A 72,089-nucleotide genomic window follows, 5' to 3' on the forward strand; every position below is an offset into this window, starting at 1 on the left:
TCCTCCGAACCATCTCCAATTACTTTGCATCAGTCATGTCATCATCGCTGAAACAGATCTACTTTGTGCTCTATGACAAAGAGAGTATTGACATCTACTTAAATGAGCTTGCCAAGCTGGACTAGAGCCCTCAGCTGACCTGTTGCCTGCTCAACTTGCTCCTTATACTTCATTGAACTCCTTTGTTGTTGTTGTTGACAATGATTTTGTTATTTTGTTTTTTGTTTTTGTTTTCTTTTCTTGTTATCTTGATGCGGAAACAGGTCTTGAGAGCAGGTGTTGACTATAAACCTATCTTCCCTCACTCCAAGCTACAGTTGTGGTGTGGGAACATACAAGAATATACACATATATACACACACGTATATACTCACACATACACAGAGATCTACTATGTGTATACATAAGTGTGGTGTGTGTGTAATTAAAGATCAAGGAGATCAGAAATCCAAAGAGCTCTGTTTAGGAGTTAAAGATAACTATAGATTAAATAGTTATATTTGTATGTGGTGAGTATGTGTGTGTGTATGTTTATATATATTATATATACATATACACACACATACATACACATGCACACATATGTGTGTATTTATATGAATGTATATAGTAGATGAATAGATGTACATACATAAATACACACACAGTCAACAATACTTGCATATCCAGATTCACCCACATATGTAAATGTTTAAGATGCTGACCATAATATATTATTTATCTTTCTTGTTGTTGTTACTTTTGTTGTTATCATTATCATCATCATCACCACCACCGACATCATCCTCAACAGCAGCAGAATTACCATTCAATAAGCACAAGTCAACATTGCCAGCTAGTCTTTGATTCTTAGTCAAAATGTTGATTCACTTTTACTAGTGCTGTTTATAATTTTGAAAAAAAAGTCATGAATATCACATAATCTCCATTTGTAGTTCTGAATCTAACAATGAAATTATCATCGTCATCATTATCATCTTCATCAAAGCATTATCATTATTATTATTATTATTTTTATTAATTAAGGCAATGAGCTGGCAGAACTGTTAACACACTTGATGATATGCTTAGCAGTATTTTGCCCATCGCTACATTCTGAGTTCAAATTCCACCAAGGTCAACTATGCCTTTCATTCTTTTGGGGTCAATAAATTAAATACCAGTCAAGTACTGGGGTTGATGTTATCAACTTATCTCCTCCCCCAAAAAGGCTGCTCTTGTGAAAAAATTTGAAACCATTATTACTATTATTATTAAGGCAGCAAGCTGGCAAAATCATTAGCATGCCAGGTGAAATACTTAGCGATATTTCATCTGTCACAACGTTCTGAGTTCAAATTCCACCGGGGTCGACTTTGCCTTTCATCCTTTCGAGGTCAATTAATGACATACCAATTGTGTACTGGAATCGATCTAATCAACTGACCCCCTCCCCCAAAATTTCAGACCTTGTGCCTATAGTAGAAAGGATTATTATTATTAAGGCAATGAGCTGACAGCATCATTAGAGCATCAAACAAAATGCTCAGATGCATTTCTTCAACAGTATTCAGTTCAAATACTGCCAAGGTCAACTTTGATTTTCATCCTTCTGGGGTCACTATGATAAAGTATTGATCAAGTACTGGGGTTCTTATAATGGACTAATCTCCTTCCCTTAAAATTGCCGACCTTGTGCTAAAATTTGAAACCATTATTATTAAAGAAATTATTATTATTATTATTAGGCATCAAGCTGGCAGAATCGTTAGGACACCGGGCAAAATGCTTAGCAGCATTTCATCTGACCCTATGTTCTGAGTTCAAATTACACTGAGGTCACCTTTACTTTTCATTCTTTTGGGGTCAATGAAATAAGTACTAGTTACACACTGGGGTCAATGTAATATCAATCAGTCCCCTCACCCAAAATTTCAAGCCTTGTGCTTATAGTAGAAAGGATTATTATTGTCGTTGTTGTTTTTGTTGATGTTAAGGTGATGAACTGGCAGAACTGTTAGCACACCTGGCAAAATGCTGAGTAACATTTCATCTAGCTTTATTTTCTGAGTTCAAATTAAGGTGTCAAGCTGGCAGAATTGTTAGCATGCCATGGAAAATGCTTCACACAGCATTTCATCTGTCTTTAGGTTCTGAGTTCAAATTCCACCAAGGTTGACTTTGTCTTTCACCCTTCCTAGGTCAAGTAACAGTTGTGCACTAGGGTCAATATAATCGACTTACCCTCTCCCATGAAATTGCTGGCTTTGTGCCAAAATTTGAAACCATTATTACTATTATTATTATTATTATTATTATTATTATTATTATTATTATTATTCTGAGTTCAAATGTCTCTGAGGTCAACTTTGTCTTTCATCCTTTTGAACGTCGATGAAATAAGTACCAATCAAGTACTGAGGTCAATGTAATTGACTAAACCCCTCTTAAAAGATTTCAGGCCTTGTGCCTATAGTAAAAAGGATTATTTCAATTATTCGGCCAGCTGGCAGAATTGTTAGCATGCCAGGCAAAATGCTTAGTGGCATTTTGTCCATCCTTATGTTCTAAAATCAAATTCCGCCAAGGTCGACTTTGCCTTTCATCCTTTCAGGGTCCATGAAATAAGTCCCAGTTACATGCTTGGGTTGATGGAATCAACTTGCCCCCTCCCCCAAAATTGCAGGCCTTGAATGCCTATAGTAGAAAGGATTATCATTATTATTAGAAGTAGGAAATTGAATATTTGTGGTATTTAATTATGTCCTTTCATATCCTGCATTCAAATCCTACCAAAACTGACTCTATTTTATTTTTATTTTTCCTCATCCCTCTGGAGTGAATAAAATATGTATCAGTATTATATTAAGGATGATTATTTTCTTCAAAACTTAAGTCTTTGGAGGTCAGAGTTAAAAATCACCATCATTTTCATCATTATGTATATTACGACAAGTGTTTCTGAAGACTTTATGCTCTTCACAAGCCATTTTAGCTTCAACACCATGTGGAACCCAGTTCACTTTCTTTTATACTGCTGATACCCTTAAGAAAAGCATGTTTGCCACCCAGTCTCATCCCCCCCCCCCCCATCCCAACAAGTTACTGGCTTTGTGCCTATCATAGAAAGCATTATTGGCAGTGGATTGGCAAAATTGAGAGACCGTCAACAAAATGTCTTAGAATATTTCTTGCAGCTCTTAGTATTTCAAGTTGAAGTCACACAAAAGTCCATTTCACCCATCTAGGGGCAATAAAATGAAGTACTGGTTAAGTTTCGGAGATTAATAGTATCAATTAACACCTCATTCCTACAAAATTTGCTGGCTTTGTGCCTAAATTAGAAACTACTACTACTACTGCTACTATTATTATTATTATTATTATTATTATTATAAGTATTGAGCTGGCAGAATCATTAGCAAGCTGGACAAAATGCTCAAAATGCTTAGCAATATTTTTTCTAGCTTTACATTCTGAGTTCAACTTCCACCAATGTCAACTTTGCCTTTCATCCTTTTGAGGGTTGATAAAATGAATACCAGTTGAGTACTGGGGTTGATGTAACTGACTAGCCACCTCCCTCAAAAACTTCAGGCCTTGTGCCAATAGTACAAAGAATTATCATTATAGTAATGATAATTCTTTGTACTATTGGCACAAGGCCTGAAGTTTTTGAGAACATTGAACAAAATGCTTAATGGTATTCCTTCCAGTTCTTTACATTCTCAGTTCAAATTCCATCAAGGTTGATTTTTACCTTTCATGCATCTGTAGTTGAATAAATACCAATCACATACTACAGTTGATACAGTTGACTTATAAAATCCCCTTCTTCAAGCTAATGGCTTCGTGCCTGTGTTTGAAATAGTTATTATTAGGGCAGCAAGCTGGCAAATTCAGTATCATGTCAAACAAAATGCTTAGTGGCATTGCTTCTAGTTCTTAACATTCTGAATACAAATCAGACTTTGCTTTTCATCCTTTCAAGGTTGATAAAATAAGAACCACTTGAGCACAGGAAATGATTTAATTAACCGCTCCTCCTAAAATTGCTGGCCTTGTACCAAAATTTGAAAAGAACTGTTATTATTAGTAGTAGTAGTACTAAGGTGATGAGCTGGTAGAATTATTAGCCTGCCAGGCAAAATGCTTAGAAGCATTTCATCTACTTTTCTGTTCTGAGTTCAAATTCAGCTGAGATCAACTTTGCTTTTCATCCTTTCAGGGTCAATAAAACAAGTACCAGTTGAGCACTGGGATTGATGTAATCAACTTACCCCTCCTTCCCAATTTCAGGCCTTTATACCTATAGTAGAACAATTATTAATAGTTTTATTTAAGAGTGGCAGATTAAAGTTTTGAAAAAATGCTGTGTGGCATTTGTTCCAGCCTTTAACATTCTGAGTTCAAATCCTGCCATGGTCAACTTTACCATTCATCTTTTGAAGGTCAAAAATATGGTACCAGTCAACTACAGAGATCAAATGAATTGACTAACTCCCTCCCTCACTCTGCCCAAAACTGGTGGCCTAGTGCCTAAATTATAAACCATGATTATTATTATTAAGGCAGTGAGCTGAACAGCATTTCTTCCAGCTTTACATTCTGAGTTCAAATTCCACTGAAATATTTTTGCCTTTCATCCTTTTGGGGTTGATAAAGTAAAAATGCCAGTCAAATACTGAGATTGATGTAATTGACTTAGTCCTCTCCCCCAAAATTTTGGGCCTTGTACCTCTAGTAGAAAGAATTATTATTATTATTATTATTATTATTATTATTATTCAATATATATATATTAGCAAAATTATGCAAAAGTTTTCATTTTTACAGAAATAATCTGTAAATAATGACATGGAAAAAAAAAAGAAGAAACATAAATATGTTAAAAAATGAAAATTAAAGAAAGAAAAGAGACAAAAACAAGAAAAGATATGGTTAAAATGTATAAAACAAAAGCATGTACACCGAATACAGTAAAGATGTGTCTAAACAATGACTTTTGTTATTGTTGTCTGTTTGCTGAATTTATTCATGTGAGGCTGTTTCTTCACTTCTTTCTCTCTCACTTAGAATCAGTTGTGAGCTAATGAATGAGAGGTGCTGCTCTAGGTATTCTGATACCAAAACTTTGGTTTTTATCCAACCAGGCTTTTTGACAGAATCTGTGAAAGTGAGTATTAACAGCCCAAACAACAACTCTTGATGTTTACATATACACACACACACACATCAGACATCAAAGTCGTCACAGAAGATGATGTGTTTGCTCAAGATCACAATGCACTACCTGGTCTAGCAGTTGAAGCCATGATCATGAGTACAACACCCGAAATATTATGCCATATGCCCTCACTATATATACTTTTAAAAAACTTACTAATATTTCTTTAAAAAATCTACCAAAACAAATTTTGTTGCACTTTTTTTAAATTTGTCACTTTTAGTTTACAATGTATCTACATACTCTGCTACACACTACTATACTCCTTGAAATTAAAGAGAGTGAATTTGGTCAAGAAATTGCCAGTAGATTGAGGTCATTGCCAATAGTCAATCACTTGTATCAAATCACATTGAATATAATGAAAAAAGTTTGCAGAATAGATATACAGTGTATAGGTTGACTTCAGCAAAGTTTAACCACTTAGTCATTTCAGTTAAATCATCATTTATTATTACTTTTCTTTGAATAATTATTTTTACTATTTTTATTTATTTTTAATTAAGCAAATTCTACTGTTAACTTCAAAATTAGATAAACTTCTTTTTTTTTTGTAATGATTGTGATTATAAATGTATATTTTGAAATAAGGAACAGAAGAGTGAAGTGAGTTCATATGAAGACTTGCACTATTCACTTTGAGTGGGCTGCTTCCTTTTCAAACTGATATGATCTACATATATACATATAAAAAATAGCAATATGTACACTTATTTTTTATGCAATTAAATTATACAAGCTTATTTTATTTTATTAACTTTTAGTTTACTCTATGTAATATATGTTATATAAATTGAACTAAAAATGGACAGCCCACTCATTTTTGGTAAATTTAAGTCATTTTAGACTGTTTGACTTTACCTTTCTGCCCAATTAATTTATGTTGTATATATATTACTGATACTTTATTACTACTTTCTAATTTTAATTATTATTTTAATTATAATGATCTAATTTTTTTTATAACAATAATATTGCACAGCAACTTTCAAAATTGAAATAATAAACTGAAATAATTACAAAGATTTAAAGGAATTAATTATAACATAAATGAAATAAAAAATAGTAAATATTTTTATCTCTTAATAATTTGCAATTAAAAATCTTTTTACTGCTTGATAATTTCTATACATCATCATCATCGTTTAATGTTCGTTTTCCATGCTGGCATGGGTTAGATGGTTTGACTGGGGTCTGGGAAGCCAGGAGGCTACACCAGGCCCCAATCTGATCTGACAGTTTCTACAACTGGATGCCCTTTCTAATGCCAACCTCTCCGAGAGTGTAGTGGGTACTTTTTACATGCCACTGGCACAGAAGCCAGTCAAAGCAGCACTGGCATCGGCCACGTTTGGATGGTGCTTTTTACATGCTACTGGCATGGGGCTCACAACTACAATTTCCATTCGATTTGATTTTGATATTGCTGATATTAATATACTTGACTCTATAGGTCTCCTCAAGCATAGCATGTCGCCCCACGATCCAAGGTACTTTTGAGTGGGCTGGTTATGCAACACTGGTGTAGGTTACAGCTGTGGACTCACTTTATTTACCAGATCTTCTCAGTCACAGCATACCTCCAGAGGTCTCAGTCTTTTGTCATTACCTCTGTGAACCAACGTTCAATGGTCTTTTGTCATTGCCTCTGTGAGGCCCAACGGTCAATGGTTCACTACCTCATCCCATGTCTACCTCTACCCCGGATTCCTTCTACTGTTTGGGAATGGCACTTTTCACACAGCTCTCCTCGTCCATCCGCAGTACATGACCATACCAATGCAAACATCTCTTTTGCATGCCACATCCAATGCTTCTTATGTCTAACATTTCTCTCAGCGCTTACATTCTGGCATGTGTGCACACTGACATTACACATCCAGCAGATCATGCTAGCTTCATTTCTTTCAAGCCTACGCATGTCCTCTGCAGTCACAGCCCATGTTTCACTGCTGTGAAGCATGGCAGTTCACACACATGCGTCATACAATCTACCTTTCACTCTGAGCGGGAGGCCCTTTGTCACCAGTAGGGGTAGAAGCTTTCTGAACTTTGCCCAAGCCATTCTTATTCTAGTGGTCACACTCTCTGAGCATCCACCCCCACTGCAGACTTGGTCACCTAGGTAGCGGAAGCTATCAACTACTTCTAGTTTCTCCCCCTGGCATGTGATGGAATCTGTTTTCTGAGCATCTGTGATGTTTATTGCTCCTGTGCATCTGCTGCACATGAAAACTATCTTCCCAGTTAATCTTCCTTTGATGTTGCTGCACCTCTCATGTGTCCATAGTTTACACTGTGTACATCTTATGGAATTTCTACCTACCCCTTTTCTACAGATCAAGCAGGGCCACCTACCTGAAGGAGTGTTGCAATTCTTAATCTTTGTTTGATCAAATGTTTTTGCCATTTTGTTGTAACAGTAGTCACTTACCATCTTTTTTCTACCTTAAAATATTCATTAGTTTTGTATGTATTTAAGAATAAAATTATAAATGATTTTAAATTTTTAAAAAAGTGCAACAAAATGTGTTTTAGTAATTTTTTTTAAGAAATACTTTTAAGAAATATTAGTAACTTTTTTTAAAGAAATACCAACTTGTTTCTTTCTTTTTAAAGTTTAATATTGGTTGATATTTTTTCAATAGAGCATTTTGTTGAATTCTTTATTTATTTTTCAAGAAAAAATTTCTTCCTTTCTAAGCATTAAATTTTCATCAAGACAAAGCAAGTACCAGTACCATCATTAGCCCATCATCATGTGGTTTACATCCACATGCCACGGTGATTTAATGGATTTAATGGGGGAAAGGCCGCCAAATATTTAGTTTATTAGATAAAGAAATGCAATTTCATATCTTTTAATTCATTTAATTTTTTTAATTTGATTAAATACATTCAAAAAATAAGGCAACAATATTATTCATTTTAGAAGGAAAATTGAGATTATATGCAATAAATTGAGGGTCACTAATAATATTCCATTTCTCATTATTTTTAACTATGCAAGTGTAATGACCACTACTGACTTGATTCAATGTATGCATTATGCCAGCTTTTGATTTAAAGTTAGTGCCAAAAATATTTTGCTTTTTGGTATTAAAATATGTGATTTCTGCATTAATTCTGAAAATAACATTATTGTTGTGTTGGCAGTCGGTGTTGTGGGATGTGATGAGCTATGTGGTGTTATTGGAGAGGATGACAGATGAGGCAGGCGGAAGTAGGGCTTGCAGGGGCTGGTGGAAGACTGCAGGGTGCATGCGTCACAGGAAGCAGAAGAGGTCAAGCAGGGCACGTGTGATCATTGACGAAGGGACAGTTCGAGCATAGACGAGGAAGCGACAGGATGTGTCAAATTCGTAAGCTTCTCCTGTTGTCCTCTTCATCCATCACACTACAAGTTATTTCGGCTCATAAAAAAAAAAAAAACGAACGATGAGCGAACGAAATGATCAAACCGTTTTGCGGCGACACAGATGTAGTCGCTTGGTTGAAGAAGGTGAAGTTGGTGGCGAAGCTCCACGGTATAAGCGACCTAGCGCGTTTCATACCGCTGTACTTGGATGGTCTGGCATTGGCGCTGTATCTAGAGATGGAGGAGACGGACCAACTCAGCGCGGAGAAAGTAGAAATCCGGTTGATGGAGGCTTTTGCGGAGGGGATGTTCGAGGCATACACTCGCCTGGAGAAAACGTTGGTGTTCGTGACTGGCTTTACTGACAACATGTCGGTTGAGTTACAGCAGCTTCCGAACGTTCATTCAATGGCGATGGCAGACATCGTATCTTGGGCACACGTACTAGTTTCGTGCAGCAGAACGACATCGTTAGCAGTGACTGCAACAACGAAAAGTGGCCGAGCTAGGAGCAGCGGAGAGGGGTCGAAGAAAGAACGTGTGCGACCGTTCAAAGGACAGTGTCTCCGGTGCCAGGGTCCGCACACGGTGCGTGACTGCGAGTCACCCAAGCCTGGGGTCATTTGCTACCGGTGTCGAGAAACGGGGCATATAGCCAGCGAATGTCTGAGGGGAAACAGACTGAGGGAGACTACTGCAACGGTAGTTGTGTCTTTGGATCAATAGAGGCGCGTTTATTGTCACTACCTGTGGTCGACATTCTGGTGGAGGGGAAGATGTCGCGAGCCCTTGTGGACACAGGCTGTACGACAACCCTGATGACTCCAGAAGTGGTAGAGACGTGGAGAAAGCAGTGTAAGAGCAGTCAACGGAAGAGAAGTACACTGTGAAGGCATTACAGATGCGCGGATTGTAGTGCAGGGAATAAGGCTGACACTGCGAGCAATTGTGGTTGGCCACTTGGTGGACGAGATTGACGTGGTGATAGGGATGGATGCAATCACCCGTTTGGGAGGTGTCACCATTAACGAGGCCGGTGTAATGTTCGGGTTTGCGGGGAAACCGTGTATGGCAAGACTGCATTGGTGACAACCATGAAGAAAAGCATGCTGCACACACCATTGAAGACCAGGATTTTCATGCTGTCTTCGATGGCAAGAGGTGGACAGTGGAGTGGCACTGGAAGGGAGAGCCCCCGACGTTAAAGAATAAAGTGGGCTGCTATCAGCATACTCTAAAAGGAGATGCCAGAAGTGAGTTTGAGGGGGAGCGGTGGATTAAGGAGGACATATTGATCCCTTGGGAAGAAGAAGTAGAGAGTGGATTCCTGCCACTGATGGCAGTGGTACAGCCCACAAAGCATAAGGTCAGGTCAGTGCTTGACTTCCGAGAGCTGAATGATCACGTATCATGTCATACAAGCAGTGAGGGCACAGATGTCTGCGGAGACAACTTGCGAGAGTGTAGGTAGATGACAGGGGCCTCCACGATCGTTGATTTGAAGTTGGCATACCTACAGGTGCATGTGGCTGAGAAACTGTGGAAGTATCAGCTTTTCAGGTATAAGGGCCGGACGTACTGTCTGACCAGGTTGGGGTTCGGGCTGAATTCAGCGCCAAAGATTATGGCAACAATTCTCAAGGTCATCCTGGGAAAGGTGGACAGAGTAAAAAAGGCCACCAATTCGTACATTGATGATATTCTTGTGGATGAAACCATAATGCCAGCAATGGAGGTCATAGGCCACCGGAAGAGTTTTGGACTGATCGCCAAGCCACCAGAGGCAATGGAGGGAGGTGCTGCACTGGGCCTCAAGCTATGGAGAGACAAGGCTGGCGCGTTGGTGTTCCGGCTAGGGAATGAGATCCCTGAACTGGGCGCCAACATGAGCAGATGGGAACTGTTCTCTGTGTGTGGGAAGCTGGTGGGACACTATCCGATTGCAGGATGGCTCCGGACAGCATGTAGCTTCATCAAGAGACAAGCCGAAGGAGTGAAGTGGAATGATAGAGTGGGGGAGAAGACGACCGACATGATACAGGAAGTCTTGGTCAGAGTAGGAGTAGAGGACCCAGTGAGGGGCAGTTGGTATGTTCCCAAATCAAAGAGCGGGATTGTATGGTGTGACGCCAGTAGCATCGCAATAGGGGTTGTCTTGGAAGTGGGAGGCATCATAGTGGAAGATGCAGCCTGACTCAGGAAGATGGATGACTGTAATCATATCAATGTGGCGGAGTTGGATGCCATGTTGAAGGGGGTGAATCTAGCCTTGAAGTGGGGGTTGCACACCATAGAAATCAGGACTGATTCGGCCACTGTACTTGGTTGGGTGACAGCAGTCATCACCAATGAGCGGAGGGTGTGGACCAAAGGGGCTGCAGAGATGCTGGTAAAGCATCGATTAGGGATACTGCGTGAACTAGCCACTGAGTTCAATCTGAAGCTGAGTGTGATCTTTGTGCCTTCCGAGAACAGGCGGACGTCCTGACCAGGGTAAAGCGAGCCTGGTTGCAGGTGCCAGAGGATGCGAAGCAGGCTGTGGCTGCAGTATGCCGTCTGAGTGACTCGGAGTTGCAGAGATTGCATACCATGCATCACATGGGTGTGGACAGGACATTGTTCCTAGCCAGGAAAGTTGACTCCAATGTAACAAGACAAAGCGTGCAGAGAGTGGTTAGCAGTTGTGACAGGTGCCAGTCCATCGACCCTGCTCTGGGCGTACATGAGGCGGGAAGTATTCCAGTGGACCACAACTGGAAATGACTGGTGGTGGACATAACACACTACTGGCAGGAGACATACCTCTCAATGGTTGACTACAGACTGGGGCGGTTGGCCATATGGAGGGAGATGAAGACGGGGACCACAGAGGAAATTGTGAAAGTATTGAATGAGACATTCCTGGAACGAGGCCTCGTGGATGAACTGCTTCTGGATAATGGCACTGCATGTCGCTCGGAGGTGCTGAAAGAAATGCTTGATGGGTGGAAGGTCAACCGCTTCTTCAGGGCGGCATACCGGCCAAGTGGAAATGGGGTGGTGGAAAGGCATCATTGTACCATCAATACCATGGCAGAGAGGGGTCACATTTCACCAATCGAGGCTGTATTTTGATACAATATGTCGCCCAGATCAGGACAGGCTGAGGAGTCGGTGCCACACAGGGCAATATTCAGGTATGAGTGGAGGCATCTGTGTACTGCATCAATACAACCCGGGACAGAGGAAGAGCACGCCTTCGTGCAGATCGGGGAAGAAGTTTGGGTAAAACCCCCAAACGCACGGTGTACATCACGATGGGGAAAGGGAACAATAACCTCTATAAATTCGAAGAACAACATCTCTGTCGATGGTATGCCACACCACGTTTTGGATATACGGAAGATTGTCCATGCCTCAGAGGATGGAACCAGCAGCAGTGGGCAAGAAGATAAAAACAACAACAGTAGGCAAGAAGATGAAGACAACATCAGTAGACAGGATGATGAAGCCAGCAGCAACATGCCAGGAACCAGTCCTAGGGTCGCATTGTGACCACAGAGGGAACGGCACCCTCCTCCCTGGTTGGCTGATTATGAAACCAGTTAAGGTGTCAGTTCGGGAGCGGGGAGTGAGTGGGGAAAGCCGGTTCAGTGATCTGTAGATCAGGGGGCGTGTGGTGTTGGTGGAGAGGATGACAGATGAGGCAGGAGGAAGTAGGGATTGCAGGGGCTGGCAGAAGACTGCAGGGTGCATGCGTCGCAGGAAGCGGAAGAGGTCAAGCAGAACGCACATGTGGTCATCGATGAAGGGACAGTTCGAGCATAGACGAGGAAGCGACAGTACATGTCGAATTCGTAAGAGACCTCTGATCTTCGCCGAGGTAAGGCCTGTTTGTATTTCTTTCTCCTTCTCCTTCTGTTGTCCTCTTCATCCATCACACTACAATTATTATCATTAGCATATGAAAATCTATTCAGAGAAATGCATAAATATGATGTATTGCTACCACTGCCTCCTCCTCTGTTGCTGCTTTTAGCAACACTTGAATATGTTAGTGTCATTTAATTTCTGAACTGTTTCGCTGCCGTTTGTTTATGTAGTTTGATCTCTTTATGCATCAGTTTGTATAAGATATGAGATAGATATGCGAGTGAAATTACTAATAGAGAAAGAGAAATAAAACTTTTGAAACAACAATGCTACCATATGTTACTTGGAAACCATGTGTTTTCAAGGGAGATAATCAGAGAAAGACTTGGAATGATGTAACATCATAGTACTTCGTGTAAAGTAAATATAACAAATGAAAAATCCTTCAAGAATCCATAACAATTCCTGAATCACTACCAAAATTTCATCATCTTTTTCTTGTGCCATTACCAACTTTTCCTGCAAGTTTCATCAAATACTGTTCACAACTTTTTGAGTTATTTTGCACACAGAGAGACAAACAAACCAACAGCAATGGAAACAGAACCACCTTTGTTTGCGGAGGTAATAATTTATTATCATTCTTTATTGTTATTATTCTTTTAATTTATTATCGAAGGATGAGGTGGATTGCTTACCACCATGAGAACAAGAAGAAAAATGGAACTCCAGAAACATATGAGAAAAATTATTATAAGATATTCAAAAGTAGAAAAAATCCTCCACCTAGTCCACTATTGGAAAATTTTGAAAAAGACTTATTTGATCTAATAGCAAATGTAAAATTTAAGGAACACCCTCTTATAAAAAACTTACATCTGAGGAAACTAAAGGAATTTATTAATTCATTGCATAACAAACCAGGCATTCTGGTCCTAGCAGATAAAACTGGAAACTTATATAGACTTGACTATACCACCCATAGGAAACTTGTAATGAAGGAACCCAATGCTAAATATAAAATAACATCAAAAAGGAATCTATTAGACATTAATTTGAGAATCAAAGAAGTTATGTTAGAATACAACTTTGCTGACAGACCAGAACCCTTAAAACCAAGTGAACCTAGGATTAACCTAAAGGACCACAAGAAGAACTTCCATGATAATCCTACTGTAAGCTAATTTGCCCGATAAGTCTGATATTGGTCGGCTTAGAAAGTCTATTCTGGACAATATTCTACCCCTTATAATTCCCAACCTAACACTAAAATTATGGATTGATACATAAACAGTATGGATAGTAGATCTGGTGCCGATACGGACATGAAATTATTGGTATGCCTGCTGATGTAGCGGTGGTTTTAAATGATACTACAATTGGAGTTAGATAACAACAGACATGAACATAAAATACTTGATAATAGTAATATTGATAGCAAAATATTAATAATAATAATAATAATAATGATGATAATTTGAATCTTAATAATACTAATATTAATAATAATAATTCTCCTAGTTGCAATTGTAGAGTTAAATCTTGCTGTCCATTATTAGGCTGATGTCTTACCCAGAATGTAATATATAAATGTTCACTAAAAACTACAACTAATAATTTTATATATATCGGTTGTTCAATTAATATGAAACAGCGTCTATACAACCACATGTCATCCTTTAAACTTAAACATAAAGCAAATTGTACGTCATTATCCAGTAAGATTTGGGAATTGAAGAAAAGTGGAATTAGGTTTAGTCTCAAATGGGAAATAATAAGAAAAGCACAACCTTATAGAAATAGTAGATATGGGTGTGAGCTGTGCTCTATGGAAACATGAAATTTTTAAGCAAAAAGATAAAGGCAACCTGATTAATAATCGATTAGACCTTAGGATATCATATGTACATAGTGTCACAATACCTTTAAATATTTTAGAAAGTAGCACTTTATTGATCTTGTGATTTAAAACCTGTAAGAAACCTCTTAGCTTAAAATTAGTAAATAGATAGCATATTCCATAACATCAATATTCCTTAGTTACTACAGGGTATCAGTCTTTATAGATACAAGCTAAATAAGCAAATAAACAATTTTTAGTTTTAAATACTTGAATTAATATACATTTTCTATAAATCTTCTCTATTGGTGTTACTAAGTGGTACGAGGGGCGTTCAATAAGTAATGCTTCTGACCCACTTGTAGTTATTTTATCTAGCTGAAATTTTGCATGTACAATTATTTATATCTTTATAGATTAAGTGGCAAATTACAGCTCTAAACTAATTGTGGTTTCTGATTTACAGGTGTTTGAACTGAGTCAAGTGTGAAATGGAGCCTGTTGAGTGTCGAGCAGTGATCCGGTTTTTGTATTTGAAAGGACGCACACCACGGGAGACTTTTGATGAAATGAAAGTAACTTATGGTGATGATGCCCCATCATGTGACCTTGTAAAACGCTGGTATCATGAATTCAAACATGGTCAGAACTCTGTGGAAACAGCTCCCAGATCTGGTCGGCCCCTTCTGCCATTGATGAGGCATCTGTCCGTCATGTTGAGGCTGCCATTTTGGAAGATCGACGCATAACTATTCGCCAAATAGCCCATGAGGTCAAGATTAGTACCGGGTCTGTGGAAACTATCATTCATGACCATTTGCATATGCAAAAGCTGCCTGCCAGATGGATTCGCAGGTTGCTCACATCTTTCCAGAAGCAAGAACGTGACGATTGCTCGAGGATGAATTTGGAGATGTGCCAAGAAGATGAGTCAAAATTTTTCAAAAGACTGATTACACAGGATGAAACCTGGGTCCATCACTATGATCCATAGACCAAAGCCCAGTCAATGCAGTGGACACACCTCCTCCAAAGAAGGCAAGGGTGCAGCCCTCTGCTGGCAAGGTCACGCTTACAGTCTTCTGGGACCAGGACGGAGTACTGATGACAGATTTCCTGGCAAAGGGTGCCACAATTACAGGAGCCTATTATGCTTCACTTTTGAGGAAATTAAGAGAAGCTATCAAAATCAAGAGGCGGGGCAAGATCAGCAAAGGCATCCTCCTCTTGCAGGACAATTCTCCGGTTCACAACTCACATGTCACCAGATCAGAAGCACAGGCGTGCGGCTATGAACTCATCTCCCATCCCCCCTACTCTCCTGCCCTTGCACCCTCTGATTTTCACCTCTTCCTAGCCATGAAGTTGTTTTTGAAAGGAAAGCGTTTTCCAGATGATGCTGCCTTGATTTTTGAAGTCACGTCGTGGTTGGAGGACCAAGCTGGGGTCTTCTACAAAAATGGTCTTCAGAGCTGCATCAAACGATGTGAGAAATGCGTAATTCTGGGTGGTTCCTATGTAGAAAAAGACTAATAACTGTGCCAAGTTTCGTTGCTCTACTGCTATGAGAAGTGGGTCAGGGGCATTACTTATTGAACGCCCCTCGTATATATACTTCATCATGGTTTTTAGTGATTAAGCTATTTTATATCCTTTTTCTATGGTATTCTACCCTACCTGATCATTTTATTACTTTTTAATACTTTATAATTGCCTTTAGATAAACCTAAATTTTTGTACCCCTATAAATTCATACTTACCTTATATGTAAAACAATATGGGTATCTTCACAACTTAAAATTAAATTGCTTAGATTATAATTAAATTACTATATAGTTAATTTTGTTCTTTTGCCTCAATTTATCTTCTTGATAAATGGAGGAGCCAAGATGATAAAATATATAAGAAGTTTATTTGTTGTTGATGATGATTGTTTCGTACAGAGATATAAATAAAAATAATGCAAATTCATGATTGAATTAAGTTACATTAGATGAATTAAATTAATTAGATATATCGGTGTACTCGTCAGTGCTGGAAGTATAAACAAAAATACAACTAACTTGAGAAGGAAAATAGCAGAATAATTGAATATAGGAAATTTATATTTTTATCCGTGTGAGAAAGAGATCTGAAATTTCTAAATTCCATACTCATCTCTGATACCTCTTTACTTATATCTTCAAATAGCCATTATAGCCCTTAGTTATGGCTAAATATCCATCATAATTCACAACTCTTTCTCACAAGGATAAAAATATGAATCTCCTAGATTCAATTTTCCTGCTATTTTCCTTCTCAAGTTCATCATATTTTTGTTTATACTTCTTGCACTGAAGAGTACATTGATATATCTAATTAATCTAATTTAATTTAATTCAATCATGAATTTGCATTATTATTTTTATATCTCCATAGAAAACGATCGTTTGCAAGAATTAAACTTTTTATATATTTTAACAACTTGTCTCCTCCATTTTTAAATAAATTGATGAGTTTTATGGGACTTCCTGCCATAAGTTCACCATACATTATATACAATTATTACTTCCATATTTTCACAAATTTACACCTGCAAACTACCAGCAAAGTATGAAGAATCAACATTAGAAATCTCCAAAATTTAAGGACGAATCTACATTCAACCTTTTTACACCTATATTGCTATATGTATGTGTGTTACACACACACATATATGTACATATCCATGAACGCACATATACCTCCCACACACCACACACATACATATACATATACACACACATACACCCATGCGCACACACATATACGCGTACACACATGTGCACAAACGTACACACACACATGCACAGATACCCATCCCACACAACTCCACACACACACACATAAACATACACACACATACTCAAGTACATGCGCATACACACAACACAATGCACACATAACCCGACACACATCTCCACGTTCACACACAATTATACACACATGGGCACAAACACACGCACATACACACATAAGCACACACAAGCACACGCACACACACACAAGCACACGCACACACACACACAGGTACGCCTACACAAACCCCACAAAAAACCCCACACAACCTGCGTACACACGCATATACAAATTCACATACACACCCATACAAATACATACACACACTATATGCATACATACACACATGCACACACAAACATGCACACACGCACCCGAATGCACACATACCTAACACTCACAACCCCACACATACACGTATATACACCCACATACACATGCACAGATACACGCACACACAACTACACGCATACACACACAAATGAACCCACACATTTTCAATGGACATGTTGGACAATGTGCAGGAGGCTTCCATGGAATACATGGAGGCTATGGTTTTCGTTCCCGCAATGAGGAGGAACCAGACTGCTGGAGTTCTGCGATGCAAATGATCTTATGGTTTGCAATACCAACTTCAGGAAACCCACCCGTCACCGAGTCACCTATCATTCTGGCACACACTCTAGCCAAATTGACTATATCCTCACCAGAAAAGGGAAAGAGGGCTGCTTATAAATGCCAAAACCTTCCCAGGCAAACATAGATTAGTAGTTAGCGACTTCAGGATCAGGGCTAAATGGATGTCCAGAAGAAGACCTGCTTGGAGGAGAAGGGTCTGGAAACTTAAAGATCCTGCAAATGGGCAGAGATTTAGAAACGTATTACTCAAAGCCTATGATGAAATAGAAGGGGATATAGCATCACATAATGTGGAAGACAACTGGAGGTTTCTACGGGACAACCTGCTGAGAGCCACTGACCAGATCTGTGGCTGGTGCAAAGTCCCCACTCGACCCAAGGTAACGTGGTGATGGAACAATGTGGTTGACAGGGCTATTAGACAAAAGAAACAGGCTTGGAAGGACTGGAAGAACAGAGGTAGCACTACTGTATCAGACTGCCAGAAGGGAAGCTAGGAGACAGGTGTATTTAGCCACAGGGGAAGCAGATAAGAAAAAATTTGCCAATGTTCTGCGCCGTGAGGACCAAAGACTTGAGGTATTTTGTGTTGCAAGACAGTATGTGAGAGAGAATCGTGATGTGGTAGGAGAGAAATGTGTTCGCATGGATGATGGTTCACTTGCACTAAATGAGGATGCAAAGAGAGAAGTTTGGAGACGCCACTATGAAAGGTTGCTGAATAAAGAAAATGAATGGGATAAAGATAGTCTGCCGAATGTCAACCAAACAGAGGGACCAGCTATCCAAGTTAAGAGTTCTTTGGTAGTTAAGGCAATTAGAAGCATGAAGACAGGGAAAGCCCCATGCCCATCAGGAATTACTGCAGAGATGCTCAAAATATCTGGCAGTGTCGGCTATAGCCTAAGTCACCTGTATAGTTAACCAGGTGATACACGAAGAAGTCATGCCAAATGACTGGTGTAGCAGCATAATAGTCAACTGCTACAAAGGTAAAGGTGATGCCCTAGATACAAATAACTACAGGGGTATCAAGCTGTTGGATCAGGTAATGAAGGTTACGGAGAGGGTCATAGCCCAACTAATTAGAGAGAGAGTTAGTTTAGATGAGATGCAGTTTGGGTTCATGCCAGGGAAAAGCACCACTGATGCCATATTTCTGGTGAGACAGCTGCAGGAGAAATACCTAGCCAAAGATAAGCACCTGTACCTGGCTTTCATTGACATGGAGAAAGCCTTTGACAGGGTCCCACGATCCCTTATCTGGTGGTCAATGAGGAAACTAGGGATAGATGAATGGTTAGTGAGAGCTGTGCAAGCCATGTACAGGGACGCTGTAAGGATTGGCAACAGGTACACTGAAGAATTCAAGGTAGAGGTTGGGGTCCACCAAGGTTCAGTCCTCAGCCCCCTCCTATTTATCATAGTTCTCCAGGCAACAACGGAGGAATTCAAGACAGGATGCCCCTGGGAGCTCTTCTATGCTGACGACCTTACTCTAATTGCTGAGTCACTATCAGAACTGGAGGAGAAGTTTCAGGTGTGGAAGCAAGGATTAGAATCGAAGGGCCCTAGAGTCAACCTAGCTAAAACAAAGGTCCCAATAAGTAGGAAGGAAGACAAACCACAAACGCCTTCAGGCAGATGGCCCTGCTTGATCTGTAGAAGAGGCCTTGGTAGAAACTCTATAAGATGCACCAAGTGTAAGCTATGGACACATAAGTGATGCAGCAATGTCAAGGGAAGGCTAACTAGGAAAATAGTTTTTGTATGTGGCAGATGCTCAAGAGCAATAAACACTGAAAATCTGCAGAAAACAACTTCCGTCACTTTCCAGGGGGGAAAAACTAGAAGTAGTTGATAGCTCCCGTTACCTAGGTGACCAAGTCAGTAGCGGGGGTGGGTGTGCTGCAAGTGTAACTGCTTAGCCTGGGCAAAGTTCAGGGAGCTCTTACCTCTGCTGGTGACTAAAGGCCTCTCGCTCAGAGTAAAAGGCAGACTGTATGATGCATGTGTACGAACAGCCATGCTACATGGCAGTGAAACATGGGCCGTGACTGCTGAGGACATGCGTACGCTCATGAATGAAGCCAGTATGCTCAGCTGGATGTGTAATGTCAGTGTGCATACTCGACAGAGTGTAAGTACCTTGAGAGAAAAGTTGGACCTAAGAAGCATCAGCTGTGGTGTGCAAGAGAGACGATTGCGCTGGTATGGTCATGTGGTGAGAATAGATGAAGATAGGTGTGTGAAAAAGTGCCAATCCTAGCGGTTGAGGGAACCTGTGAAAGAGGTAGACCCAGGAAAACTTGGGACGAGGTGGTGAAGCACGACCTTCGAACTTTAGGCCTCACCGAGGCAATGACTAGTGACCAAGACCTTTGGAAATATGCTGTGCATGAGAAGACCCGGCAGGACAAGTGAGTCCATCCCATGTCCCTTGCCAGGGATGTAGCCAGCCCACTTATGCATGCCTTTCCTTCCTTGGACACGCGAAGACCTGTTGAGGCAAGTGAAGTCGAAATTGGATTCGAAATCAAACCTCATCCGATGACTGGCACCCATGCCAACCTCCCTTCATTGGACACTAAACTCTGCTTGTGAAGACCTGTTGGGGCAAGTGAAATCAGAATCGAAATTGAACCAATCCTATGACTGGCACCCGGCAGTTGCCAGTGCCGCTGAACTGACTCCTGTGCAGGTGGCAAGTAAAGAAACACTGTTTCGACCCTGTGCTTCAGGAGACCTATTGAGTCAGGTACATCAACATCAAAAATCAATGGAAACTGTAGTTGTGATCCCTGTGCCAGTGGGACGTAAAAAGCACCTTCTGAACGTGGCCGATGCCAGCGCCGCTTTGACTGGCTTCCGTGCCAGTGGCATGTAAAAAGCACCAATCCGATCGTGGCCGTTGCCAGCCTCGCCTGGCACGTAAAAAGCACCCACTACACTCACGGAGTGGTTGGTGTTAGGAAGGGCATCCAGCTGTAGAAACACTGCTGGATCAGACTGGAGCCTGGTGCAGCCTTCTGGCTTCCCAGATCCCCGGTCGAACCATCCAACCCATGCTGGCATGGAGAACGGATGTTAAACAATGATGACATACCTCCAATACACACACTCATACATACACGCACACAATTATACATACATTTATACGCACACACACACAAAGTAAAGCACAGTTACTCCCCACACACATATACACACACACACACTACATATACATACATACACACACACATACTTCAAACTAGCAGTACCTTCCACTGACCATTCTCCTACACACATGTAAGTAGACACACAACAGGAGCCACTCCTACTATAAATTCTTCCACACACACACACACACACACAGACCTTTCCTTTTTCTATGTTTCTGATAAAGAGCTCCGCTCTTTCCTTAGCATCCAACAACACTATACTTATTCCACATCCTTGCGTTGTTGTTTTCTCTTTATGTTTTCATGTTTAGATTAACTATATATATATATATATATATATATATATATATATACATACATATGTATGTAAACATATATGTATGGATATATATATGCATGCAAATATATATGTATGGATATATATGTGTGTATATATATATATATGTATGTATGGATATATATGTACATATATATGCATGCAAATATATATGTATGTATATATATGTGTGTGTATATATATATATATATGATAGCTGCCCCCTCGTTATCGAGTATGGCCATTGCACAAAGCTTAACTGTTAATGGCGCTGTGATCGAATGTGACTTTTCAGCCCACCTAAAGATCTACAATGTCCTGTACAGAATTGGCAGCTAAAACCTTTACTGGTAATAGCTGGCTGTAGTTGTAACTGGGCTTCATGTACCTTTGCATGTTGTTTAAGTCCTCCTGCCGAATTACACTCTCTTCCACATGCCCGACAGATATGATTATTATGGTGTATTACACCACCACCAGTGGCCAGGTTGTCACTCATTTGTCTCGCTTTATGACTACGAAGATGACTCTTGAGTCCAGCTTTACTGAGGCAGGGTCTTGCACAGACACTGCAAGTCAGCATCATAGGAAGACCCTTCCCATCTGGAAGTATAACAGCGATGCCCTTCCTGACATCCCTCCTTACTTTCTCATGTGCAACTCAAGCTTTCTCAAAAGTGGCTGTCCCTTCATGCACAATCCTTCTCCACCTGCTACGATCAATAGCTATGCCCTCCCATGTGTCAGGAGAGATGCAAGCATCTCGTAAGGAAGCCTTCAGCAAGTCCTTATACATCTTTTTTGGTTTATGTGGAGGTCGTTCTCCTTTAGCTAAGGAGAGTTAAAAGAGTTAAAAGAGTTGTTTTGGCATCCTTGAATCCTTCATCCTGACCAGATGACCACTCCCTCCGAGCCTTTGCTTTAACACAAGAGCTTCCATACTTTCACACCGAGAGCCTTCCAATATTTTAAGATCACTGATGTGGTCCTCCCACTTAATGCCATAGATCCGTCTGAGACACATCTGATGGAAACGTTCCAGTTGTTTAAGGTGGTATCAATATGTGACCCATGTCTCACAGGCATAGAGAAGAGAAGGGAGCACACATGCTTTGTACACCTTTATCTTTGTCTTTCTGCATATGTCTCGCCGACTCCAGAGGCGCCTTTCTAGCCTTCCGAAAGCAACACTTGCTTTCCTAATTCTATATGGAATTTCGTCATCCAAATTACTATATCTATTAATAGTGCTTCCTAGGTAGACAGACTGATTAACTACATCAAGTCGTTTACCATACACATAGATATTCGGTACACTTTACTGCTTACCAGGAGCAGGTTGGTACATGACAACAGTTTTGAGATTGACTGTCAATCCTAAGGCAGTGCAAGCATCAGAGAATGCATTCAAAATGTGTTGCATATCAATCTCTGTGTGTGCTACTAGCTCACAATCATCTGCATACAAAAGGTCTCTTATGATAGATGTAAATACCTTTGTTTTTGCATATATATATGTATATTATATGTGTGTATATATATATATATATATATATATAAATATTAAAATTTCTAAGTCTCTCTAAAGGAGACTACGGCAGCGGTACTGGAAATTAACAGTTATCGCCAAGCTAATATGGCAGTCCAAAAATATAAGACTAAAGCTGCCGTTGATTAGTTCCAAGAGGCCATCGCCTCTAGCTAGCTATATGACACGCGAACCTGTGTCCATTATAACCTTCGACCGGGGGAGGTCAGCCACTTCCCCTCTCTGGTCAAACATCCGCAGATATGTTTCAGGGTATTTGCCCTTTATCAATGCAGAGTAGCCAGACCCAGCAGGCGTCGCTGCCGACCGTCTGTTTGAAGGATTATTTACCTAATTTCAGTGGATTACTTCCACTGGTTTTCAAAAATAGAAATATGACCAGCAAGGGGAAGCAGCTGACCTCCCCTGTTCGAGGGTTATAATGGACACAGGTTCGTGTGTCATATAGCTAGCTTGAGGCGATGGTCTCTTGGAGCTAATCAACGGCAGCTTTAGTTTTATATTTATGGACTGCCATATTAGCTTGGCGATAACTGTTAATTTATATATATAAAGTCCATACTTAGCTTTGCTAATCAGTGGATCAGTAAGTTGGTGGAGACAAACCCAGCTTGGTTAAAACCATTTGCAGATGGTACAGTAGAAACTAGTACATCTGTAAAAGTTTCAAAGTAAATTTCAGCTAAATTTGAGACAGCAATTAAGTAGAAGTGACCCTTTGTATGTTCAAACAGGGACACTATAACTTTAGATTTATGATACAACTGTAAAAGAAGCTTAAGGATTTGACAGTATCTCTGTGTCGTCTTGTTTGGTCTTCTTTCTAAGCCAAAATCTAAAACAATATCTTCAAGAACATTCTACATATATCTAACATAGCACTGCATTATTACCATAAGGGTTTAGAAGAAACAGTTTGAATACTTTCATTTAGGGAATTTGTAAACAAAAAAAAAATGAATTCAGGAAATATTTAGTTATCCTTAATAAACATTCACTGTGTGCATCAATACAAAGGACTTAAATTGGTCTGTTTTTAATAGTCTCTCTCTTAGGAAAGATATGAAAATGCACTGATGAATAGGTGATGTGCATCAGTCTCTGTTCCAACAGTGGTATAGTACTGTTAAAGACAGATCTACTTTGACATGCTTGTTAAGGAAAAAAAACTGGAAACTGATACACTATGCTCACTGGTCAAGTGTCTCAATGATTATAAACCAGAGAACACTAGAAAAATCTGATGAACCATAAACAAATAGCTATTATGTCTTATTAATATCTATATTTTAAGAAGAATTATAAACTTCTAAAAGTCACTATCATTTGATATTTAAGAACTACAGAGTACTGTTCAATTCCCTAAAAGCTACTCAAGAACACTGGTTGCACCAAAAGATAAATCTCTCTTCGAATCCATCCATGATTAAAAGAACCATGATCATTAAACAGAACTAGTTCTCCTAAGATGAAGACTTATAAGCTTCAAAACAATCATTGAAATTTTTGTTTACTTCTGAGGAAGTGAGGCAATTTTTCTTTTTTTTTTTTGTGTTCTTTTTTGTTTTATGAAAATTTTGATGTGTACTAAAAAGAATGAGCTTGACTGTCTTCAAAAAGTTTCACAGACCACAGAGATAGAAGTATGTCTAGGAAGATCTATATGAAGCTAAAGGGAACTCCTCTGCTCAAGAAGAGTTTCACTTGAGGAAATAGGAGGGGCAGCCACAAGATGACCAGTCTGGTATCAATATTAATACTGAAGATTATGGGAGACCAAGGGAAGTTGACAGCGTGTATGAGGAATTAGAAATGAGTAATCGGTGCTTGTTTGGTATCAATATTAATCCTTTGAACCCTATCCTGACACGACCTCCACCCAGAGCTCCCTATGAAAATTTGCAAAAAGTTTGGTTATGATTTATTTTTATTCATGTACTAGTTTTTTGTTATTTTTTGATAAATAAACAAATAAAATAACAATTTCCTGTTGTTTATTTTATTTTCTCACTTCTATCTCCAAAACTGAACTTTAGCATGCCAGGCAATTTTGCTGTGGTAACCCAATGCACAAGAAAGCTTTACAATAATTACACTAGTAAACTGTTTTTGACTTTTTGAGAAGGTCCTTATATGTAGCACTTGGATTTTGTTATTTAGCTCTGTTGTGCTTTTCTAGGCACACTACACACCTATTGTTTGAAGAGCTCTTACCACCTCATACAGTCCATAATCTTGTAGGTGTTTGTCTGTGTTCGGACGTATTTTCACTGGTAATAGTCAGTGATAATTACCTACAAGTCCACAGCAGAGCTTTTCAACAAATGCATGGAATATAAACACTCTTTTCCCCTGGGGATTATGTGGCTTATAATGTCTCATGATAACATACACATTATATGCAGCCCATATAAAAAACTTCACAAGGCGATGTGGTAATTTGTAATGATGTCTGTTCTGATGCAGTTTGGTAAGTTGGTCATTTTTATCGGTGCCACCCATGTATGCATTACAACTTTGGATAGCTTTTGGGCAAACCACAGGAAGTTTTCTGTGCTCTTTACTATCATATCTTTATACATGTACTGGGGAGTGGGTTATAAATGAAAAAGTTATAAAATAAATGGGCTTTTTGTCACACCAAACAATTGCTGCTACAATTCTATTGAATAAGAGTTAAAATTGCCCCCTGCAGATTTGATTTTGTGATTTCATGAAGTTTTTGGAAAAACTTTTCAATTTGTAAGTGCAGTGCCTACTAAGCAGATTCCTCTCTTTTCCGTCAAAAACTCACACAAATATACACTAGTATAGAATCTGTCTGTAAACACACAGTAATATTGGTCACAAAACGGTTCCAACATGCAAATAACAAGGTTTCCAGTCACACCAAGCTTTTCAATTGTTTTGGCATCCTTCCTATGACCTGTATATACTTCTGCATTTGAAATATAGCCATTCTCACTATCACAAACAAGGAAGATTTTGATAGCCCACTTCATCAGTTTATCTTTGATATACTGTTTTATAGACAGGGATTTTTTTGTCGGAATCATTCCCTCATCAAGTGACAAATTGCTTCTCAGTGAATAATGCAGCTTGAACTTTTCTAACAAGTGATTGAACTTGGGCCTGGGTTTGTAAATCCTGTCAGTTTTGTTTAGTTTTGGGTCTACTTCATTTACACTATGTAGCATAGACCATATTGCTTAAAATCTATCTATTGTAAAAGTTTTCCTTATCTCATCAATATTGTTCATAGTGGTTCTTGTGAATAAGCATTTCCATCACTACTCAACAGTCAAAAGACGCTTTTATCTCTGATATTGTCAAAGCCTGAGAACTAAAGGATTTTGCATAATAATTTGAGGGCTTTGCTTCTCTGATATGTTCCATCAGTTTCATTGACAAAGTGCTGCTACAAATCATCATCCCAGAATAAAGTGGAAAAGTCAGCAGGGCTCCTCTCCTTATTGATTGAATCTGGAATATTTTAGGGGCCAGGTGTTTCTTTAGAATTGAATTGTTTTTCTGTGTACCCTCTAGTGTCACTTGTCCACTGACAGTGTCTCACTGTCTGAGAAATCTGTTGCACACCCTGATCACATCTTCTACCATGACCACACTTCCTAACAGATTGTAAAACATCAGTACCTGGGCCATGATTATCAGCAGAGCCGCTATCATTTTCATTCCCACCTTCATTTGCACTCATGCTATTATTTGTATTGTTGACAGCATCATCTTCACACTTTTTGCTTTCAAAATCACTATTATTTTCATAATCAGACTCTCTATTCTCATCATCAGAATCCGACATTATCATTCATAATGGCTGCTCGGTGATCACTTTCTTACCACTAATGTTTATAGCAAAAAAAATACTCAAAAATCTGCAATTTAAGTCTAAAAAATTCTCAAAGATTCTTCCCCGGAGTTCAGCTGTGAACTGAAGCCTAAACTGTGATGTAAAACAATCTTTTATTGGTTAAATAGTTAACGGCCTAGCAAGTCTATACTATATGCTCAGGCCATTCAAAGGGTTAATATTGAAGATAAATGGGAGATCAAGCGAAGGTGATGGCCTGTATAATGAGTTAGGGACCAGTAACTGATGCTAGTCAGCCTCCATTAACATAAATTTTCTTACTGATTATATATTCTAACAGAACTAATTAGAAATCAAAGCTAATATTTATGTTAGTTATAATTGCTGCCATAGTTTCTGATTAAATTTGGAATGCAAATAAAACCACTGTCTACTGAATCAGTTCTCAAGAGTTTCTAAAAGTAATGAGTAACAGGTTTTACAGGTTCAAATATAATACAAAACATAAAGCATAAATATTAAATAAATGGGACAAAAATTAAACACAAGCCTTGAGGAATATTATAAAACATAATCCAGAGTATTTCATAATTCTTCCAATAAACATCAATAATACTAATGAAACACACAGCCGTAATGTGTTCATTTTTGTACACAAGACAAACATTACAGGGGAAGGGGTTCAGTAAAACAAGAAGTTTGATTTTAAATTAAAAAACTGAAAAACCTTTTACTTCAATGTAGGTTCCCATGTTTATAAAGAATTGTTGTCCTTATTTCAAGGTTATACTTAATGCCTCATCAAACTTTCAGACTCTATGGACAGTGTATACATAGTCTTCTCTCAATGGGAATTAATCCAGAATCACATTGAGTTATAGCTAGATGACTTCATTCACTTTAGCAGAGAAGACTTGCCTCTAACTTGAATACTATCCATTTGAAGACTAAGTGTATATATCATTCCTGAACAGAATATGGTGTGTGTGTATAACCAAAAAAATTAACAAGAACACTTCCTTATATATATATATATACACACACACATACACACAAACCATTTATTAACAGACTAATTCTATACACCATTCAGATTAATAGATATATAGTTGCTGTCCACACAATCTGATAAGTTAGAGACACCCCTAAATGTCTAAAGGCATATGACCAAAATGTAGATAACACTCTAGGCAAGGATGGGGATTTTACATCTAATTAAATAGTTTTGTTAATAAGAATTCATTTCATAAATTTATAAGAGCAAAAACAATTCATATTGTAGGTGTATACAAAACCTTTTTCTTTTATTTTAAACATATTTAATTGTGTAGTGAGTAAAAAAAAGAAGGTAAGATAATAAATATTACCTTAAAAAAAATTAAACAATAAAAATCAGCTTACCATGAAGACTGCTCAGATTATTAGCATAATCTTTTATGTAGTATTTTGTTTTGGGATTTAGTTTGCAAGATTCTTTATATGAGTTTGTGTGTTGAAGCATATTCTATTGTGTCTGGGGAGAATAATTTTCTTTTTGTGCCTTATAATTTAACACACTCAAGACTACTGGAAAGGTTGAAAGACGCAACGAAAATTTTAAGAAAATAAAAATAAGGAATAAGTGGAAATTTTACCAGTGAGTGTGTTAAATTATAAGGCACAAAAAGAAAATGACTCTCCTCAGACACAACAGAATTTTATGCAGTAATTTAAAATATATTCAATCAGTTTACTTTCCATCCATCTTCAGATGGCATCATTCTAACTTGTGTGCATGAGTATATATATATATATATATATACACACACATACATAGATACATTCACCAAGAGTGTCAAACAGTTTTTAACCCTTTTGAAACCAACCTAGCTAGGACTGCCCTAGATTCCCTGATAGAAACTCCCTGTTTTAAAGTGATCTAAATTTAAACTTTCCATCAAAATTCCATGTTCATTTTTGTTTCAAATACCAGCTTAATAAGGACAAAGTTAGTTACTAAATTCTTCATTATTGTCAGAACTAACTGAAACAAAGTCATGTGTTTCAACAGAAGCTTGATTATGAAACAGGGTCATATTTATGTGTGTATATATATGTGTTGGAAGTAAGATTGGTAGAAGTCAGGAAACTTAATAAACTATATGATAAGTGGTCTTTAAAAAGAGAATTTTTGTTACTGCAGTGTGTGTGTGTGTGTGTATGTGTGTGGTTTGTTACTGCAGTGTGTATGTATATGTGTGTGAATTCATGAATATTGTAACTCACAGAGTTTCATTCTTGTAACCACTAGGCTTCTATCTCTAAACATGCCACCTGAAGACTCCTATAAAATAAACTAGTTAAAATATTGTGTGGATAACAATAAGATGAATAATAATAAGCAGCTTATTGTATATAGTGCTCAGGTGCACTACAACTAATGAAGTAACTAGTCTGGTTAATATTTAGGACTCATATATCAATCCAGAAATATAGACATGTGGTTGACAGTTTATGAACAACACACACATATATATATATATATATATACACACACATACATAGATACATTCACCAAGAGTGTCAAACAGTTTTTAACCCTTTTGAAACCAACCTAGCTAGGACTGCCCTAGATTCCCTGATAGAAACTCCCTGTTTTAAAGTGATCTAAATTTAAACTTTCCATCAAAATTCCATGTTCATTTTTGTTTCAAATACCAGCTTAATAAGGACAAAGTTAGTTACTAAATTCTTCATTATTGTCAGAACTAACTGAAACAAAGTCATGTGTTTCAACAGAAGCTTGATTATGAAACAGGGTCATATTTATGTGTGTATATATATGTGTTGGAAGTAAGATTGGTAGAAGTCAGGAAACTTAATAAACTATATGATAAGTGGTCTTTAAAAAGAGAATTTTTGTTACTGCAGTGTGTGTGTGTGTGTGTATGTGTGTGGTTTGTTACTGCAGTGTGTATGTATATGTGTGTGAATTCATGAATATTGTAACTCACAGAGTTTCATTCTTGTAACCACTAGGCTTCTATCTCTAAACATGCCACCTGAAGACTCCTATAAAATAAACTAGTTAAAATATTGTGTGGATAACAATAAGATGAATAATAATAAGCAGCTTATTGTATATAGTGCTCAGGTGCACTACAACTAATGAAGTAACTAGTCTGGTTAATATTTAGGACTCATATATCAATCCAGAAATATAGACATGTGGTTGACAGTTTATGAACAACACACACATATATATATATATATATATATACAAACACACATACATATACAAGTGAGTGAACAAACAAATGGAAGTAGTACTCAATACATATAGTTGGAATTGTATTTATTGAGTAACAGGTTGACTTAGCTCCTCATGTTTATTAAAGTTTTGTGAATGTGAAAAAAACATGACCAGTTTTAAATAACATGAGGAGCTAAGTCAACCTGTTTACACACACACACACACACACCTCTATTAGCAGTCATTATCATGACATGAAAAGAGAGTAGAATTAAATTTAGAGTAAAATTGTTTGACTGATAAAACAAAGGAAGCCATAACAGAAGTATATCAAATTAGGGCTGTAAACCAAGCCTGAATAGGTTAGTAAATTCAAATGGAGACATCACAGAGTTGTTTTGGTTAAATGAAAAGAGGAGAATTAAAAAGAAGCAGAAAGACTGTTAGTGCCTACAACCACGACAGATCACCATTTCATCGTTTCTGGAGCATTTTGAACTTGGATTCTGAAAATACAGAAATTGACAATGAAAATTTAGATTAATTCTATAGACAATTCCATATATTACCAACATGTCATCATTTTGATTTCTATTTTTACAGCATTAGCACAAGTTGGGTGTCTCACAACATTTCACCACTAGTTGTAGTCCTTTGTCATCTGTTCACAACAACAGAAGAAAACCAGTCTATTTTGATAATATGTGTATGTGATGTGATTGTCAACATGTTTTTACAGCTAGTCACCCTTCTTTTCATGAACCACTTTGCAGCATGGATAAATTGCCTTTTATTGTGTCACTATCACTAGAGACATTCTCCCAACATCAATAAAGAGTATCCTCTACTCTATGCTGTCTCTACTTGATCTCTCTCTCTCTCTCTCTCTCTCTCTAAGTAACAATTTTAAATTTGGGTATAAGGGCCATTCACTGTATTTGGTTACCTAATGCAGTATGGAGGCATATGCCTGGATTTACTTCAGGAATTCTTTTGTGTTTGTAGAGTTTATAAAATATGTGAGAAAGAAGCATGGAATTCAAGAAACTCATTATTATTCATTATGACTGTTTTGACTGTGCACTGGTGCCTCGCAGGTGATATGTTATACAAGCAGTTGTGGTGCATCATAGGTACAGATGTGTCCCACCAGGTAACTTGTCAAAAGGTACTTCAATTTTTAATTGAACTGGAGATTAAAAAAGCAAAACAGAGATTAAAAAACAACATACTTCTGACAAGTCACCCAACAAGACACAACAGTACCAATGATGAATCACAACTGCTTGTACAGCATCTCACCTGTGAGGCATCAGTGCATGATGCGTTGAAACGATTATACTGAATAAATAGTCTCATGAATTCCATTTTCTTACTAGTGTATTGTGTGTGTGTGTGTGTGAGGGTGTCTACATGTGTGTGTATATGTGTGCATATGCGTGCGCACAAGTGTACCAACCCATGTCTGTGTGTCTATGTGAGTGTGCATGTCTGTACATGAGTGAATGGATGTCTGTGCCTATTGACAGGATCACCAATGTCTGTCAGTATGTATGTGTATTCGTGTGTATGTGTGTGTGAGTGGACACATGTGTGTGTGTCTGTCCAAGCATGTGTGTAAACATAGGCAGCCACAAGGTCTAAAGACCTGAATCTGACCATGGTGTTATGCTTGACTGCTCTAACCAGACATCAAAAGCTTACACACACTGCAGCCATTCTATCTAATGCCCTTCTATATGCACTAGATTCTTAGTAATTTTTATTCTTTATTTTCTAGCAATGATTTCTTGACCACAAATTCAAACACCACCACCCCCCACTCCGATTCATGTTAGATGCTTTGTGTCTTTATTCTTTTATTTTCTTCCTAACGAAATCTTTCTCCCTGTAACAAATGAACCTGAATTGCTAGAATCTCCCACCACCACCAGCACCATACAGCTTGAAGTGAAATCAAAACATAAATCTGTGAAATCATAAGTCATCTTATCTACCTGAGGAGACTCTTTTGCACTGTGCATTGCATCTGGTGTAGTTGCATCATTTCACGCCCACTAGGGAGCAGAGTAGTATGAAGCCAAATCAATTGTTGTGCTAATAAATGCTTCTTGTTACACTCTGCCTTCCATACTAATCTTTTAAAATAAATATATATATATATTCTTTTACTTATTTCAGTCATTTGACTGCAGCCATGCTGGAGCACCACCTTAAAAGGTTTTTTAATCAAAGAAATCAACCCCAGAACTTATTCTTTGTAAGCCTAGTACTTATTCTATAGGTCTCTTTTTCCCAAACTGCTAAGTTACAGGGACATAAAAATTTCAATATTGGTTGTCAAGTGATGGTGGGGGGAACAAACACAGACACAAAACACACACACATATATATAAATATATATATTTCCGTATGTGTAAAGTAACAGTTTTAGAAAAAAAACCCATTAGTTTCCTATCTAGCATGAACTGGGCATATCTTCAGTTACTCTAACTATTCTCTGCAGAGAATGTTTCTTAAAACATAAGAACACTGGTGATAGTTGAAGAAATATTCTTCTGAAAAATTTATGGCCAGGAAAGTTGTCTTCCTTCACTTGACAGCTAGGTTTTCCAGTTTTGAAGTAAAAATTTCCGTAAACATGGACAACTCCTCGTGGCTTCTTTCCTGGAGTTCAGGTAGCCTCCTGGCTCATGTGAGTTCATAAGGATTATATATTTTTCTGCCATACAATTTACATAGTCTTGTTCCATTGCAATAGGGTCTACAAGTTTCTAGTAATTTCTACCTGATGCTAAAGAGCATATGATTGTCCTTTAGGCGCCAAACATATGCTGCAAGTGTCGATGTGTTGCGTCTCACTGGGACTCTGAAAGAAGATCTGTGGTTGTTCAGGTGAATTTTAAATTTGGATTCACAAGATCTGACAAATATTTTAGTGTGTGTCCCTGTATTGGCATTGATGTTACTGATATTTGTGCTGCTCCTGTTTGAGGCTACTTTTGCATGGTATGCAAGTGAAACAGACTAGATTGTCATGGCTTCATCAATAGATATGAGGATTGAGACATTTCCATTATTCAATGTTTATAAGGACTCTCTTCAAAGAGATAAAGCATGTCTGGAATGAGGTGTCTATGTTGCATGTGGATCACAGTGTGTATGGACAATCAAGGAGTGACAGGCATTATCACCCACATAGCAGTGTGTGAGTTGGTTAAAATAAATCCCAGGTGTACTAATTTACACAAAGAATAGTGTGGGAGATGTAAACAAACATGGAGTATATCATAGTCAACAGAGTCAAATAGAACTCACCCTAAGCTGCAATGGAATGGTCTGAGAATAGTTTCTGACCTAAGATAGATGGCACCCTTAGGTAGACCATTTAGCTAAGAGGTTTTCCTGTTAAACAAGGCTTTGCTGATGTCAAAGTGTAATGCCTTTTTGCCAAAATTCTCCAGAGTAACAGAACACAATATATGTAGAAGAGCAAAGTTTTCGGTAGTTCTTGTTATATACAGACAATACTGGCAGTCACGAAAGAGGATAAATAGGATTTTTTAACAATTATTTCCATCATTTTTTAGGTGTTAGGAAGAAAGAAGATTGAGTGGTCAGAGAGGTTGCCTCTTTGAGAATGGGGTATAACAGTGTGCCTGTAGATTAGGCAAAGACATCTCTGTATCACACAGTTTAACTCTTTTGTTACCATATCTCTGTTGAGATACACTACCTTTGTTTCAATTAATTTTGAAAATGATGAAGAATTCAATAAAATACCTCCTCATTAAACTGGTGTCTAGAATGTGACACAAAATTTTGATGGCTGGTTCTAATTTAGATAACTTTAAAATGAGATGGTCTCAGGGATGTTGATATCAAAAGAGTAAAGGTTACCAAAATAGACCATTTTAGTACTGGCCACCTTTTTGAGTAGAAGTGATTAAAGAAATTTTTACATATGACACCCGATGAGACTGGTAGAGTAGAGCAGGGGAGTTTGAGAGTAGTTCTGCTGTGTATAGGTAGATCATCATCATCATCATTTAATGTCTGTTTTCCATGCTGGCATGGGTTAGATAGTCTGACTATAACTAATAAACAGGATCCAGTCTGTTTTGGTTTGATTTCTATGGCTGGATGCCCTTCCTATTGCCAACCACTCCACAGAGTGTACCAGGTACCTTTAATGTGCCGCCAGCATGGGTGCTTTTTATGTGTCACTGGCACAGGTGCCTTTTACATATCACTGGCACTAGCCATGATTATGATTTCACTAAGCATGACATGTCTTCTCAAGCACAGCAAATCACTTACCAACTTGAAATCAGAATTTTATGCTAAATTTCAGTAGAAAAAATACCAAAAAAATGCTAAAGATTAATTATATCAAAAAGCTTAATTTTTATTTACATTTTTACTTACTTTCTTTAATTCTATTCAGCATTGAGAAATAATTTCTTGAATTTCACTGATTTGATTAGTTTCAGCTGCAGTGCCTAGGTCTTGACTTCTGTATACATTCAAGGTCCCAATCTTGTTAATATGTGTTTTAGTATATAGAAGTTTTTGCAACATTTGCCATATTTTTTCAGGCCATATTAATCTAAGCATAAAAAGATGCACTTTGTTTTTCAATTTTGATTTGATTACATCCATACTACTGAACTACCATTCAACCTCTGCATTTAAGTTTGGCAATGTCAAAATTTACAACATCTCTAAACGGATTTCCTCCAATCTTTATATTCCAAGATTTCCAGCCAGACATATTTGTCCATTTAACTAAATGAATGCTATTAAACTGAATTTCAATTGAAGCAACTTTTTCTTCATCTAAATGCATTGCTTCAAAGACAAGTAAAATTGGCTCTTTGAAATGCTGCAAAATATTCTCTACTGAAAAACCTTTGATATTCCTCAGTACATTAATATTTTCTGGCAAACGGTGCTTGAGCTCTTTATAAAGGCAGAGTAAAAATTGTTGTGCTCTTTTGCGATTATTATTTTCTTCATTGGCTGTCACATTGTTCTTGATAATCATTTCTGCTATCTTTCTCTTGAACCTGTAGCCTAAATTTGTTGATTGGGATCCAGAAATTTTTCAATAGAAGCATCAGGATCAAGAGGATGAATTCTACATGTTGGCAACACTATCATATTAGCAACAGATTTGATCAAATTTGAAAGATCAAAAGTAATTTTGTTTTGTCGACAGTGTTTGATTCAAACAGTTTATTCACTTCCTGAACATGTTTTAAAATTGGATGCAAAAATAAAAGGAAAAGTTCAATTCTGGAATCACAAAACATTTAATGCTATAAAGCATTTTTCTTTTGTAGTTTTAACTTGGAAGTGAGTTTGCAATTCAAACCATTGTTTTAAAATTCTATTTACAGCCACCTGGTTATCAAGGTAAAGTTGTTTGTAGGCACTTTGCCTTGTTGAAGAATGAGAGAACCAGTTATAGGTTTCAGATACTAAAAATTCTAAATTTATGGGCAGGCATTCAGCACAAGTGTGGGATACTGCCAACTGTAAAGAATGACATACACATCTAAATAGAAGTAATGATGGAATTTCTTTTAATTTCTGGAAAACACTATTGTTGATTCCTATCATTACTCTAGCATTGTCGGTTCTTATAGCTAGTAAATTTTTATATCTAATTCCTTTTTCGCTAATTCAATTTTTAAGACATCTACAATGCCATCTGCATTACACGTTTCTAAAGATACCATACTGAGATATGTATGTACCACTTTTTTGTGAGTGTCACTGTAATATATAACTATTCCTAACAACTTGGTTATCGATATATCATTGGATTCATTTAATAACAGGCTAAATTTTCTATCTCCTATATCAGAAATCAAATCTCCATCAAAATATGGAGCTAGAACATTTCTTACAATATTTGCACATTTTGTATGATGCAACTTCACTTTGGACATAATATCACTATCAAACATATAATTCTTACATAACTCTATTAAGTGATCACAGCTATTAAATGATGAGTGGCAACAAATAAGCATTGCTAAATTTGCTTCAAGCATAGATGTCTTATGATATTCGGTTTTAATAAAATTGGTAAGAGGTATCGTTTGCTGTGGAGTCGATGCCTTATGTTTCTTTGCTTCACAGTGGCTTACTAAAAGAGAATATTTTGCCAACATATTACATCTACAATATCTGCAATGTGCTTTAGATTGGTCACTAGGTACTTCACACAACCACTTAGTAAATGCTGGCATCTTAAGCCATTCCTTTCAGAATTTTTGTTGGTACAACTTTGTTTCTTCTTTGCTCATTATAATGTAGTGGGAAGCAAGAAAATAAATTGAATGATTAATAAAAAATATAAAATTGAAAGCACAACTTATCAGTTTGCCGTTAACAATTCTTATGTTTGCTGCTTACAAATTCTTGAGGTGAAGAATACTGATTCAGGATGCAGGGTGGCCAACTTACAAATGGAAAAGTAAAATCTGCAGAAATCCTAAAACTGTGTTCTGATATAAACCTGGGAACATCAGATTTTGCTTCCAATCTTACATTTAATATCTATTGGTAAAACCACAAATGTAACTACAATACTTGAAAAAAAAAAGTAAGTAGAAATATAAAGGGGGAGACCCCTGCCACCCCTGTACTTCTATACAAGATATATAATCCAAAACAAGCATGAAAAAGCACAGGTCTATTTTAAAACAGTCAAACTGAAGGTAAATCAGTCAACCTGTCATGGTAAAAACTCATCACTACAGAATAAAGCATTGTTAGGATGAATTTCCATGCTTTCATTCTTTGCAACATATTTACATTATTGTGTAGTGAGTTCAGGTGCTGACACGAGTTATCTTCTCCCCCATCCCCACCAGCACCATTCTGCATCTAAGCCGGGGGGGGGGGCTGGAAAAGTTCATAACTTGATAAACTTCCTTTTGATAAACTTTTATTTGAAGTTTCATGAAAATGAAAGAAAAATTCAACAATAGCCAACGGTACTAAAATTTAGCTGTAAGATACTTTAACAAAAGTAGAAAAGGAGGAAAAAGAATAAAAAAGGGTAACTATTGTGGAAATGTCATGATCAGAGAAAAATGCTAAAAAAATGCTAGATAAAATTTAAAACCTGCTATTTTCCTTGCTAAATGCTAGATTCAAAAATTTTCTGCTGAATGCTGAAAGAAATGCTAGATCTAGCATAAAATATGCTAAATTGCCAACCCTCTCGGTTACTTGTGATCACTTCCATGAGACTCAACATCCGAAAATCATATACCACCTCATCCCACATCTTTTTAAGTCTACTTCTGCAAAGTACAATAAGAAGCAAAGGCGTAGTAAATGTTATGGCTTTTTTTAACAGCCTTGCTTCTTACAGAACCATCTTGGTTGAAAAATGTGTGTAGAAGAACTTTATAAAGTTGGCAAAGGATCTGTTGCAATTTAAGATGAGTTTACAAGCATCTTTTCCATTCTTGAAGTTTATTTTACAGACAATATATAAGTAATGTTAAGTGAGTTCTTGCAGATTTTGTGAACAGTGTTTCTTTACAAACACTACATCAGCACAACCAATTGTGAATGACTTGTGGAATAAGAGCATTGGTCATGTGAGGGATGTGGAGAAACATTTAGGGATATGAAACCATCCATAGACACACAATCACACAAAATATCAGTCAAAATGACAAAATGAGATGAAACTATGTTGATATTATTTGCATAAAAAAATCAAAAATGAAGAGTGTGATTTGTGATGGTGAAAGCCTAAAGGGTGGCATTAGAGTCTAAATACTGCAAATTCTCATCACTGTTTAATGTCCACTTTTCCATGCTTGCATGGGTCAGATGAAGTTTATTAAGGCACATTTTTTTAACTAGAATCCCTTTCTGTCAACAACCCTCACTTCATTTTTGATTTTTTTATGCAAATAATATCAACAAATAGTTTCCTCTCATTTTCATCAATGAAAAACATTGTTTGTATGTTGTTTATATTTAAAATAAATAAACAAAAATCTGTGAAACTGAGAGAGAAAGAGAGAGAGAGATGGCAAAAAAAGGAGACAGTACTCACCTAATCTCTTGGAATAGGCATCCAGTCGGTAGGCTGCTTGCTCCAGATTACTAACACTCTCTTCTATTTGGTCTATTTGATCCAGGTATGGTTGTAGACTGCGATCTGTAGAGAAAATGAAGACATTGTAATAAACACTGTGCTGCCTAGTCTAGTCCAACATACTCTGCCATATATGCGGTATCTATGGCAACATTTTATACAACATTGATACACAAACTAAAGGCACTTATTATGAAACAACAGTTATGATTATGTATAATTACACAAATGTCTGTGTGTTTACAATGTTCACTTCACAACCATGTGGTTCAGGGTTTGATCTCATTATGTGACACTTTTTGTAGATGTTAGCTATCATAGCTTCAGCTGAGTGAAAATTGGATGGATACATATTCTATACACACACAGTGTGTGGGGGTGTGTGTGTGCACACACACGCACATGCAGAAATGGATGTGCGGTTAAGAACTTTGCTTCCCATCTATGTAGTTTTATGTTCAGTCCTACTACATAGTACTTTGGCCAAGTGTCGATCAAAAACTTGTGAGTAGATTTGGTAGATGAAAACTGAAAGCAACCCATCACGCATACATGCATGTGTCTATGTCCATCTTGTCCTGACATTGCATGACCTTTGTAAACAAGCATCACTGACATACAGGGTCTTTCATTTCCAATCTTCATGAAAACATGTCTGGCCATGGAGAATATATTACCTTGCTTGAAAACAGGTGGAGTTCTGGAAATAGGAAGGGCATCCAGCTGTAGAAAAGCTATTGGTCAACTCAAGACTAGAGTAAATTATAATAAAAGACACTTCAGCAAGAACTTATGCTTTGTTGCTTTAAAGTAATAGCTGTGCATTCTAACATAATTACATGCTGAACGTGATTGAGTGTACACATTGAGAATTGAGAATTTCAGGGTTTTTTTTAGCAACTTTATAAAGCTTTGCATATGAATCACCTTTCAGATGAAATGCAACAGTTTCTATGGCAAAAAGAACCATTTCCTCTCATTCACAAAAGCTACATGACATTCCACTACCTGATGTGTTGGAGGAAAGTGAATTGTCATCTGACAGTAATGATAGTAATGAGTGTTACACACTAAACATTGAGAGCAAAGCAGAGGAGTTGAAGAATCAAATAAATATGCTATTCAATGTAACTCTAATATGCCACTAAATTTGGCCAGAGCTGAGCTGGAACAATTTTTTGGAATTTTTTATACAATAAACCTAGTCGAGATACCCAGTACAAGAAAGTAATACAGCAAAGTTCAATTGCCAGTGTCATGACTGTAAATCATTTTGAAAAAATTAAGATTTTACACTACAATGACAATCTGACTTGTCCTCAAAACTGTACAGATAGATTATACAAAGTTAGACTGGTTGTTGACTCATTGACAAAGAAGTTTGCAGAAATTAAGTTATGTATTGACAAGCATAGGCTTCCTTTCAATGGTAAATCTGGAATCAAGCAATCAGAAATCAAAAAAGTGGGATCATAAGCTGTATGTGTTGTCAGGAATAGATGGACTTATCCACAATGTTGAAGTCTACACTGGTGCAATTGGAACCTGGAAATATTGTGATAATTTTGCGGCAAAATATACCAGGAAAAAAATGTCACAAACTGTATTTCAACAATTGGTATACAGACGATCCTGTAAAGACCTTAATGAACAAGGTATAGCTTGTGTTGGTTCATGTACTTGGTTGTAAACCATCATCAGTTGCAGCAGTAAAGAAAATTTGCAGGTCTGTTGAAGTATGGATGACCAATTTTAATTGTGTGGAGTTAACATGAAGTAAAATGGTTTGATAACCATGGTTGTCAACCTCTGTTGTCAACATATGAATTAGTCAATCCAACCCTTGAAATCTCCAGATTTGAGAGAAAAGAAATGTATCACATAACCATCCCATATCCTTTAATTGTTAACACATACAATAAATTTATGGGCAGGATAGACTTACTGGGTGGATTATTTACTAAGCCTTTACAGAATCCATATTCAATCAAAAAAATTGTACCACAGACTCATTTTCCACTTTCTCAATATGATTGTGATATAATCAAGGTTTTTATTCCAATGTAATGAACCGGAGAATACATAAAGCATAAAGCTTAGAGATTTCAAAATGAATATTTCTGAGTCACTCATGGGATCAGGTAAATCAAGGTCACCCAAAAGTAGATGCCCATCACTAAGTGAGGTGAAAAAGCAAATACTGGCCAAAAAGTCCAGAGGACTCACAGCTTCAACACCAAATGGGTCAATCTGCATGGATAGTGTAGATCAATGGCCCTAGTTCATGGAAGGTAGCAAGAAGGGCAAATGCAAGAATCCAGGTTATGAGTCTATTATAAGGGTTAGCTGTGGTAAATGTGATATTAACCTTTGTCATACTGTGTAATCAAACTATTTCAAGCACTTTCACACTGAAAAACGTTTCTTAGGAGCTACAGTTCTTTTGTTTTCTTATATATCAAATAAACACTTTTTTATTGTTATTGTTGTTTTTAGATAGCCTTGATATGATAATAAATTACATATCAAATAATTACATGTTTTTATTTACCTTCTTTACAGATTGTTGCTTTAATTTAACAATGCCCAAATATTAAACTTACTTAAAAATTTGCAATAATTCACTTTTCAGCGATGGATTTTTAGTCTTTCAGTAAAAATAATTATTTTGTATCAATCTTTCATTATTCATCATAGAACCATGCCTATGCCTAATAAATAACTATGATGATGATGATTTCTATTCTAGGCACAAAGCCACAAATTTTGAAAAATAGGTGAAGTCAGTCAAATGAATCCCAGTAATTGAGTGAAACATATTTTATCTCCCCAAGAAAGATAAAAAGTTGTTTTAACCATGGCAGTATTTGAACTCAGAACATGAAGTGACTATCAACAAATACTGCTTTACCAATTCTGCCATCAACTACCCTTAACATTGATAATAATAATGCTTTCTAACACAGGCAGGAGGAAACTGATTTATAGGGGATGGGCAGGATACATTTTACCATTGTCCCAAGCCCTTGACAAGAACCTATTTTACTGGTCCTGGAGGTTGAGTGGTAATTTCACTTCTGACAGAACATAAGATGTAACTAAATACCATGACATTTGATCTACTGATAATACTATCTACCACAGTAGTGGTGATGGTGATGATGATGATGAAGATGACAATGGTAGTGGTGGTGATGATGATAGTGTTTAGGTTGATAATGATCAACATTGGGCCTCACAGATAAGACAACAACAGACTGAGACAAGAGTTGGTAGACAACATAACAGACCCATCCAATCTACACCATCACAGTAAAACAAACACTAACACAAGCTTGACAAAGGTGACAACAACAAGGATCAACCAGAGTAATTCAAATAAATTGAATGACAGATAACCAAAAAATGTTTCAACGCAAGACATTTTGAACAGAAGAAATACAAAGTGTACAAGAAGCATGATAGTGGATGTGGCAGACAAGCCACGGATACTCACATTTGTCATCCAGTTCAACCATGGCACGACTGATATTCATGGCAATATGTTTCATCTCAGAATATTTATTGATCGTCACTTGATTCATCTGCTCCAAAAGTTTGTACTCCTCAGCAGTCCCTACAGATAAAACAACACTACATATATCACAGTAGAGATAAAGCAAAGATATGTTTTTATTGCTCAGCAGTTACTACAGATAATCACAGTAGTCCTATACTAAAGATACTCAGTAGGACTTCCTATAGATAAATAATCAATTGATACAGTAATATTTTGTCACACACACAATTGATATACACATTAGAGATATATCTTTTACCATAAAATTATGTCTTCACTGTCTTTTGCCTCTGCCCAGCTGAGAATGCCATGTATTTTCTCTTCAGCAAGACACCTGTTCCTGTCCCTCTATCATACTTTAACCTCTCATCATCTGGCACAAAGGCACCTCTCTCAATACTACACCCACACTCATTTAAGGTCTTGTGCCAGTGGCATAAAAAACACTTAGTACTCTCTGTAAAATGGCTAGCATTAGGAAGGATATCCTACCATAGAAATTACATCAAAGCAAACAGAAGCTCAACGCAGTCCTCTGGTTTGTCAGACTGTCCATCGCATGCCAGCATGAAAAACAGACATTAAATGATATGTGCGAATGTGCATTCCACAGGATTTCTGACAGATAGCCAACATATAAGATAGTGCTATTTCAGTGTTAAGCTGCTACACAATCACTAAAACTATGATTCTAGAAACAGCAGTCAAAATTCCATTAAATCACACCCCACTGTCTTTAACAAAGCAGTCATTAAATAATAATCTAGTTTAATATATTCATTCATACCTGAATAAATGGTAGGATGATCACAGCTGGAATGTCTTTGATCATAGGTCAATTTGATCAAGGTTGACATGAAACTTATCAACAAACAAGAGGATTAGAGGAACAGTTTTTTTTAAATTTTATTTTGAAGGTAGAGTCACTGGAAGAAAGGCAAAAATGACCTTTTGGCAGGGCCTTCAAGTTTGGCAGCATCAAAAGGGAAAAAAACCTTGATAAAAAGCAGCACAGGATATCAAATTAAAGTCAGATTAGAGATCTAATTTAAATACTTGTAACAGAGTGGACCCCACTAAAGGCACCCAAGATCAAGTGTTTAATCTGATGACTGAGTTTACCAAAGACAAACCAAGCCCATTCAACAGGTTTCTGCAGCTTATATCTACCCAACTTCACGCACACGGGTTGCATTGATCAGGTGTGGTAAAAGACACTTACTCAATAGTGCTGAGCTGTGGGATCAAAGCTAGAACCACACAAAGACAAAACAAATTTCTTAATCAAATGGCAACTAGAGGAAATGCAGCAAGCTCAAACTGCCATACTGCCCCATTATCATCTCTTAACATCCATCTTCCACACTGGCATTGTTGGCAGGTTTGAGAGGATCTGATGGGTCCAAGGACTGCATCATGCTTCAATGTTTGCTTTGGCATGATTTCTATGGCTGGATGTTCTTCCTAATACCAGCTACTTTATAGTGTTTACTGAGTGCTGATTTCATGGCACCAACACTAGTAAGGTCAAAATGTAGCTCCCAAGACTAAGATTCCTTTGAACTGATTGGTTCTATAATGGAGAGGGAGCTAGCTTTATACTGGGGAATGAGAGGTTAAAGTATGAATGAAGGAGCTATGCAGTACAGCCTGCAAGCAGATGGACATGAGGTATATCTGGAGTAATGAATACACTGAGTTGTACTCAGTTGTTTTGATTACATACAGTATAAGCTATACAATTGTTCAACCAGTCAACCAGAACTTGCACAACAGCAATAACAATCAAATACATATTCTTAATGAAAAAAACTTCTATTCCTTGGCTCTTACAAATTTACAAGGCCAGTTACATTCATTTAAATTTTGCAATAATACAGGGCTTCTATAGGCCTTTCACATTGTCTGTACCTATCATTAATAACTGCTTTGTTGATTGCTAAGTTTATTCTTTTCATATAATCAATGTCATCATCATTGTCATCAGCATCATCATTTAATGTCCACTTTTCTATGCTTGCATGAATCAGACGGAATTTGTTGAGGCAGATTTTCTATCACCAGATACACTTCTTGTTGCCAACCCTTTACCTGTTTCCTAGCAACATTTTCCCAGACATGTTTTTCACAGAAGACTGGAAATGAAAAACCTTACTTGTATACATGATATCTAGACAAAATGCACACACATACATACATACACACATATATGTGTGTGTGCATGGTCTACTTGCTTGGTTAGTGAAGTGATATCATTCAAAAGCTACAAGGAAGCACTGTGACCAGTGATATATTCAATAGTCTGTTTGATACAGTGATATATATGTATATATACACTAGCAGTATCGCCCGGCGTTGCTCAGGTTTGTAAGGGAAATAACTATAAAGCATTTTTAGAGAGTTATAGCCAAAAAATAGCAAAAAAATGGAAAAAAAATGATGGTAAATTTTTTTTTGAGAGTAAAAAAAGGTTGAGTTGCGTCCCCTAGACAGTCTGTGGTTTGTTTTTTTTGATTCTCGACCCCATGTCGAATTTATCGATTTTTTTCAGAACTGGGGGAACTTTTCAAAATTTTCGCTGCGTTAGTTTTGAATTATGACATTGAGCTATGTGTGTGTCAAGTTTCATCAGAATCGGTTGAAAGCCGTGGTCAGAGTGAGGGTACAAGCAAACAGACACACAGAAACACGCACAGACAAACTGCCGTTTATATAGAGAGAGATATATATATCATCATTTAACATCCGCCTTCCATGCTAGCATGTGTGGGATGGTTTCACAAAAGCCAGCCAGGCAGAAGCCTGCACCAGACTTCTGTGACTGTTTTGACAGGATTTTTACAGCTGGATGCCCTTCCTAACACCAACTACTCAGCAAAGTGGACTCAGTGCTTTTTATGTGGCACAAACACAGGCAAGATGAGTAGTGCATCTTATGTGGCACAAACACAGGTGAGGTCAGTTTTAGCAAGGTTTTTACAGCTTGATGCCCTTCCTAACAACACTGCCATGCCTATTTTCAAAAGGTCAAATTAATCAGACATACCATCTATCAGACAACTTACAGTATAAACAATCATATGTGCACAAACTGTACCTTCAAGTTCACCCCTCAAATAGATTGCGGTTTTACTCATAGTTTCCTGGCAGAGGCGCACCACATCAGCTGGCGGTTCATCTTTTGATTCTGACAGGTCCTCTACCTTGTTGCTATCTGAAATGAAGGATATTAGACAGTCAAGAAACAAAAAAAAAATGTCAACATTTGACAAGCCTATTTCATAAAAATTATCTATGGAACAACATTCCATGTAGCTCCTCTTCAGCAAGAAACCTGATCCTCCATGTAGCTCTTCTACAGCATAAAACCTGCACTGTTCTGGCCCTTTCTCTCATACTTTAACAAGGAGACAGCTTCACAGTTAAAGGTAAAGCATCACAAAGTATAAAGTTGCCTCCCAATCAACTGTAGTTGAAGAGGATCTTAGTTTTATGAGTTACTTGGCAACCTCATTACTGCAGGTGCAATGATAGAATTACCCAGTACACTCTTTTAAGTGGTTGGTATTAAGAAGGACATCCAGTCTCAAGTAGACATTGGAGCATGATGCAGTCCTTGAATCCTTCTGATTCTGCCAAAACCTCCAACCCATGCTGGCATGAAACATGGGCGTCAAAGGATGAATTCTTCTTCTGCTGACTCTTGTTTGCAGTAAGAGTAAAAAAAAAACAGTTGCCTGCAATGTATTTTTAAGTCATGAGTTTTAAAAAGAAAGGACACGTTGTATAAGGCAGTTCTACATACACTATATCTAAAAAGACAGAATAATCATGACTGACATGCTTTGATCACATGTTTGCTTGATCAGAGCCGACTTAGGGCTAGATTCAACTGAAGAGTGAGGAGTTCATATCAGAGATGGGGATGAGTTCCCAAAACAACCCCTACGGTTAATCTATTCCTACTATAACGTGACAAACAGGAATTTGGGGGATATGATAAACTTAGGACATGTCACAACTAACGAGGCCAGAGAAAGAAGCATCAATCGTTACATATGAATGCAGAACTGAAACTCTAGCCCGAAATGATCTCTTTGTGCCACTTTTTGTGATAATTAAAAGCTACCACATCTTTGTAGTTTCTGAGATATCCGACACGGAGGTGTGTGTGTGTGTGTAACATTAATATTCTGTAATGTGTCCGACTCAAAATTAGAAATTATGACAAATTACGAACACCCTTACATAAAAATTAAGGGGGAAATGACGTACATCCATATGATAAGAATGAGCGCAGTGTCTTTTTAATGAGTATAGATTGATAAATAGCCCTTCATATGGATTTTATTCGTGTGAAGTGGATCAGTGCCCGTAGCTTATTACAGGTTAGAAATTAGTGAATACAGACGAGAACAAAGTGGTGAATTTGAATGATGCTTGCATGACGAAAACCAAACGGATAAAATGTTTAGTATGAAATATAAGAGGTGCAACACCAAAGATTCGTACATTGGACAATGTGTGTGTGTGTGCACAAATGTGTAGACGTGTATGAAAGCTTGTGTGTATGAATGTATGTGCATACTTTTTTAATGTAAAGTAATAGGTTTTAAATCTTTTTAATGTTCACAATTAAATATCAAATATTAATTCGCTTTTTTTCGTTTTTCTCCAGAAGGCCGACTTAGAGCATAGCTCCACCTCTGACAGCTTTCTTTTAAAACCGTTAGCTGTTTCTATATTCAGTGTTCAAGTTTTCAGAAAACATAAATAATATATTGAAATACAAGAAATAATAGTAACAGTAACATAACCTTCCATCCTGCTGGCTCCGTCTTCGTTTTTCATGCGATTTTCTTGGTCCTTTTTACTCTTCATACTTTCATGGCCTGCCATTATTTACATCGCTTATGTCAGGAAAAATAACATCCAGTAAGTAGTATTTTAATTACACGGGATAAAAAGAAAAAAGGGGAAGAGTCTTGTTTTAAATTTATATTTATAAGAAATATTAATTTAGACCATTTGTCCAAGCAATTTTTTCACATTATATATATATAATTATATTTATATATTTCTCTGTGTACAGGAAATATAACAAAATTCAGACGAAATCACGAAGTTTTTCCCATACTTTTGAAATATTTTCATTCTTGTTTAATATATAGAAACATACTTTAATAAATTCTGTATGAAATTTCAGTGAAATATTCAAGTCGTTTATAACGACTTAAGCGGACCTAATTGTGCAGACTGACATTTGTGACAACACCCCAAACCTTAAGATTTCTAATTTAGTTGAAATATTCCTGATAAAATTTTATGTCTACAACTCAAGGACAGTTCGGGTTGTATACTATATTACATTGCAAAAAAAATTGTGAAAGTAAAATACAAAAACAAAAGGAAAAATTAACAGAAGTGACTTCAAAGTGTAAATAAACTGAAAGGGATCTTTTCCTTTTGAACGGCAGTTTTCAACACAATTTCTAGTTAACTAAACACTTTTAAACTTCGTATACTGATAGAATGTGTTTATAAAACATCATTTTTTCTTAGCTTTGTTGAGAAAATTCTATAGTTTGTAAGATATTTCCACTTTAAAATCGAGCATTTCGGCAATTTTAACCAATCAAATACGTCCATTTAGGTAAACAACATTCCGTGCTGTATGAATATGTCCCCCCTTTAAGAAACAGATTGGGTTTATTTACATTTGCGAAGAAAAAAAGATATCCTTCCCCCACCCTAACCCTAACCCCACCCCTAACCATAACTCTAAACCTAACCCTAAAATAGATTGAAATGCAATAGATCGATACTAGGGTTATAATTATGGGTGACAATTTCATTTGACACCGCTAGAAAAAAATCCCATTTTCCATAGCGGTGTTGTATGAAATTGTCACCCATAATTATAACCCTAGTATCGATCTATTGCATTTCAATCTGTTTTAAGGTTAGGGGTGGGGGAAGGGTATCTTTTTTTTCTTCACAAATGTAAATAAACCTAATCTGTTTCTTAAACGAGGGACATATTCATACAGCACGGAATGTTGTTTACCTAAATGGACGTATTTGATTGGTTAAAATTGCCGAAATGCTCGATTTTAAAGCGGAAATATCTTACAAACTATAGAATTTTCTCAATAAAGCCAAGAAAAAATGATGTTTTATAAACACATTCTACCAGTATACAAAGTTTAAAAGTGTTTAGTTAACTAGAAATTGTGTTGACATCTGCCATTCAAAAGGAAAAAATTCACTGAAAGTAATAACACACAAATCTCCTTTGTCTTTATTACAGATTTATAGTCAAATGTAGATGCAGCACATACATATGTAAGGGTGGCGATGTGGTTAATGGTAAATATCAGAATGGAGGGGAGGTAAGAGATCCAGAAGAGGCTCACGAAGGCAGTGGTGATGAACAGTAGCCTAAGAGGTGTTGAGAGCAAGAGTATCTTAAATCTGCAGGTAGATGAGAAAGTAGATGATGTGCAGGTTGTACGAGTGGGAAATGAGGGAAGCATGAAGAACAGTGAGAGAAATGGAAGTGAGAGGTATATAAGGGTGGCTATAGTGAGTGAGGTGACAATGGCACAAGGGTCATCAATGGCAGATATGAGAAAATATTGGGAAAGGAACGGTGTTAAAGGTGAGGTAGGGTGAACCTAAGATGTAGCTCAGAAGAGGTAGGAGAGAGATAACTGAAAGCACTGTAAAGAGGGTTGTAACATATTTTGATTTGATATTTTATAAATTATGTCCCTTTGAGTACACCTTAAAAAAAGTGTCACATGACTTAATATAAAAAAAGAGATAACCAAGTTGGCAAAATAAAGTAACACATTTAAAAATCTGTTTCATTTGTGCAAACCAACAACACACAATGGTAGCAGCAAGACAGCAATATGCCAGAGAACTTAATGACTACAAAAAAGAAAATTGCAAGTAATTGCTAAGGTGATAACAATATGGTGAAGGAGTTAAAATTTATCTTCTTTTTTTTTTTTTCAAACGTATCCAAGTGAGTTGGATCAAACAGCAAACATCAAAGATGATGGCATCAATAATCCTGTCACCAAGTTTCATTTGGTCAAATGAGAATGAATGCAAGGCTTGTAATGAATGAGTCCATTTTATGAGCTCTTACTTCACTATAAACAAAACAGAAGAAAAACTGAAACACAACTATGTTTTACTTAGCTCAAGAAACATCAGCAAATGTATTCAGAATTTTTGAAGCCCATTTGATACAAGAATCAAACAAATGGGTTGAATGATTAGAGTTCTCATCAATGCAGCAAATTGAAGAGTCAACAGACAAATATTTAGTTAAACCTAAATCAAAATCAAATGGATGTGACTTTGGCACAAATAAGGAGACATGACTCTTTTAACAAACAATAAAAGGACTGAAGTAGAGAGATGAAAAAAGAAATCTTATAAACAAACTAAATCATACACTAGAGTTAGTCATTGAAAGCATAAGGACATATGAATCTATGATGAAATACAGTACAGCTTATAATGATGCCAGTGAAAGAAAAACAGATACATGTCATGAAGTAACAATGAAAAATACCAGACAGTGGGGAAGATGTAGAAATGTTCACAGAAAGAAAAAAAGAAGACTGTTATGCATACAAAAAAGAATGCAGAAAATGCCATAGACTACACCATTCCGAAAAATTTTGCCATACAAAAGCAACTACATACCATAACTGAAACTGCAGTCCACATAGGTGTAGAAAACAAAGCTCATAGAAGACCAAAAAACAAGGCCCATGCTGGCACAGAAAACAAAATAAAGAATACCACTTACAAATCGGAATATCATTCAAATGAAGACAACTTGTATTTATACACTATGGAAAACAAAGAAAACAAATGTCTTAGTAACAGCAACTGTAAGGAAATATTTATTATCATAGACTCCTGTGAAAGTACAAAATAAAGATAGTCAGTGGAGTCAATGGAAACATATTACCACTCAAATTGAATAAAAAAGTGTACCCCTGAAATATTGATAAAAAATACTTGCAAATCAGCAAGTCTCCAAAGAGCTCAAACTACCCTATGAAGAGTGAATGACACCAGAATACCATAGTATGGTTCAGCAGTCCTCAGCATTAGACAAGAATTTTCATACCAAATGAGCCAAACTTTTTGTGTGACAACGATCCAGCACCTTGGTGCAAATCACCTGTAGTATTACATCATCAGATACCAAAAAAAAATAATGCAAAGGATAGAAGACCTTGAAAGTAAATACCCTGACATACTTTAAGGTATTGGAAAATTCCCAGAGAAATAGAAAATACACATTGTAGAAAATACAACATCAGTGATACATCCTCCAAGAAAATATCCAATGCACTCGAAAGATAAAATAAAGAAACAATCAGACAAAATGGAAGATATTGGTGTGATTTCAAAAGTAAACGAATCAAAAGATTAATTACATTTAGCAGAAAGAAAAATGCATATGCTTAGGTCCAAAACTAGTGAATTAAAAGAACTTACCTCGAGACATCAACTCTTGAGGAAATTTCCAAATATTTAGCTGGTGCTAAATATTTTGCAAAATTAGATGAAGAATATGGATACTGGGCAATACATCTTGATAAGGAATCAAGTTTGCTTTCCTACATCAATACTCTTTTTGCTAGATACAGATACTTAAGGTGTCCTTATGTCTCAGGGCCAAATACTTGAAGACTGCACAGAAGCCATTGGTATATCTGATGATAGTTGCATGCATGGCAAAATAATTCAAGAGCATGATAAGAACATAAGGATAATAGATACAGCCAGAAGATATGGTCTAGTTTTCAACAAAGAAAAGTGTCCAATAAGATAAAAACAGATCAAATTTCATGGTCTTATCTGGGATAAAAATGGCTCTCACCCAGATCCAGAAAAAATGTGACAAAATCAAACCAAAGCCCATACCTACAAAACATGAAGAATTTCAGGTATTGGATCATACCTAGGTATGATCCAATACCTGAACCCTTACATACCAGGACTTAGTTTTCGAACAGCTCCATTGAGATCACTACTCAAGGAAGACACTGAATGGCAATGGAATAATACACGTGAAAAAAGCTTTAGAAAAATTGAAAGATTGTGTTCATGAAAACATCTGCTTAACTTATTTCAAACCTAATGCAAAGATGTGATCCAGGTAGATTCAAGCATGTTTGCTCTAGGTGCAGCACTAATCAATGGTGGTAAGATTGTTGCTTTTCTTAACAAAAGACTGACTGATGCTGAGCTAAGATAATGCAAACATAGAAAGAAAGCTATTTGCATTTGTTTGATTGTGAGAAATTTCATGCATAAATGTACGGGAAAGAGCTCCCAAGGCCAAAGGCAGATTCATTTAGTAAGATCAACAGAACATACCACGAGGACAAACTGACTCAAATTTGACAAATATATCTCAAAAAACAAAAACACTATTATTTTTTCATAATACAGTTGTCATACAAATAAACAGGCTAGTTAAAATCTGCTTGTGACATATTTCAACTTCTAATTATGATTTTATTCAACATATTCCCCTCTCAGATTCACGCACTTATTTCAGCAGTCCTTCAGTTTTCCTAAGGCCTGTGAAAGAACTCAGAAGGTTGGGCCTCTAGCCAGGCCTTTTGCAATACCTTTAAAGCCAGGAACATTTCAGCACCTTTCATGTGTATGTGTGTTTCACTTGGTGTCTGACTGAAGGAGCACCTATAGCATATCACTGAGGGACTACTTAATTTTTACCCTCTCTACTTGTCAATCAAAAGAGGTAAATTCTGTTACTGTTTCTCTCTCATATTTCCATCGGTCTCCAAGCTGTCACACAGATGAACACAACTACTAATGAAATGGACAACAGAACTTCAACTAATCTTTATACAAACTCAAAGCAGTTGCTTTTTATAGTTTAACAGTAAAATAAAAACCAGTTAGACTATTACTTTCTTGCCTTCAAACCATACCCATTACATACTTGGTGATACCTCAGAATCAGATTTTAATCTATCTCAACCAGAGTATCAAAGTATGACATATCAACAACTACATGTAACTGTTACATATATATATATATATATATTATATTAAATTAGAGACAAAACCACTATTAGGCAAATCAAACAATGAAAAACTTTAGCCAATACATAATATTATTTATTTATCTTGGCGAGGTTTAAACCTCGCCAAGATAAATATTTAAACCACCTGATGAATGACTGTAACTCGAAAATTTAAAGAAATTAACAGCCATGAAACGATCGTAGTGTTATATTAATTATATTTTTTTAATAATTTTGTTATATATTTAAATAATATAAATTAAATAATATTATGTATTGGCTAAAGTTTTTCATTGTTTGATTTGCCTAATAGTGGTTTTGTCTCTAATTTAATATAATATAATATTTTACTATAAAATTGGATTCAATCCTAAATCTGATTTTTCCCTGTAAGTTTGGATTTATTCCCTAATATTTATTATTATTATATATATAATCAAAATAAGCAACAAGGATATCCAGAGGTAATGCAGTACGATCATTTCATGTGACTCCATTTAATTAACCCCATTTTGAATTATATGGATAATACCTTACTAAATTCTGGTGCCTTTAACTTAAGTACCATATTCATCTGAATATATATATGTATGTAAACATATATATATGGGGCCCTCTCAGAGGAAACACAAATTCTTGAGTGACATCCCCCAGGGAATTGCCCTGGGGCTGTTACTGTTTATAGTAGCACTCTTAGACATGCCCATGGTCACTCAGTCAGCCACTGTCACTAGTTATACCAATAATACAAAATTATTACAGGCAATAAAGAATCCAGATGAACAGAGCCTATGGAGGGATCTAAAGGCAATATACAAATGGGCTGAGGAAAACAACATGCAGTTTAATGCTGGAAAATTTCAAGCACTGCACTCTCTGCTCACAAATGCACTGCAGCCTGCATATACAGGATTTGAAAGCACTGCAATCAGAATCACAAGCAGGATGAAACAATAACCTCACATGCAGTGTAGATAAGGGCAGCAGTGCCAATTTCCCTCGTATATCAAATGAACCAACAACTAAGGGTAACATATACCAAAGAATGACATGTAAAAGTACAAAATCATTGTGGTGCTCCAGCTGAAATGAATTAAAAGAATGTATATGCGTGCGTGCGTGAAGAATGTATATGCGTGCGTGCGGGAAGAATGTATATGCGTGCGTGCGTGCGTGAAGTGAAGAACATGTATATAGTGCATGTGCTTATTTGGTACAAAAAATAGAAAAAGACCATCCAAAATATACATATACAGGATGTGATGGGTAAATTGTTGCCATTTTATATTTTTAATTTCTCGCATGCACATTGTTTGTTGGTGATTTTGTTGACTACACAGTATAGTAGGGTCAGTTGAGCACAGTCTGTGAGAAAAACAGCACCATGATGCAATTCACTCTGCCAGAAATTTGGAAAGAAAATGCTACACTGCTTGGCATTCATGCCAGAAGCACCAATACGAATGTTTCAGAGTGTTTGGGTGTGAATCTGAGGACGGTGCAGAGGATTCGGAAAGAGCTGGATGAGTCTAATGCTGATTATGGTCATAGAGTGACCAATGGTTTTGCATCCATAAAGCTTTTAGCTTTACAGATGGCTCATCATACTCCAATGGCTGCGGACATATGACCTCTTTTCAAACTGGAGATAGAAACCATTACAGTCAATTAGTTTCCTAAACAAAAAAGACATTATTATTATTGAGGTCATTGAATAATCTTCATCATCATCATCATCATTTAACATCCGCTTTCCATGCTAGCATGGGTTGGACAGTTCAACTGGGGTCTGGGAAGCCAGAAGGCTGCACCAGGCCCAGTTTGATCTGGCAATGTTTCTACGGCTGGATGCCCTTCCTAACGCCAACCACTCCATGAGTGTAGTGGGTGCTTTTTACGTGCCAGACGAGTCTGGCAAACGGCCACGATCGGGTGGTGCTTTTTATGTGCCACCGGCATGGGGGCCAGGCGAGGCTGGCAACGGCCACGAACAGATGGTGCTTTTTACATGCACCGGCACGGGGGTCAGGCGATGCTGGCAACGGCCATGAACGGATGGTGCTTTTTATGTGCCACCGGCAGAAGGCCAGTCGGGGCGGCGCTGGCAACGGCCACGAACGGATGGTGCTTTTTACGTGCCACCGGCACGAGACCAGTCTGGGCGGCGCTGGCAACGGCCACGTTCGGATGGTTCTCTTATGTCCCACCGGCACTGGTAACTCAGCTGCAATTTCCATTGATCGATTTCGATTCTGATTCTGATTCTCACTTGCCTCAACAGGTCTTCACAAGTAGAGTTTTGTGTCCCAAGAAGGGAAGGTATGCATAAGTGGGCTGGCTACATCCCATGTAGAAGGCCACGGGTTATGATCTCACTTGTCCTGCCAGGTCTTCTCACGCACAGCATACTTCCAAATAATAATAATAATAATAATAATAACATTGAAAAGAGACATTGTCTGACACCTAAGTGAGATGGGTTATCACCTTTAATAATAATAATAATAATAATAATAATAATAATAATAATAATAATAGTAAATGCCCTGATGCAGTACCAGGCAGTGGCTCTCATGGCTTCTGATCTTAACTGATTGGAAGTGTTATCATGTACATTGTTTTGTCTTGGTATAAAAGATGGGCTACATCAAATATTCTGCTCAATACCACAGATTTGCTTGTCAGTTGTTTGACCTTAACCAGTTGAGCATGTCCCTTAGTGGCTGACGATATGTGCATCTCTGATCACGAGCAGAAGTAGTGGGGGAGCATCATAGCCATGTGTTGAGAGGGATTCTTTGGGGTTTGAATAGTTCACCTCTGGAAACATGGGTGGTTCTTTCAACATCCTTAAACAACCCTTATTCAGGGACCGTTTGAGCGGGATGGGCTACTCAACCTGAAGAAAATTCTAACTGGGCCCCACCTGCAAGGTCATGTGCTGTTTATCTTGATATGAGATCACCATGTCGCACACATATGGTTGTGATGCATGTGCCTGGTGTACCTTTATCAGACGGGTAGTCATGATGGGTATATTGGGCTTCGTATATGTTACCCCAGTGTCACTTTGATGGCATGAACTGCTCTCTCACTCAATAATAATAATAACATTCAAAAGAGACATTGTCTGACACTTAAGTGAGATGAATTATCACCTTTGAATCAGTCTGGTCAGCAAATCCCACATCTGCAGTAGGTAGCATTTGAAATACAGACAAGGGCTGTAGATCTCATTTCTGGAGTTTAAAAGTGTCCCATGTCAAGCAAATCTTTTAGGATCCTTGCCCACTCTACTATGCAAAGCTTGTGTCATTACTCCCATTCATATAAGACCCTGATTGCTCTAGGAGTCTCCATTTAATTGAGTATGCATCCATGTCCTACTAGAGGCTCCCGAGCCCCCTTTTGCTAGACTTAAGTTAGGATTAGGTAGGGCTTAGCTGTGGTCCGAATCCAACTTGGGTTCGGGGGGGGGGTGTCAAAAGGGCCGGCATGTGCAACCTTATCACCTCTGCCTATCAAATTCCCAACCCATGTGTTCCCGTCGTGACACTGATCCCGCAGAACTGGGTTGGGTGTGCTAAACAAAACCAGAAAATGCACTTTGACTGTCATAGATTTTCTTCATGCATGCAAGGGAACGGTGCCTTGAATGCCTTAATGTCTTTTAGGCTTCATTTTACAAAATAACGGTTCAATGAGTACAAAAAAGGGTAAAAAGGTAAAGGGCATTGCTTATCGACAAACTTTCTTACATACCCGGGTAACGCCAGGCTATGCTGCTAGTATATATATAAATTAAATTAGAGATAAAACCACTATTAGGCAACTCAGTGATAGACATAAACCAAAACATAAAAAACAAAAAATAAATATAATTAATATATAATATATATATAAAATATAAAATTTAAATTATTAAAATTTTTAATTTTTAAATTTATATTTTTAAATTAAAAAATTTTTTTATATATATAACTAACCAAAAAGTATAAAAAAGTTAAATATAATATAATAAGTATATATATATATGTATGTATGTATGTTTAAATTGTCTAAGAGATCATAAGTCAGGGAGAAGATGCACTCAGAGAAAATGCACTCATATAACGGCTAGTAGAGTGAGTATAATATCCGAATTTTATAGTATTAAGTATCTATCACAGCTGGTCTTATCAATCAGTTTCGCACAAAAAATACAATTGAGTGTTAGGCAACAAAACAATTATATAAATACGCTCATCAGAAGTAGCTGACATGGAAGTGAATATGGCAATTGCTCTCCACTTCTGGAGATGGATTAGCACAACCAGTTGGCGTCTGCTGTAAAAAAAGGTAGTGGAATGAAAAAAAGGAACACAGGATATACTCAAAATTAAGTCCCTTGGTTAGGTATGTTGTGGAGCCAACAAAAGTTATTATTGGAGTTGAGAAAGTGTGTATCAATAATGTCGTTACTCTGCGGGGATGGGGTGTGTGGTGTGTACAGCAGTGTTATATGTATATATTTTTCTGGAGGTTTTATATATATAGAAGCTTTTCTGGGGGTGTAGGTATCTGTAAAGGATAAAGTTGTGGGTTTTTTTTATATTAGTGTGCGGTGTGTAATGTATGTGTGAGTAGGATTTGTTTATATTTGGGAGTATAATTTGCGTGAGGGGGTATGTGTTGGGGTGGTGGAAAAAAGGCTTTAGTTACTAATTAAAACATTTGTTGTTGTGCATGTTATGAGGTTATTACCCAGGTAATATTGAATATATATATATTTCATTCTATAATGGCTACCTCTGAAGAGTGCAGGGTTATGTAATTGGACTCTTAGCTAACACTCCGTTGAACCCCTAGTGCGAAATCGAGTAGCAAGATCAACCGTAATCAAGGGCGTAGCTAGGGTAAATGGTGCCCAGGGTAAGCACCAAAATTGCACCCTCCTCCCACCAAAAACTGGGAACTCGTATAAAAAGGGCTTAATTAGAAAATGATATTGGCCAAAATTGCATCCCCACCAACCAAAAAGTGAGAACTCACATAGAAATGACTTGATTAGAAAATGATCTTTGCCAAAATTGCGCCCCACTCAAAGTGGTGTCCAGGGCATGCGCCCTGCTAGACCCACCCTAGCTTCGCCCCTGGCCGTAATGAGTACATAATACTATACATTTCGATTAATATATATTTGATAAGTGCTAACGCACGAAGCTCTTGGCTCTCAGGTCACTCTGCTGTTTTCTGTATCTACGACACTGATGCAAAGCTCTTGCCCGTAAAGATTATTCGTAAAATAGATAAGAGTTGAGAGAGTTCTCAGGTCGTTTTCGTTAGACACACCCTTCCGCTTTTCCCTGAGAGTTAGCTCCCCTGACCTTTGTGTGTGTATCGGGAGTGAAAACAAAGGGAAAATCAACAGTGACTTAAATTTCGGCTTACAAGTAGTCATCAATTTGATTAGGTACCCTACGAAAAAGTATTGAGTGATTCTTTAATTTAACGTTCAAACATTACACACGCATATACATACGCGCATATACAAGACATATGCGCACGCGCACATATTTCTCGGTGTTTCTCATGGAAGCGTCATGTCACTTCCCTTTCACTTCTTCCGGCAGCAGAAACAATTAATTGTTGCTGGTCAACTGTAATTGACAAAGTTCAATCAACTTGTGACCTTCTGATAGAATAATAAGAAATATTAAATGGGTTTTTATTTTCATCTCACCGAAGTAAAATTGTGAAAGACGGAAGAAATCTCGGACGAAGAAATACATTAAAAAAAATATAGTTATTCGTTTGAAGTTGTCTTTACGCCATCCTGACATTTCAGTTAGTTCCAAGTAAAAGATCTGTGACAAAAATATTATAACTGTCTTAGAGATTTTGTAGTTGGAATATTATTGAAGGGCTGTAAGTTGCGTTGAGACTGTCCTTGTCCACGTAGACATCAAGTTTGACCGTAATTAGGACATGACTCGTTGATATGTAAGTCATAAATATAGCATAACTACACTTTAGGATACCATTATGATTTGTTTCTTGATAATTTTTTTTATGATGTATATTTGTTAATGAAAATCTGTACAGAGATGTTTTTTTTATTTTGGGAGATACAGATGATGTTTTTGAAATTAAAATAAAGTTTTCACTTTACTCAGAAAGAATAGTTTCATAATTTTTTGAACCAGTTAATTTACTTATGGTAGTTGTGCAATATTACATACGTATGACATTATCCTAATTTATATTATTCATTATAAAAAAAAAAAGAGAAATAAAGAAAATCTCCATACTATCTTTGGTTTTAAAAATTATAAAAATAGAACTTTTATTATCATCGTTTCCGCTCTGCACGTCTTTTACGGGCTCCTTTTTTTTTCTTTGACAGTCCCAAAAGTAGACGACCAAAGTAAATATGGCTTCGTATTTCGATGAACACGACTGCGAACCTTTAGGAGAGGGACAAGCACCAAATCACACACTCTCATTAGCCAGGCAAGTCTTGTTTATTTAATTAATCAGTTTGAACGTCCATGCAAAGTTGGTGAAGCACGGAGTGAAGTATGTAGTAAGCTGGTTAACATAGAGTTAATGGTTTTGAAAAACGAAAGTTGATTAATCGGAAGTAACGACAGTGACTTCTGATAATTTCTTGTAAACCAACTATGTAACATAATCAATGTATAGAATGTGAATCGACAAGAAAATGCGTCACCGCATCCCGTCGGGTCTTTCTGTACAGGATAATTGCCATTGCTCTTCGTGTAGCTGTCTTGGCTATTGTGCGGGGCCTGAATTGCTTTTCGAGTGGTGTTCGTTTCTGGGTATGTTGGAACGGTACACCTCAACTGCTATTTTTGAATTAAGATTTCACTAGAAAGTACTATTCAAGTAGATGCCAGTGAATGCGATGTAATGAGGGAGTTCATTAATAAAATTAAGGGATTTCATCAGTTCTGTTTATAAAATTATAGGGTGTTCCTGTCATCATTTCCGGTCAATTTACTTTCATTTTTTTGTAAACTCTTATACTGCCTTCTAACCAATAACTCTTCTGCAAAAGAATAAACTACAGTAAAACTTCAAAAACTAAAAGGAAAGAAAGACGATCAGATGTTTCTGTTAATTGTTTTTGTAGCCTTTTGATTGTAATGGAGGATCTTAACATTTATTATAGTCAGTGGTTCCTTGAAATCCAACCTTGGTATCTTTTTAAAGCCTGTTTTAAAAATATTCTCTCTCTCTCTCTGATCATGTTTAATAAGATACTAACTTTATTAAATGACTTTGATTGGAATATTCGTTCGCAATGCATTTGAGAAGATTCAAGCATTAATATGCTAATAACTGTTGTGTTTTGTCACTGGAAAACAACTCCTTTCAAACAAATATGTGTTCATAATACACATGATTCGAAGTTGCAAGGGAATGTTCAGTGTTTCAACATGGTTGTGTCTCATCTGCCAAAGGCAGCTCAGACTAATGAATCTAACAAAAGATGGTGGTTCTTGTTTATAATTTCAGCAAAGAAATTATTTGCTGATGCATACTGATATCTTCCAACCAATAATAAATAATCATGAGCACAATAAACAGTGAGAATCAAAACAATGACTTGCATATTTATTCTTCCTATGTTCTGGCATATACAGCATGCACCAGCAAATAATTTGTTTACTAAAGTTATAAATGAGTCACAATCTCTTGATATATTCATTTGTTTGAGTTGCATTTGGTTAACAAGAGACAACGGTGTCAAAACACGGGGTGTTTTAACTAGGTAATTTGAGTCTTTTTTTTTTCTTTTTTTCAACAGGCTTTTATAATGAAATAATACAGAAATAATTTAATGATAGAGCTGAAATTAAGAATTAGTCTTTATTAAGCCAGTCAGTGTCACCACAACAATTAGAGGGTAGCTTTCTTATATGAACTAACCTTTGTTAATGAATCACTTCAAGTTAAACCTCAACTCCTTAATCTCATCAAATCGGTTTGTATCATTCTCTAATTCCTGCTGATAAGTTTGTCTCTTGATTACTACTTATATTTCAATGCCATATCACTTGGTCTTTGAACTCTTTCAATAACTTCATCATGATTATTATCACTTTTAACATCCACTTTTCCATACTTGCGTTAATCAAATGGAGCTTACTAAGGCAGATTTTCTGTGGTCAACTGCCCTTCTTGTCACCAACCCTCACCTATTTCCAAGCAAGGTATTATTTCCTCTTGGTCAAGTGTGTTTTTTGCAGGCTATTGAAAATGAACGACACAGCTTCCTATGAGAATGGCACACGTTTACAATTACCATGCAATGTCATGACGAGGAAACACAGATGCACATGCATAAACACACACACACACACACACAGATATATATGAAGGGCTTTCTGTCTACTAAATGAACTTACAAGGCCTTGGTCAACATGGGACTGTAGTGAAAGACACTTGCCCGAGGCGTCATGCAATATGGATGAACTGAAAACGATTTGGTTGGGAAGTAACTTCTTAACCACACATTCATACCCAAGAAAATGTAGCACTACGTAAATGGTAGGATTAGCTGCTGGAAGTACGTTAGGAAGAATAGCGTTGTAATTTTCATTTCAAGAAAGTAGTAAGTTGTATTTGGACTTCCATATCACTCCATTGCAAATCTCTATTTGTCCATTAACTGAAGAACAATATGTGTTGTTATAGAAGATCAGAAACAAAAAGTAATCAAATTTCTGTTGATGAAAATTGGATTCTTTGTTATATTAAAAAGTATCGAAGATGGAAAACAATTGTCATAACCAACAAATGACAGATGATTACACAAACTGACTGAAAATACAAGCAAAAAGTTCTATGTTAATCAATGATTGTTTGTAGATCACAGTTTCTAATAAATTTTGCAGCATCCTTTGTTTCAACAATGTCCATGTGAAGACATTCAAAAACTCTGGATGCCTTTATAATGTGTCCCTCTGTTTCAGGTTTGAAAATTTGAGGGCTTGCATTCTTTATGAGTTATGCAAATTGAAACAACTGTGCACATCTATTGGTGAAAATGGTAAGTGGTGTACATGTTCCCAGATTCTGATTATACCAAAATGGCTTAATGAGTCATATAGAGATAATTTGCCTACATCATTTGTTATTGCAGCTGTCTGAGAGAGTATCTGTTGGAACATTTTTAGTATCCTGACAGTAAATTACCTCACAATGAAGTTCTGATTGTTGGAGATTCCATCAAATTATAATTTCATTTTAACTCCATCATTACCATAATTCTAATAAAGTACACTGCCTTTGTATTAATTAATTTTGAAAATGATGAAAAATTTATCACTTAATTACTTTGTTGTTATTAAGCAAAAGTTTTTTTAACATAGCATGAACTTTTGATAGAAGATTTAGATTATTTTAAAATAGGAAGTTTCCATCACAGAACCAGAGACATTTTCAGACAGACTGGTATCAAAAGGGTTAGTCCTAGATTTTTTGATTTGAGAAAAAATAGGTACTCTGACCTGTTGATTTGCCTTTATTATTATATGAAATGATTAATAATGCGATGGAGAAATTCTCTTTTTTCAAAATATTCATTCTCAGAAAAGTCAATACTGTCCGTCACTATAAAGTCACAAGATATTTCTGTATCATTGAGTTAAACTTTCATTGGAATTGATCCAACCATTTTTAGATTATAACCATTAAAAGTTAAGTGGTTGTGACAACTTAATTGGGTTATTTTATTGAGAAGCAAATAAAAATGGGATAATTGAGCATGAGACCTCAGTATCCACTGTCATATCAATGTTTCTATCATAAATTATTTGTAAACTATTGAGATGTCTACTGGTTGTTAATTTAGTATTTGATTATAAATGTCATTATTATCTACCTGTTGATCCAGGATTAGTTGAAGCACAAACTATATTTGCCATTTATTGTGACAGCTGCATAAACTAATTTTGAACCTGATTTGAGAAGCTATTTAGTCATCTAGGCTCTGACCTAACTCTGCTGATTTTGAACAGCAAACTTTAGTCCAGTATCTTGATTTACTGCAATTGATTAGTTACATTACAAGTAACATAGAATATAATGGGTTGAGGATGAAGATCACAGAATTAGCATGAGCTCAATAAAAAGTGTTTAATTATAGTAGGATCCTATATATCTAATATTATCCCCATGTGCTTAGCATCTAAAACCTTACAAGATGAGTTCATGGAAATGTCTAGATAATACAGAGTTTAGATTGGTGTAGATCTGGTTTGTATAGTAACAAGTGAAAGCAGCACACATGTTTCAATTTTATTAAATCTCAGTAAAACTAAGAGTAATGTATGTATGTGTGCATGCATGCACGCACAAACACACACACACACACACAAACAAATTGGGAATGTAGTAACACTAATTATGAATACCAACAACTATATGGCTGAGGGAAAATGGCACAGGTAAGCTTTTTGCATACTAAGTACTAAATACAAATACATTTGGCTCTAACACATGTAATATAATGGTTTCTAATTTTGGCACAATGCCAACAAATTTGTAAATATTCTAGTCTAAAAACAATCAGCAAAAGAATTATCTCCCTGATTTCTTTGTTTAGTGTGTCCTTTTCTTCTAAACCAGTGTTTCTCAACCTCATTCTGGCTGTGTCCCCCTTTAATTCAACACGAAATCGTTATGGCCCCCATGCTAATTTAAGTTTTTATCCCCACTCTGTCCCTCAACTTAATGCATCTAGAGAAGTAGAAAGAAATATTGAAAGTTTTAGTTTTGCATCCACCCCACTTGTAAATGAAAAAAATAGTTGAATAAATATTTCATTTAAATAAATTTATTTACATTTACAAAGCAAAAAATATAGCAATTTCAGTTTATATTGCCTGATTTCAATGGGATCCCTGTGACTGATGCAGGGTTGCCAACTTGTTAATGTTTGGTTTCAAAACCATCGATGAGAGGTGTAAATCTCCTCTTCTTTCTACGTCAAGGCAATTTCAAGTCTTTGACAGCAGAGACATCACCCAACTGAAACCTGACTCAACTAAATATGATGTGGGAAAAGCAAGTAAAAGCAACCTAACGTTTTTCCAGGGTAATGGGTACTTTTTAGAGATCTCTTCATTCAACCACAGCTTCTGGTATCCTCCGTACTTGAACCTTGCTAGAGCTGCTTGTGTTATTTTGAAGTTTAATGAAGCTTTCTTGTATGTCAGTATTGATTTCAGATGGATCAACAACGAAAGGATCCACATACCACTGTGGCACCATCATTTAGAGTAGATCAGAGAAGCGAATTTCCATATCATTATGTAACTGCTTTGAATGATCAACATAAACTGTTAAGTCATCATCAAGCAGCTCGGTGGATATGCTTGCTAAGGAAGGAAGCTGTGTAAATTCCTGCCTTCCAAGATTCAACCAGAATAACTTTTGTTTCCCGTTGAAAGTTAGAATTTTCTCTTTGCAAGGAAACAGAGTGGAGTTATTTCCTTGAAGTTCTTTGTTAAGGACATTTAGCTTTTCAAGTATGTCAGACAAGTAATAAATATTATTCTTTACATCAACAAGTTTCTCTCCAAGTTCTCTTTCACTCAAAAAAGAGATATCAGTGTCCATAAGTGTAACAAAGAGATGCAGGCAATTGGATAGCCATCTGACTTCAGTAAGCAACACAAGTCATTCAAATTTCTTGCTGTTATTTTCATGTAATTGCTTAAAGAGGTAATCTTGCAGTGCATTCTTTTTTATCAAGTTGACAGCTTTAATAACATTTATAAGTGCATCATTCAAGCGTCTTACTATGTCTTTGGCAACCAGATGCTGTCGATGAACATACTGCACACAAAGCACATTTGGAACAGCTTTTTTAAGTAATCACTGAATCTCCAATATCTTCCGATCATAGCAGCTGCACCATCTGTTGCACAAACCACAATGTTCTTCAATGGAATGCAGTTCTCTTCAAAATAAGCTTCAAGTTTCTTGCAGATGAATTCCACTTCTGTGTTGGTCATTAATTTCAAAGCAAAAAGCAATTCTTGACATAAATCATTAATATTAAGAAATGTAACAAATGCCATTAAAAAAGCAGAATTACCAGGTAGAGTTGATTAATCTATTTGAAGTGAGAATTCATTAACCCTAAGTTTTGAAACTAATTGGCTTTCAACATCAGCTGCCATTTCACCAATCCGTCATGTTACTGATGAGTTGCTCAGAGGAATAACACTTGTAACCTCTTGTGGATTCTGATCCATGACTGTTGAAAACACTACAGCCACTGCAGACATGATTAAAGATTCACCAATGGTATGAGGCTTATGAGCTTTTGCAATTAAATTTGCTATCTGGTAAGAAGCCAACATCCCTTTGTGAACATTTGATCCACTGTCATCCTTCCTCGAAACTCATCACATAACTTTTTGAAGAAGTCTAGTGGCTGGTCTTTTATATCTCTATGTACAGTCTCCAGATGTTTTTTTAGTTTGCAGAGACGCATACTTTCATTTGAGAATGAAGTCTTGCATAGCAGACACATAGGCATGGTAGAATTTTGTGGAGATTTAATGGATCCATAAGCAAGATATTCAACAGAATATTGTCTACACATTTTTTTAGATGCACTTGCCATGTTTATCTGAAATAATAAACAAATATTTTCAAAAAAGTTAAATAAACAAGAGGTTAGTTTCAAGTGTTTTTGTCAGGGGTGAATACTGAGTAAGGTAAACCAATATACGTTTTTAGCCAAGAATAAAATTAGATCTAAAACCAAGTTTATAAAGTTAATACATTACACAGTTAACTAAATCAAAGGCTATGATAATCAGGAAAAACAGATTAATATTTATGCTTATAAAAAGATAAAAATAACAAGACAAAAATTCATCATTCCCTTTTCTGTTGACCATCCAGAAAGAAAATTAATTTGCTGAAAAGAAACTAAATTATAAAAGAGATGGATAAAGCAAGTGAGTTGGTAAACTCATGGAGAAAATAGGGCTGATTTATTGTTGAATCAAACTCAAATTGCCAAAAAGATTTAGCAAAGTATATTGAAAATGTTCTTTGTTTTAAAGAAAAATGATTTTATAATATATTTTGTTATATTCTATTAAACATAGTTTAATATTAAATTTTACTCTAATTAAATCAAGTATATAATACTATTCAGTGACCAATTATTGAATTATTAAATTGATTCATAATTTAATAGTTGTATAAAAATGCATATAAGAATGATTTTATCTAGTTTTCTAATGAATTGTTTGTTTGTTTTTGGGGTACCCTCGGCCTCTCACCTCCCTCTAGATTCCCCATCTTAGTTTGAATACTTCTCAAAGCTCTTATTAATTATAGGTTTTTTGAAAATAAGTCCTGTACTTATATGATAATTAAAGTAGCTCATAAAAACTTAGGTAAAATGAAGTAAAAAGAAGTGGGTACTTGCACACTAACGATGCAGAAAAATATAACTAAACAAGAAAGTATGGAATCATGAGCAGAAGTAGGATGAGATAAGCAGAGAGAGAGAGAGAGAGAAAGAAGTGGCATAATTTGACAAAGCAAAAAAGAAAACTGAATCTTGAACAGACTTGTGCATATGTTAACCAGTTAGCATCCACATTGTTAATTGGATGGATTTTCCATGTCGTCAATAATGTTGAAGTGGAGTTTTAATAACTGTGACTTTGCCTTCTGTGCTGTCCATTATATATGTATGTTTTGCAGCTTTAAAATTTTGGAGCAATTTGGTATGATGCAATGATATGTAGCTGTTCATCTTAAAAACCAGACATACAACACTAAAAATCTAACAATCTAACATATGTTCTTTAGGTACATATATGAATGTAATTGAAAATTAGTACATAAGGATGGTCCATCATAATTATAAATGCATATACATGTGTTTCTTATATGTATATTTGTAATATGCATTTTACAAATAAAAATACATACCTACATGTTAATATTTTGTGATTCCCAAATTTTCTGTGCTCCCCCACCCACCCATAACCCCCTGTAGCTCCCTATTTTTCAAACTTAGCTTTGTGGCCCCCAAGAAATGTTTCATGGTCCTCTAGGGGTCCATATGGCTCCCGTTGAGAAACCCTGTTCTAAATAAAGAAATCTCATCCAGTAATATCAGCTTAAGAGTATCACCTGTTACTTCATCAATTTTTAAGTCATTAACTCCTCCACTGATTAAGAATAAAATTAATGGGAATTTCAGGTGGTTTAACAACCTTACAATTTGTTGTCAAAATTGTTGTTTTAAGTGTTTTCAAAGCAAATCACTTTGCATAACAAACTATTTTAAATAAAGGGCTTTTAGAAATTTCCATGGTAACATGGATAATATTTACGAAGCAATTAAGGACTGCCATTACAGTTACACATTTTAGGCTTGTGAGTCACCCACTAACATTCAGTGGTTGACTGAACCCATTTACAGTAGTTTACAAATGTTATGTATCTGTTGAAAATAGAGATAAAACTATGAAATAAGTTTTATCTGATTCCAAGTCATCCATGTCATGTTGCAGAAGCCGGATCAGTTTTAGATATCAACCAAAATAGAATGCAACAAGCTCTTCACATGAAAATGTTTCCCATATGCATTTGGTTGCCACCATTGGCAGCAGTTGTTTATGATACTGATGATGGTGGTGATGGTGACAATAACATAACCCCAGTTAGCTCTTCGTGGGTCACCTGAAAATTTAGAAATATTTCTAATATTTATTATGCCAAATTATACAGATGTGAAATATTTGATATGACTGTGTGATTGAACTCCAGCCCTTGGTCAATGTTCTAGTTGTGTCCAGCCCCTATTTATTGTTGGTTTTACGTTTGTTTTGTTGTATTTAACTGACTATCAAACGAAAGAACCATGCTGCACTCTCTGTCACAATTAAGTTGTTAGTTGTAGTGCAGGTGGAGACAGCCAAATAAACAATTGTTCTAATACATAAACTGCCATTATTACTACTACTACTACTAATAATAATAATAATAATTAATTCTTTTTAATGGCTATAAGGGCTGACAAATATGATTGGAAAACATAAAGGGACAAAACAGGACGAAAGGTTACAAAAGGTTTTGTCCGTTTGTGAAAAAAAGAACGAGTAAAAAGCAGTTTAACAATCAAAAATTTTAACAACGAAAAACTCCCAATAGAGGAGACACTTCAAAAAAAAGAAAAGGTCTCACGTGGAAAAACCCATAAAAGCCACGGGAGCCTGGTCAAAAGTGGAGTAGAGAGCCCCTTTCTCTTTTTATAATACCTTTTTCAATTACAGGCGAAACCTCAGAATTGGTTCATTTATACTGGCCATTCTTGCACAATTCACCCACCTTTCAGAAAACTTGCTATCAGACAGCACTCTCCTCTCTAACCTCATCTTCCTTTTCAAGTTAAAATTGAAAAAGTTGATGAGGCCTTGACCAAAGAGGAAAGTGTCTGACTTTAGCACTTTCAAATGGGTCCACCACACAACCTCTTTCACCACAGCCACTAGGCACAGGAAAACGGCCTTGCCTTCCTTGTTAAAGGAGGTCGGCGGGGCAATCTTCACTATGGATTCAGCTGATAGCTGGATCCGTCCCATATGTGACAGTAGTTGTTCGACATAAACCCATAGTTCAGCAATACTTGGGCACTGGACTAGTGCGTGCAGAACAGTTTTATCGTCCTGGCAACACCTTGGGCAGGCCTGGCTAACAGCACTTCCGTGCCGGTAGAGTTTATCTCAAACGGGCAGAGCTCCTCGGTAACACTGCCAGGTGAGGGACCTTTGGAAATTATCCATTGGGCATTGGCCCCGGCCCGAAAGTTCTTCCAAACAGACCGCTCAGTTTGTTATCATCAACGCCTAGAGTTTCCTCGAGAACGTCGTCGCATTTTTCCTCCACTAACCCTCTATAGAACACTAGAGTGGAACTAAAACCGATCGCATTGCCCGCTTGGCGGAGGGCGGAGAAAGCTTGACAGCACTCGAGGTGCCAAGCACCCTTTCTCGGTCTACGTTTGATCCCGGTCTGCAGCTCTGTCAAAGAGACGAGCTGCGGAAAGTCGTGTCTAACAAAAGACGACCACACCTGTTCACCATCTAGGAAACGCTTGAGATGTCATAGCCTGAGCGCATGTCTGTGCATCAGTAACCACGGCATGCCAAGGCCTCCGTTCAGCGGTCGTTGACAGCAGATGGATCGCCTGACTAGTGGTACCTGACCCTTCCGCAAAATGTCGAAGAGCAGACGTACCAGCTTGGCCAACCAGTGGTCAGGACAAGGGACGACAGTCAAGCGGTAATAGATGACGGATGCGATGTACGCATTCACCACCTCCGCTCAACCTTTCAGGGACAGCTTCCTCTCAGCCCATTTCTGGGTGAGATTGGCCACCCTGTTTGTCACTTCTTCCCAGTTTTTATCCACCTGGAGGTCTGGACCAAACCTGACCCCGAGCAGTTTAACGGGTCCGTCTGTCCAGCATCCTACGACGCTGTTGGACGGCATGGGCTTGCCTCTCCAGGTGCCCAGTTGCAAGCCCACAGACTTTTGCGCGTTAATCTTTGCCTCTGTCACCGTTTCATACTCGTTTAGCGTCTCACCAATCAGGTCAATGTGCCTGTGGCTCAACACTATCACGGTGACGTCATCGGCATAGGCAGACACGCTGTTTCCATCTCCTAGATCGCATGGGATACCCCTCGAGAGTCAATACGTACAAGAGGGAGGAGAGAGAGCATCCTTGGCGGACCGAACGTGAGATGTTAAACGTTTCCGAAAGGTGACCATTCACCCGTATCACCGAGCAGATGTTGCTGTATAAAGCAGCGATCCACCTGCAAAAAACTGGACCAAAGCCAGCTGCCAGGTACCGATGGTCGACCCTATCGAAGGCTTTACTCTGATCTAAATTGATCAAAGCCCCACCCGCGCCAGCGTCATTACCCACCCTCTCTATGATGTAGCGCATGAGATGGAGATTGTTGTGTATCGACCTGATCGGCACGGCGCATGTCTGAGTCTTGCCAACCAGCTTGTCCATGACAAGCGCCAATCTCTTGGCTAGCACCTTGGCCAAAATCTTCAACTCTGCATTAAGCAGAGTGATGGGCCAAAAATTCCCTATAACGTCCCCCTTGTTTGAGTCCTTTCTCAGCAAAGCCACCACCCCTCGACAGACAAAAGCAGGAATTCTCCCGTTTTGCTGCCAGTTGCAGTAGACGTTTGCCAACAGGCCTGCAAACAAGTCTGGCATTGAAGTGTAAAGCTCGTAGGGCAGACCATCCAAACCCGGCGATCTACCTCTCGTGCAACTCTTCATTGCTTCCTCCACTTCCCAGGCAGATATCGGTCTTTCGCAGCACTCTACCTCGCTGTCTGAGAGTTGCGGTAGACTGTCCAGGTACACACCAAAGTCTGTACCATTGTCCGTTCCACCACTCGTCCCAAACAGCTGAGCAAAATGCCGCTGAAACACCGCACACATCTGCTTTGGTTCGGTAACCTCGCGCCTGTTCTGGTCCACCAAAGACCGAATGGTCGCTTTGTTGCCTCGCTTCACCTCTGCCATGCGGGCCCATCGAGCAGCCCTAGTCCCCTCCCCGCTTAGCGAACGTGCCTTAGCTCTGACAACACAGCCTTTGTGTTTGGCGTCAAAGTGTTGGTCGAGGGCCAACCTTGCCGCCAACTCGTCTCAAGAGCCTCGTCTAGTTTCTTAACTAAATCCCGCTCTCTCTTCCTATGTTCAATAGCTAGAGCCTTGCTAAACCTAATTAATAATAATAATAATAATAATAATAATAATGATGATGATGATGATGATAACAATAATACTGTAGCCACTAATACTACCACCATTACTACTCTGACCACTATTACCACCCAGAGTCTGGAACATAAATTAATATGAAATTTGATGACTTTAACCTTTTCATTGCCATATTTCTGTTGATACACAATGTTTATTTTGAAAATAATGAAAAGTTTAGTAAAATAACTTCGTCATTATCAAGGTGGTGTTTGGAACATAAATTAACATGGATTTTTGATGGAAGGTTTTCATTTAGATCACTTTAACCTTTTTATTACCATATTTATGTTGAAATAGTTTATCTTTGTTTTAATTAACTTTGAAAAGAAAGAAAAAATATAGTAGAATAATTGCCATTATTGAGTGGTGTTTGGAACTCATCATTAATTTTTGTTGGAATGTTTAATTTAGATGGCTCTAAAACAAGAAGTGTCATAGAATCAGAGGCATTCTTAGGTGGATTGGTATCAAAAGATAAAACACTTCCACATGGTCCTTGGTTGCCTTGGGACCATGTTTCAAGGACCCTGTTTCAAGCCTTCAGACCAAGTATCTGTTGTAAGGATTACTCTCTCCCTGCCTTCCGCCAGTCTAAGAATCCCTACAAAAATAGGGTAATGGGATGTTTTTTTTCCTCTGTTATCATCATCATCATCATTTAACATTTACCTTTCGTGCTGACATGGGTGAGATGATTTGATAGACTCCCATGAACTAGAAGGCAATGTATGTGGTCCTACTGCTGGATGTCCTTCCTAATGCTAACTACTGTACAGTGTACACTAGGTGCTTTTTTTTTTCATGGCACCACAACTCACAGAACATGTTCTAAGCTCATTTCTATAGGTACAGGTGTAGCTGTGTGGTAGGAAGCTTGCTTTCCAAACCACATGGTTCCAAGTTCAATCCCACTGCATGGCACCTTGGGCCAACCAAAGCCTTGTGAGTGGATTTGGTAGACAGAAACTGAAAGAAGCCCATCGTGTGTGTGTCTGTATTTGTCCCCATCACCACTGCTTGACAACTGGTGCTGGTGCTGGTGTGTTTATGTCCCTGCAACTTAGTGGTTCAGCAAGGAGACTGATAGAATAAGTACCAAGCTTAACAAAAAATGAATACAGGAGTTTATTCATTTGACTAAAAATTCTCCAAGCTGGTGCCCCAGCTTGGCTTCAGTCTAATGACTGAAACAAGTGAAAGATAAAAGATAAGTGTTAAATGGTTGAAAGATATTGGTTTATTTTTCTATGACACTCCTAGACGTCCTGGTGTCTATTTCTCACTTGGCAGGCACGATAAAGTGTACCACACAGAGATACAATGAAATACAGAGTATAGCAAAAAGAAACCTCCTTTCACCAGTCTTGATAAATGTTCAACAGCAAACACACAGTGTGCACCAATTCAACCCATGATGGTAACTAAAACAAAAAAAAAGTCAGTAGAACATGAGCTACATGAAGATAGTTTTATTACCTGCCTAACTTTCCTAACACCACACCAATGGCCTTGTAAAATGTTGGAGGTTTTCTGCTGCACCCTGTAGTTAGAATGGATTTGAACTTGTGATTCATGAGCTAGTATTCCAACAACTTATTTAGTCATTTAAGCTAAATTATAATTGCAGAATTAAAAATTCATGAAATACATCCTAATTTGGAAACTGTTTGATTATTTCTCACTCCTCTCTTCTGCCCATAACAATGATGATGATGGTAGAGGGTACATAGGTTGACATAGTGAAATTCATATACTTTCTTTCTTTTTCTCCATACCCAGGTTATTACTACAGTATGGAATGTCGCTAGAATGGTGGTCTGAAGTTCAAAGGTAAGTATTGCAGATAAAGTCTTCATCTGTATTTAATGAAAATGTGTCTATTAAAAGATATGAGGAAAATATGCCTATCAAAAAATATAATCTATGACTGAATAAGCTATAGAATCTTATCATACAGACATGTAACAGGTCCCTGCCTAAAATTTGAAAATTTGGTGCATTGTTTCCAGTTTAGAAATCTTCAATAAACATTAAATTTGATAAGTATTAAACTGAATGACATCAGCAAAAGATGAATGCAATCAAATGCCATAAATGCAGTTGGGAAATCTTTAGTAAATAAAATAATGAACTTTCCATATTAAATACTCTTGTCTTCAAAGTTTTAACCAACAGTTTTCTTTGGACTGAACAGCTAATTGATTGATTAACATCAGCTAAAAAAAACTGATTGATTAAATGCTGCAAATGCAGTTGGAAAATCTTTGATAATCATCATCATCATCATCAACTACATTTAATGTCTTTTCCATGCTGACATGAGCTGGGTGGATTGACAGGAACTGGCAAGACCAGGGGCTGCACCAGGTTCCATTGTCGGTTTTGGCTTGGTTTCTACAGCTGGGTGCCCTTCCCAATGCCAATCACTCTACAGTCTACTGGATACTTCTTATGTGGTACCAGTACCCACACCAATGCTTTTTACATAGCACCTTGGTTGTAAGATTTCAACTGTTGTGGTGAGTGGGTCTTCTTGAGTATAGCAATGTGCCACATATCACAGTCCTCAACAGACCTTCCAAATTAAGTTCTGATAGCAGCAAAAAATTGACCAACAGCTTGCTCTAGACAAAACATCAGCTGATTCAT

The 72,089-nt window shown here is 37.1% G+C and overlaps 3 protein-coding genes across 11 annotated transcripts in view; 2 read left to right on the forward strand and 1 right to left on the reverse strand.

The window, feature by feature from the left end:
- Positions 1–730, forward strand: part of LOC115213931 (core histone macro-H2A.1) — a 57,835-nt gene extending 57,105 nt beyond the window's left edge. For all 4 annotated transcript variants that reach the window (XM_036504995.1, XM_036504996.1, XM_029782928.2 and 1 more), the window contains exon 8: positions 1–730. This exon is cut by the window's left edge and continues 35 nt beyond it. In XM_036504995.1, the coding sequence (XP_036360888.1) occupies positions 1–125 (125 nt within the window). In that variant the 3' untranslated portion in view covers positions 126–730.
- Positions 731–21,058: 20,328 nt separating this feature from the next.
- Positions 21,059–46,408, reverse strand: LOC115213968 (biogenesis of lysosome-related organelles complex 1 subunit 2). 2 transcript variants are annotated; one of them, XR_005000170.1, is made up of 6 exons: positions 46,313–46,408; positions 44,593–44,709; positions 41,433–41,552; positions 37,895–37,999; positions 30,014–30,308; positions 21,059–21,072 (listed from the first exon to the last, which is right to left on the reverse strand). XR_005000170.1 is itself a non-coding variant. In XM_029782972.2 (5 exons), the coding sequence occupies exons 1-5, from the start codon at positions 46,392–46,394 to the stop codon at positions 30,277–30,279; spliced, it is 456 nt and encodes a 151-aa protein (XP_029638832.1). In that variant the 5' UTR covers positions 46,395–46,408; the 3' UTR covers positions 29,877–30,276. The 2 variants fall into 2 exon arrangements, 1 of the variants encoding a protein (XP_029638832.1); XM_029782972.2 differs by lacking the exon at positions 21,059–21,072 and having other exon boundaries at positions 29,877–30,308.
- A 9,452-nt stretch (positions 46,409–55,860) lies between these two features.
- Positions 55,861–72,089, forward strand: part of LOC115213896 (E3 ubiquitin-protein ligase RNF181) — a 23,066-nt gene continuing 6,837 nt past the window's right edge. Inside the window, exons 1-3 of one of the 5 annotated variants that reach the window (XM_029782870.2) lie at positions 55,861–55,987; positions 57,978–58,084; positions 71,220–71,270. In XM_029782870.2, the coding sequence (XP_029638730.1) occupies positions 58,005–58,084; positions 71,220–71,270 (131 nt within the window). In that variant the 5' untranslated portion in view covers positions 55,861–55,987; positions 57,978–58,004. Of the gene's footprint in view, positions 55,988–56,969; positions 57,060–57,136; positions 57,575–57,977; positions 58,085–69,851; positions 70,055–71,219; positions 71,271–72,089 lie in introns of those variants that run through there. The other 4 variants (XM_036504999.1, XM_036504998.1, XM_029782869.2 and 1 more) reach the window with 4 other exon arrangements.

Source organism: Octopus sinensis, linkage group LG7 (assembly GCF_006345805.1).
Source record: "Octopus sinensis linkage group LG7, ASM634580v1, whole genome shotgun sequence".
NCBI lineage: Eukaryota > Metazoa > Mollusca > Cephalopoda > Octopoda > Octopodidae > Octopus > Octopus sinensis.

Bases quoted from the DNA above. Each gene is read 5' to 3' on its own strand.
- LOC115213968 (XM_029782972.2), bottom strand. From the start codon at position 46,394: ATGGCAGGCCATGAAAGTATGAAGAGTAAAAAGGACCAAGAAAATCGC. The intron at 44,710-46,312 runs GTTATGTTACTG...CCTTCATTTCAG, and splicing joins CGGAGCCAGCAGGATGGAAG to ATAGCAACAAGGTAGAGGAC. The intron at 38,000-41,432 runs GTGAGTATCCGT...TTTTCTCTACAG, and splicing joins GGTTGAACTGGATGACAAAT to ATCGCAGTCTACAACCATAC.